At 41.2% G+C, this 72,089-nt stretch overlaps 1 gene segment (V, D, J or C); it reads right to left on the minus strand.

Moving 5' to 3' along the window:
* Window positions 1-34,117: 34,117 nt before the first annotated feature.
* Window positions 34,118-52,435, minus strand: LOC148142473 (Ig heavy chain C region-like). The segment is given in 5 exon segments: window positions 34,118-34,533; window positions 34,989-35,297; window positions 37,239-37,550; window positions 40,627-40,932; window positions 52,402-52,435. Coding segments are annotated over 5 exon segments (1,338 nt in total).
* Between the last annotated feature and the right edge of the window lie 19,654 nt (window positions 52,436-72,089).

Genomic DNA, 72,089 nt, shown 5'->3' on the forward strand with positions numbered 1-72,089 from the left:
CCCCGTGCGGGCAGGTGTGACTAGATTGGGTTGGGATATCTGGTCGGCATGGACAGGTTGGACCGAAGTGTCTGTTTCCATGCTGTGCATCTCTATGACTCTATGATTCTATGTGATCTTGAAGAAGATTCGCTTTTGGCAAATCTAATGTGCAATTCATGTCTGTTTGTGTCATCTGATGTCAAGATATGAGAATGTTTGCAATACTCACAGCTGGCTCTGCATAGTGAAGACCGCCCTTCGGGTGCTTATTCTGCTCTGATTTACACCTGGGAAGATGTGGGACCAGTGGGCCTTATCACAGCGGATGGGGTCAAACATGTAAGACTGACGTGAGGAAAGTATTCTCTCTTTCGGAGGATAGCAAGTCTGTGGAAATGCATCCAACAGAGGTCTGTCAAGAATGGGTGCATTCAAGGCTGAGATAGACAGTTATTTAGTCAGTCCGCAATCAAGGGCCACGGAGATAAGGCTGAAAAGTAGAGTTGAGGATTATATAAATAAGCCGTCATTGAAAGCTGTCGCTGACTTGATGGGCTAAATTGCTGCTATCTGCTCTAATGTCTTTGCTGTCATTTGGAAAATGCTAGACACCATTTAAAATTAGTAAAAGCACAACGTTAGGAAGAGATGTTTGCACTCAAACTGAGTCAACATTATTGATTGAAAGGAAAGTTCACACTTGCCAATTTGCCAGATTTCTTTGCTAACATAACCAGCGGAGCTGATCAAGGGAGCTGTTCGGTATAGTCCTTTCGAATTTCTGTCAACTACTCAATTAGGAGCCATATAATAGATCATTGCACACTGAGAGAGTTCACGGTGTTGGGTAATAAATCAGCATTAACTGTCCACTGTCTACTCACAAGAAGTCACCGAATCGGGATTATTGAACAGTTTTCAAGTTGAAAACATATAATTAGTGAAATCCAGAATGGTCAGTCATCGGGCTTCAATGATTTATCTGTCTTAATGACTTGAAGGAAGTGGCAGAGTGAAATGTGTCCAGTTCTGCTGCCGATACGCAATCAGTGATGATGAGGACGTGCACATCTGCAAAAAGATATCGATAATATGAGTGAATGGAGAAATCTTGCAGTTTCATGTTGTGAGTGTGAGGTCATGCACTTTGTTAGGAATAATCAAAAGACAGACTAATATTAATATGGAAAGAAACCCAATAAAAGTGTGGTTCAGATGGTTTCCAAGAAAAGACGGAAACTAAATTTCCAGAGATCCGGGTTCAATTCCCGCCTCAGGCGACTGACTGTGTGGAGTTTGCATGTTCTCCCCGTGTCTGCGTGTGTTTCCTCCGGGTGCTCCGGTTCCCTCCCACAGTCCAAAGACGTGCAGGTTAGGTGAATTGGCCATGCTAAATTGCCCGTAGTGTTAGGTAAGGGGTAAATGTGGGGATATGGGTGGGTTGCGCTTCGGCGGGGGCGGTGTGGACTTGTTGGGCCGAAGGGCCTGTTTCCACACTGTAAGTAAGTAATCTAATCTAAGTCGCCTGTAAAGTAATCGATGACCAAGATATGGCTCGTCTTGTTCTATGGGCCATACGTATTTTATTGATTACTGTTCTCCAAACATTCTTTACAATAGAACCGGGAGTGGGAGAGGGGAAATTAAGATCACCCATGATTACTGCCATCTTTCAGCACTCACACACAGTACTTTTTCTTGTCCGTCTTATTTCTCACTCTGGTTACTGCGAGTGGGCTTGTCAACTACACCTGCTACTGACTTCTTTTCTCACTGTTCCTTATCTCGGCACAAAACACATTTTACATCCTTATTTCCTGAATCAAGGCAATCTCTAATCATTGCATAAATATCACTAAAATCTCGGCATTTCGCACGCCTCTGAATGTCATCTGCCAATATTAATTGATTCTTTACTGTGTTGTAATTGCACATGATAAGAGAAATAAAAAAAAGACATTGGTGGACCTGGGCTTCACATGCGCGTTATTGAAGTTAAAACGCAGATTACTGCCCACAATACGATCATAGAAGCACTCACTTAATCATCAGGAAGCACAGAAAAAGTACAGTGTTGTAGGGCATGTCAAGAGTAGCACCAGAAACACAACAGAAATACTGCTCTGGGCTACTATTTTTTATGTATTTCTCAATGAGCAATAGACTTTTACATGTGTTCCATCAGGAGGTACTTCACACAAGGAAGTAACCAGTGCTGCAGACGGTCATATAATCCCAGTTCCAACTCCCGGGATCAGAGATACTCAGTGTCCTGCATATCGATATGAGGAACAGCTGTCCGTGGCATTTACGGGCTAGATGAACTTTATGAATGCAGCTCGCACGTTGTCAGCCTCTTTCTCCTATATATTGTTTCGTGCAGTCCCTTGGTGGAATCTCGTCAAATACTTTGTCCTTCACTTGATGGGTCTTGGGTCTTGTGTTCTCAAACCCCAACAATCGGAAGCGGAAACTATTGATTGAAACTAATTCAATTCATAACACTCACAGGACCGCAGCGTTTCACATGAGCTTCAGCAGCGCTGAGAATGTCATCGAGAAAGGGGCGGGAAAGGCTGGAAACCTTCTTCACAGTTCCGCTGAAAATTCCAACAACAACTCCGAGGACTGGAGCTTCACATCTTTCTGCTCCAAAACTCTATGGTTTTCTACCGCAGAGAGTTGCACCCTCAACTCCCGCGTGCAAGGTGAGGATACCAAGTCCTACACTGTCAAGGATGGTAGTTAGAGCGAGGGCAACACCGGTCACTGTCATATGGACAGCCACAAACACAGTCTTTTCATATGGAAGTCCATTCCTTCACACTCTCTTCATTTTACCATCATCCCAGAGATTATTCTGATAAAACAGCTTTGCACTGCCTCTGTGACAAGGAGACCATTGATTTAAAAAGGTCAGAAAGTCTGTCCACAATAGTCGAAATACTGCCTGAGCAACACTCCACAACTCCTACACATGCTACATTTTGTAATGAAGGCTGACATTTCATTTCCTGTCCTGGTTAATGGATGCACTGCATGAATTCTGTTCGTGATGTGTGACCAAGGACATCCCGGTCCTTTTTGGCAAAAGCACTTCCCAAACTCTCACCTTCTAATAAATACAACATGAAAAGGAATGTATAAGTTAACAAAAAAGAACAAAGGAAATTTACAGCCCAGCAACAGGCCCTTCGGCCTCCAAGTCTGAGCCGATCCAAATGTACTATCGAAACCTGTCTGTCAATTCCGAAGCATCTGTATCCCTCTGCTCTCCATCTACTGCATCTGTCCACACGCATCTTAAATGAATCTACCGCGCCTGCCTCTACCACCTCTGCTGGCAACACCTTCCAAACGGCCACCACCCTCTGTGTGAAGTACTTGCCGCGTGTATCCCCCTTAATCTTTCCACTTCTCACCTTGAAAGCGTGACCTCTCGTTATTGAATCCTTCACCCTGGGAAAAAGCTTGTCTCTATCCACCCTTTCTAAATCCTTCACGATTTTGTAAACCTCAATCAGGTCGACCCTCAATCACCTTTTTATTCATGAAAATAAACCGAACCTACTCAACCTTTCTTCATAGCTAGCACCTTCCATCCTCGTAAACCTTCTCTGCACCCTCCAAAAGGCGTCCATATCCTTTTGATAATGTGACGACCAGAACTGTATGCAGAATTCTAAGTGCGGCTGAACCAATGTCTTGTACAATTTTAACATGACTTGCCAGCTCGTATAGTCAATACGCCGTCCAATGAAGGCAAGCAAACCATATGCCTTCTTGACTACTCTATCCACCTGTGCAGCAACCTTCAGGGTACAATGGACCTGCACTCCCAGATCTCTCTGTCCAACACCTTTTCTCAAGGCTCTTCCGTTCATTGTATAATTCGCTCTAGAATTAGTCTTGCCTACATGCATTACCTCACATTTGTCTGGATTGAAAACCATCTGCCACTTTCCTTCCAAATCTCCAGTCCCCCTATATCCTCCTGCATTCTCTGACAGTCCCTTATGCTTTCTGCTACTCCAACAATCTTCGTGTCATCTGCAATCTTGCTGATCATACCAACAGTGTCCTCTTCCAGATCATTTATTTATATTACAAACAACAGTTGCCCCAACACTGACCCCTGTGGATCACCACTGTTCACCTTTCACCATTTCGTGAAACTCCCTTCAAATACTCCTCTCTGTCTCCTGTTTCTCAACCAGTTCTTTATCCACCTAGCTAGAATACCCTGCACACCATATGACTTCAGTTTCTCCATTAGTCTACCATGGGGAATCTTATCAAACGCCTTACTAAAGTCCATGTATATGACATGTACAGCCCTTCTTTCATCTGGCAAATTGCTCACTTCCTCAAAGAGCTCAATTAAGTTGGTAAGGCACGATCCCCTCTGCACAAAACCATTTTGACTATCACTGTAAACCCGTTCTTTACTAAATATAAGTAGATCCTATCCCTCAGTACCTTCTCCAGCAACTTCCCCACCACTGATGTCATGCACACTCATCTTTGGTTACCCAGAATATTCCTACTACCCTTCTTGTACAAGGGGACAACATAAGCTACCCTCCAATCCTCCGGCACCTCACCTGTATTTAAGGATTCCACAAAGATATCTGTCAGGGCCCCAGCTATTTCCCCTCTCGCCTCCCTCAGCAACTTGGGATAGATCCCATCCGGTTCTGGGGATTTGTCCACCTTAATAACCACTAGCCTACCCAACACATCTTCGCTACTTATGTCAGCATGATCAAGACTAATCAAACTTCTATCTCTAATCTCAACATTCATCATGTTCCTCTCCTCAGTGAACACTGATGCAAAGGAATCATTCAGAATCTCACCCATTCTCTCAGGTTCGACACACAGCCTTCCTTCGTTATCCTTTAGTGGACCAATCCTTGCTCTAGTTACCCTCTTGATTCATGTATAAGAATAAAATGCTGAGTGATTCTCCTTAATTCTGCTCGCTAAAGTTATTTCATAACCTGTTTAAGCCCGCTTGATTCCTCGTTTAAGACTTGTCCTACTTTTCCGATATTCTTCCAGGGCCCGTTCTGTTCTTAGCTGCCTAGACCTCATGTATGCTTCCCTTTTCCTCATGGCTAGTCGTAGAATTTCTGCTGTCATCCACGGTTCACGAAGGTTGCACTTCCTATCCTTCGCCTTCAACGGGACATGCCTATCCTGCACTATCCTTAACCTACCTTTCAAAGCATCCCACGTCTCAAATGTGGACTTCCCATTAAATAGCTGTGTCCATTCCACATTTCCGAGCTTCTGCCGAATGTTGATATAATTGGTCTTGGCTCAGTTTAGTACTCTTCCATTAGGACCACTCTCTTCTTTATCCATGAGTATTCTAAAACGTACAGAATTGTGGTCACTGTTCCCAAATAAATCCCCCACCGTAACTTCTACCACCTGTCCTGGCTTGTTCCCCAGTACCAGGTCCAATATGACCCTTCCCTCGTCGGACTATTGACATACTGCTGTAGAAAACTCTCCTGGACATTTCTTACAAATTCCACCCCATCCAGACCTCTGACGCTAAGTATATCCCAGTCAATTTTGGGAAAATTAAAATCCCTAATCACCACTACCCTGTTGCCTCTACATATTTCCAAAATCTGTTTACCTATTTGTTCTTCTACCACATGCTCACTGTTGGGAGGCCTGTAATACAGCCCCAACAGTGTAACTGCACTCTTCTAATTTCTCTGCTCCACCCGTGATGCCTCACTAACCAAGACCTCCATAGTGTGCTCTGTTAGCACAGCCGGGATATCGTCCTTGACCAGCAATGCAACTCCACCCCTCCCTTTTACTTCCCTCCCAGTCCTGTCTGAAGCGTCTATATCCAGGGATGTTTAATTGCCAATCTTCATGCCCTTACTTCAACCAAGCCTCTGTGATTGCAATGACATGATACTCCCAGGCACCAATCCAAGCCCTAAGTTCATCTGCCTTTCACATTTTACTCCTTGAATTAAAGTAGACGCATTTTAGGCTCCCAGTTTTTTTGTGCTCATCTACTCTCTGTCTACTCTTCCCTTTATGAATGCAATCTTCATAATTCTTACAGTCTCCGGTCTCCACATTACTGCCTACTTGTTTTCTCTTCTGGTTCCCAGTCTCCTGCCACATTAGTTTAAATATTCCCAAATGCAGTTGCAAAAAACCCACTAAGGACATTGGTTCTGACCTGGTTCAGATGTACACTGTCCATTTTGTAATAGTCCCACCTGCCCCAGAACTGGTTGCAATGTCCAACAAATTGAGCCCCTCCCTTCTACACCATCTCTCAAGCCATGTGTTCAATCTGTCTTTTTTTTATTTCTACGCTGGCTAGCACGTGGCACTGGTAATAATCACGAGATCACTACCTTTGAGGTCCTCCTCTTTAACTTCCCTCCTAGCTCCCTGAATTCTTCTTTGAGGACCTCATCTCATTTTCTACTTATATCGTTGGTGTCCATAAGCACCAAGACAACTGGCTGCTCACCCTCCCCTTTTAGAACGCTCTGCAGCTGATCGGTGGCATACCTGACCTGAGCACCTGTGAGGCAACATACCATCCAGACGTCCCATTCCGGCCACAGAACCGCCTACCTACTCCCATTCACAATAGAATTCCCTGTGTCAATGGTCCTACGTGTCGTTTTACCGCCCTTCTGAACAGCAGTGCCTGCCACGATGCCATGAACCATGCAACTGCTGCCCTCCGCTGGTAAGTAATCTCCTCCAACAGCATGCAAAACGGTATACCTGTTTTGGAGGGAGATGACGGCAGGGGACACCTGCACTGTCTTCTTACTCTTTTCTATCTTTTGGTCACCCATTCACTATCTCCCTCAGCAATTCTAAACTGTGTTGTGACCAGCTCACTAAACGTGCTATCCACGGTTTCCTCAGCATTACAGATGCTCCACATTGAGTCCATCCGCAGCTCCAGAGTCATCATGCGGTCAAACAAGAGCTGCAGCTAGACATACTTCTTGCAAGTGTAAGAGTCTGTAGTGTCAGCCACTTTCCCAAGCTCCCATATCAAGCAAGAGGCACAGGCCACGGGTCTGAGTCAACCATTGTTGTTTTGCTAAAAGGTTGACATAATACAGTGGAAGTTTCTAGTATCCATTTGCCTTACAGACATCTTACATTTCATGATTTCCCTTATCCATGGTGTGTGTGTGTGTGAGAGAGAGTTCGCGTGTGTTTGTGTGTGTGAGAGAGAGTGACAGAGAGAGAGGGGTGCTGACAAGAATCCTGTTGTTACTTTGGTATACTCTAATTATATTCAGGGGTTCAGCCTTTTTTGCATGAATGTTCATTACTTCGGTGTTTGTTTGGAACTGAGAATTAACCGGAGTTCAGAATGGTTAGGATAATATAACTTGAGCAGCTATTTAAAACAAATCTGTATCTGCTCAAATCTTCCATGTATTGACTCACAGTCCATGACTCACGAAGGAATTAATATAAAGCTGACATGACAAAGGAAGGCTAAAAAATAACTTCAGAGGACATTGGGGCACTATAGAGAAATATAGGTTAAGTGAGTAGTCAAAGGCCTGACAAATAGAACTTTACGTGGATAAAAGTGAAGTTGTCCATTTTGACTGGAAGAAAAGCATTTTGTTTTGATAGAGGGAGATTCCATAGCTCTGAGATGCAGTGGGATCAGAGTGTAACATTACCTGAATCACAAAGTGCTAGCAGTACGTAATTAGGACAGTGAATAAATGTTTTCCTTTTATCATGGGGGAATTTAAACACAAAAGTAGAGAGCACTGTTGAGCTTGTATCTTGAATGCTCTAATTCTTATCAGTCACCCTGTTATGTAAGGAAGTAAATACGTTGGAGGCAATTCGGAGAATGCTTACCAGAATAATACTTACAGAATGACTTGTCATACAAAGGGAATCCGGATAGTCTAGGCTTTTTGTCAGTTTGTGGTTAGGAGAGGAAGAGGCAAATTAATTGAAACAAGATGTTTCCTCTGACAGAAGGGACGGGAATGAAGGATTGCTGTCTAATTGTCAGTGGTTGCCCATTTAAAACACATCCAGATGATTTGTTTTCTCTCAAAATGTGGAAACTCTGGCACGTTATTAAAGCAGATTTATGGAATATTTTAAAGGCAAACATAAACAGTTTATTGTTGAGAGAGAGATGGCGAAAGGTTTTCAGGGTCGGCAGGAATGTGGATTTAAAGTTACAATTAATGAGACATATTCATGTTGAATATCTAACTCATCCCTGTTTGTATGGGATGTGGCAGGTTGATTAAACTGACAAATTGGAGTTTCAATGTAAAGATCCAACAAACAAGTTTATAATGGTGAAATCTTCCATCTTCAGAGATTTTTCAATGGTTGAATTTTTCAAGTGTTTGTTTAAAATCACTTAATTTGTGCTGTAACACTAATTGCCGATATGGAAACTGTGACACTTCCAAGGCAGAAGAGATTCCAGTAATGAATGCAGTGATCACAAAGAAAGTTTTAGTCCAATGTGTGACTTAATTCAGATTCATCTAGAACACAACAATGTGAAAGAAAATGAGTGCCACTTCCTGTAAGTTCTATGGAGGGGCTTCTGACTGAGTAATGCCACAGTAATGCAACAAACACCGACCTACGGCAGTCACATTAACAAAGTTGCTTTAATATGTCTATAATGTTTGCATTTTTCTGAGAGATTAGAGATTTTGTTTGCTTAAAAACTAGTTGCATCAATACAAAACCTTCAAAAGTGGTCAGTGGAAAATTGCTTGCCGATTCAATATTCAGATCTCAATTTGTATTCGAACATTTAGATAGCTGAACTGTGAAGAAAGAATAAATATATTGAACAATTAGGATTCCTATATCTCTGCTCCCCTCATTCTGCCTGTGGTGTCTTTCAAAGCCCCTATGAAAGTTTTAAAGAAAAAACCTACTGTTTTCCATTGTCACACCAACTCTGGAAGTTGATCTACTTAATAAATACAGTTGATCAAAGAATATAATAACGAATCCCTGAGCATCCAACAATTTTATACCAGCCATCAGCCAATTGTGCATACAAGACCTATCTTAAAATGTTATCTTTCATGACTAATTTCAGCTGCTTATACTGTGAAGAACCGGGAAATCTAATTTCTCCAGGGATAGTTGCAGAAAATAAGTTTGCTCCAGTTTGTGTATAAATGATCCTTGATTCAGCATTCAAAGACGTGAAAGGAAATTGCTGGAGAGCTGTTGTTTAGATTGTTCATGGGCTGCCTCTTGAAAGCATGTGACAGCAGTGCAACAAACACCTTTGCAGACTAGACCACAGCAATCGCTCTAAATTTCCATCCCTATTGCTTGCTTTGTTCCTACTGATTGATGCTCTTATTTAACTAGAACAACAGAAAGCATCCAAATAAAACCCGAAAGAACTGCGAATGCTGTAAATCAGAAATAAAAACAGAGTTGCTGGAAAAGCCATTGCTTTAAAACATCCCAATCTCTTCAGTGAAACGTTTCCCCTTCATCAGCCCGGTCCTGAACGTTTTACCTCCCATTGACCTCTCTGGTCTATACTGCAAGGAAAAATTCCATCTCCCCGACATTCTCTGCCTCTCCCCCTACCTGTGCTCTGACTTCTTGCAAACCAGTTATGTAAGTTTGACAAAAAAACAATCACCAACTCATGCAGTCATCCTTCTGCAGTGTGAGCTGTTTTTTTTTTAAAAAAACATATGAATAAGTGCAGTAATACTGAATCCAGATCCTTCAGCCATTCCAGCGGCTGGCACACAATTGTATATGCAGACAAATGCTGATTTCAGTGACTAAACTTGCCTGTTCAATTGCAAGCCTGGTAAACGTGACAGCCTAAACTGCGATGGAGATGGAAAACCATGCCTTCCAAATCTAAGGCGGTCTCGAAAAAGTATGTTTGATACGATATGTGACCATGATTTTGCTTCATTCAGAGTACAAGAAAGTGAAACTAAGTTGCTGGTGGGCAGGCAGTTATGGTAAGATAACGTACAGACCCCTCATGAAAACACCACACAGCAGTGCAGAGATTACCATTCCCGACCATAGCAATCACATACTGCCTCTCCATTATCCACATTGTTCTTTGGGTCGGAGAGTTCTTTTCAAACCAAACAGTTTTAGGAGAGGACATCAAGGAAGCTTGAATTCAAAATTGCTTGCAAGTTGGGTTACTTATTCCTGATCATTTTAGTCTCTTAAAATGAATATATTCAAGAAATATGTATCCCATCACACACTCACCCTTATCACCAGCTATAGTGTCCTATGAAAGGGGTTGAAGAATAAAATCAGTATTGATTGCAGTATCCGTCTGGATTGTAAGAAGTTTAACAAAAGCAGCTGAACTCAAACTGCACAACTGAATCCAGAGTCTTCAGCCATTCAAGCAGCTAGATTAGATTAGATTACTTACAGTGTGGAAACAGGCCCTTCGGCCCAACAAGTCCACACCGACCCACCGAAGCGCAACCCACCCATACCCTTAACCTAACACGATGGGCAATTTAGCATGGCCAATTCACCTGACCTGCACATCTTTGGACTGTGGGAGGAAACCGGAGCACCCGGAGGAAATCCACACAGACACGGGGAGAATGTGCAAACTCCACACAGTCAGTGGCCTGAGGCGGGGATTGAACCTGGGTCTCTGGCGCTGTGAGGCAGCAGTGCTAACCACTGTGCCACGTTCCGCACATCAACCATACTCAATAGCTGGCACTCAATAGTAGCTGGAGGCAAATGCTAACATAAGGATTTAATTTATCTTGCCTGATCAGTTACAGACATGGCAATTTTGGCAATCCAAACTGCTTGGGATATGGAAAATATAGTTCTCCTGGATTGTTTGCAATAACTACAAAATATGTTTGATCTTTTATGTAATTCGTGCTTCATTTGATATTATATTCTCCAAGGCAATTACTGGAGAACAAGCAGTTCCTGTGAAGTTATGGAGATATTTCCTTCTGCATCCAGGAACCATGTAGCAGGCCCTAGTTACCACACTCAGCTTAACCCGCAAAATATGTATTACATCCAGAAGTTGGAAGATGGTGTTCTTTCTTACACAAGACCTTTGCAGTCATAATTTTATGAATTCTGGTGAAGCCTGCTGGTTGAACTGAGAGCTGAATTATAACGCGGTGGTTGGCAGTGCCAAGGGTGACACGGTACTGACAGTAGCTAATACAGAAGTTGCTGCCTGGTCGCAAACCATTATTGAAATTGCATGATCCCAGGAGCTAACAGCAATACCAGAGTGAAGGCAAGGCAACGACGTTTCCTTTGCTGCCATTAGTGATGGGTATTGCTGAGCCTGTACTAAAGAGATTTCCAGGCAAAAGCTCACTGTGGGAGTTGAGGAGCTCTATTGTTCACAACATAGACAGACATGAGTGGCTCTCAAATCGTGCCTTCATTTGCCCACCACTGACAAGATAATATAATGGTGCAGAAGGGATTGGGCTTTGCTCCTGAACTCCCCTCCACTTGGCCTGACTCATCAGAATCTTGGCAAGAGCAAGTTGACGTGGAAAATTCAGCCCTGTATGTCGAGACAGTACCAAAGGTCCTCATTGGAGACATTGGAAAATTGGTTGCCTCGTCTCCATTTGGGCCTGGAGCTCTTTAGTTGAGATATTTTGAGACGTTTCAACAAGTATAAAGTATTGAAGAAATGAATTGGTTGCATCGTATCTCCCTTTCTTTGCTCCCACACTCCAGCCTCATTACCTTGTCTTGCAAACAGCCAATGAGGGTTTTGTGGTAATTAATCACCATCTACTGTAATTGTGCCTTGAACTAGTTTTACAAAACTAGCTGTCCATGGCTTGAAATACTTACGCAATGTTTCAGGTTAATAATGATGATTTTATTGTGAATGTAGATGTACGCTTAAAATGACTGAATAGCAGTTTTCTGACTATTAGCAGACCACCTGACAGTCCATAGTACAAGGTCGATGGAAAACTGTACACTCCAAAATCTATCATGAAAAAAGTAAGTTTGAAAACAATATGTGATTAATGTTTTGTTTCATTCAGAGTACAGAAAATAGAAAGGAAATTACTTTCTAGGTACTTTTCAGGAAACATCACACAGCAGCGCAGGGAACACCACTCCAGGCAAGAGCATTTGCATTACTGTCTCTCTGTTATCTGCATTAGAATTAGGGCTTCAGAATTTTGGTTCAAAAATATTGTATTAGGAGAGGACATCAAAGACACTTTATTGTAAGTTTGCTTGCATTTTGTTATTGAAGTTTCTAAACTCTGAATATGAGTACATTCAAGAACTTGATATCCCCTTTCTGTCGCTAATCGTTATCACCAGCAACAAAGGTTTTGAAGAACAAATTCACCATCTAATGCAGTCACCCATCTGGAGTGTGACCAGTTTCACTCAAACGGCTGAATGCAGGCTGCAGTCCTGAATCCAGAATCTTCAATCTTTCAAACAGCTGGCACACAATTGTGGGATGGAGCCAAATGCTCGTTTAAATAACTTCATTTATCTTTTATGACCAATTGCAGGCGTGGTAAGTGCGACAATCCAAACTGTGCTGGAAATGAAACCTATAGTCCGTCAGGAACAACTGAAGAAATTAAAGAGTCAGTTTGACCCAAAGTGCAATTTAATTCCTGATTAATATTGTATTTGGAATAAAGGTTATTGCTGGAGAACCAGCAATTTCTGTGAAGTTATGTAGATATTTCCTTCTGCATACATGCGAGAACAATGTTAAATACGCTATTCCAGGCCATAGTTAGCACATGACGGAAACTGCTGGGCTCTGCCTCCCAAGTGTGTATTTTTTCTAGAAGTTAGATTGTGGTGGTCTTTCTAAACAACAAGCCATTTGCAGTAATAATGTTGTGAATTGTGGTGGAGCCCTGCTGCTTGGACTGAGAGCTGGACCCAGCGCTGCTGTGAATGATGGTACCACTAATGTTGACATGCTGCTGATATGGACTGATCAAGAAGCTGTTGCTGGTTCACTATCTCAAGAAGGAAACGGCCAAATCTAAAGAGCTGATGGATCAATTGAAGCAATAGCAGAGTAGCAAACCTTTCTGTGCCACTATTAATGTTTGCAATTGCTGAGCCAATACCCATTGATGAGGAAAAGTCAATCCTGTATGTAGAACCAGAATCCAAAGTTATTAAGTGGAGAAATTGGACAGTTAGTTGCCCTTCTCTAATTGCCCTAAGCTCTTTACTTGAGACTTTTCTAGACTGTGCAACACGTGTAAAGTATTGAAGAAATGGGTTTGTCACATCCTTCATTTCCATGTTCCAGCCTGACTGTCAGTGGCTTGAAATCCTGACACTCCTATTCAAGTTTCTAAAAATGTTTTTTATTCTGAACGTAAATGTTTGCTTCAATTGACTTAATGGCACTTGGTGACCATTTGCATCTCTGAAAACATCAACTGCTGAAAGTGCGAGGGAGCTGGTGGTTCTGCTTCTCCAGAAACTAAGAAGGTCATTGAAAAGTAAGCTGAACACAATGTGTGACTGTCTGCTAACAGCTAGCAGATCTGGCTGCATTTGTGGAGTGAAAGCAGAGTTAATGTTTTTCGTTGAATGACTCATGTTCACAACTTCAGATCTCTCTGAAGAAGGGTCACTTGACTCAAGGTGAACTCTGCTTTCTCTCCACAGATGCTGCAAAATATGTTGAGTTTCTCCAGCAACTTCTGTATTTCTTTCAGATTGCCAACTTCCACAGTTTGTTATTTTACATTAAAGAAATTATTGACTGGCATATAATCTTTGCTCTATCGTTAGTCTTGTAAAAAAACATTTTAGGTGAAGCTTGCAGTGAATGCTGCAGACCTGATGCTGGGACTGAAACCTGGAGGTTTTGGCGTATGCTAAGGATGGTATATTGCCAGCAGTGACCAATGAAGAGATTCTTCATTGATGAAGGGCTTTTGCCCGAAACGGCGATTTTCCTGCTCCTGAGATGCTGCCTGACCTGCTGTGCTTTTCCAGCTCCATTCTAATCTAAAACGAAGAGATCCTTGCCAGGGTTACTCATCAGTTGACAGCGCAGCTTAGTTTCAAGAGTTGCTACTCCAGTAAGAGGGAGGACAGATCAACACATTTCTGAGCCCTACTGTTCATACTGATCATTGCTGAGGCTGCAAAGGTGGGTACAATCAGGGAAATGAGGGAGGCAGGCCTGAGAGATCATGGAGAGTCAAGATGTCAAAGAGAACTGGTCTATGTCAGCTTGGCTTAGCAATGAGAAGGTGCCAGACTCCCTCCAAGCCATTTTCTAAATCCTACCACCTCCCAGTTAAAAGCCAGTGAATAATTGAGCATGCATTAACACAAAGTATTTCAATAATAATTTCCAGCCCTTCAATGTTCAGGCCTTCAGTTGTTCACTTCCATGCACTGGACTGTGCAATGAGGCTAAACATATTGAAAACACATTGACGACCTAACTCTCTGCTTCCCAATACTATTACATTGGCCACCTCCCCTCATCCCCATCGATTCAAAAAGAACAGACCATGGTGTCCTGCAAACCTTTGTGAAAGTTGAAAAAAATCAACATATATTGCAGTCATAGCTTTTGAAAGTGGCCTTTTTTAACAGAATGTAATGTGAAAAGGAAATTCTAGAGAGCAGGAATTTCTGTAAGATTTCTGGAGGAACTTCCTCTTGACAACATCTCTCGGTGTTATAGCAAACACCACCATTCCAGACCACAGCCCATCCCAATATTTGCATTACTCCTGGTGATTAGAGTGATTCCTCTTTTTTTAAAAAAATGCTCTATCAGCTCAATAGAGCCTTTTGATCTTCAGGGTTTATTTTCAAATGTTTGCAAGTCATTTATAGGTGTAAGCCTTTTGTTTAATTTGTGTTTCACAATGACTTGTGGCTGGGGACATTTTGACAGACCAGATTGTCAGGAGGATGGGAATCAAAGTTTGCCAGACATGAGGAAGCAAGTTTGAATATGATCTGATTTTGATGTGGTTTAATTATGCTTCATTTGGAATGCAACAATGTGAAAAGGGAATGTTGAAGAACCATTGATTCCTTTGAAATGTTTTGTGCAACGCGACGAATGCCAGTTCAGATAACAACAGCTACATTAAAGAGGCTGCTAGACTGCCTCCCATGGAATTTAATATTAATGACAGAGTTGTCTTTAACAGTCGTACCACCACCCTAAATGCTGAGACGGGAAATTCCTTGCTGATCGATAATGAGGTTCTGTTTCTGGAAATTGGAGCTATTGTGAAAATACTGAGGAATTGGGTTCCTCTCCTTCACCCCACCTCATCGCTTCTCTTTGTTTCTCTTTCCTGCTCATCCTCACTCCCCCACCCCCCATTCCACACTCCCTCCAAAATCATTGCTGGGTCTCCAAAGTTTGGTGACATTTGATGAAATATGGCTACATATTTGAAGAAACATGGCTATGGATTCTTCAAACCTGGTCTCCTCACCTTGGTCTATCTCCCATACAATGTCACCATTGAATGCTTCGCACTTTTTTTATAATTTAAGTTGGACAGAGGCCATGTGTATCCACAGAGTCAGGCGCTTTCCCGAGTAATAGTTATTTGTTTGAATCAAGCTTATAAAGTGCTTTCATGGTGAATTCAATACAGGCAGCATCACATCCACACCGTTTCACTGATGTCATCAATGAATAGGAGCCTAAACCCTGAGGTCATTACACTGCTCTGGGTCAGAGGCCTGTAATTACTCCCGGGGTTATTCTGGTCAGATCTTTCAGTAAACTCCGAACGGATGAAGGAGCAGGAAAGGAAAAGGAATAAAATTCTTTTTTCAACAAAACAGCCAATACTGACTAATATTGCATGAACCTTCAGTGAATTTGAATAATGAGAAATTACTATATTCGGATTCTGAATCAAACATTGAGTTGCAAATTGTGCTTGCAAGGGTTACATTAGCAATAGTGTATGAAGACCTTAAGTTTTTTTTTTCAGAGATAAAGCAGTTAAACTTGAATCCTTGCATTTTGGATGTTTTCCCTCTGTCCCAGTGCAGACAAGTCTTTATTTGACCTCTTTACTCCCACCCACCAGCTCCTGCCCTCACAGCCAACACTCTCGATGTTGGTAAGAAGTGCCAAATATTAACTTGGTGATCATGCACATATTTAAGATGATTTAACTGGTACTTTATGACCAGTTGCAGCTGCGAAATTGTTAACACCTCAAACTGTGAATTAGGCAGAAACCTAAGTTTGTCAGAAACTAAAGGGAACAAATTGGCAAGTAAGTTTGATCTAATGTCAGATTTAAATCTGCTATGCTAGAGATCCAATAATGTGAAAGAGGAGTGCTGGCTGCTGTTGTAAGATTATATCAGGGTTGCCTCACGAAGAGATCCCATGGCAGTGTGGTGAACACCAACAGAGATGAGAACAATCACAGATAACAACTACTTGACTTGTTCAGAAATGCTTGGCTTATTTTGAGAGACCAATCTTGAATCAGCATAAAACATCCAAAGTTTTTCGATGGTCGGTTGAATTTTGCTTGTCTTTCAGTATTCAGGAATGGCTATAAACAATGGTGACATACTAAAGAAATGGTGTTCTCTTCTTTTCACCCTGTACTGGCTCTTCCACACCCCAAGACCAGCATTCCCTCATTGTGGTGTACTGTAGACATCCTGTGGAAGTCAAAAGAACCCCATACCATCACGACCAAGATGGTTAATGATGCATCTTGAAAACAAAGTCCCAGCAACATTTGCCAGATCATAGGAGAGCATTGTCAATACACTCCAGGGGGATGGGTGGTGAAGGCATCAATAACGAATAACATTAGCAAGATTACAACACTGGGATTCAAGATAAACTGCTTGGTCATTACCCCCTCATTAACTTCACCATTACAAGGGTAAAGTCGGGAGCATTGGAATCTTCACTGCTCACCCGGTGATTGGTTTAATTATAAAAAATAGTCAAGAAGCTCAATATGATCAAAGAGAGAGCAGTTTGATTGACTGGCAAAAGAACTAACGGACCTAATTGCCACCTTCACCATCACTGAGCTGTGATGTTGGGCTACCTAGCACTTACACTCCACGGAATGGACTACAGAATCTCATTACACTTACACTGAAAGGACCTTTCCTGTCTATAATCTCTATTTCTGATGAGAACAACGATCAGCGAAAGGTCTGTTACACCTGATTCCCACTTTGCATGGATATCTCTGTTCTTTTTTTATCACTATGGCTAATAATGCGATTTATTAAAATTGTAGTTATTGACTAACTTAAGAAAACTAGTCGACCAGGCTTGGAATATTGAATCTCAAGTCTGCGATTTTTTTTTTTTTTGTTAAATTGCTTTGGACTTAATTCTGGATAAGTTTACTGATGTTAAATGACCTAACATGTGTTCTTTGATGAATTGCAGTTCTGGAAACATTGTCAGTGCAAACAGTGAGGGAAATGGGAATGCAGGTTCTCCTGGATCATGTGAAGTAATTGCAAAGTAAGTTTAGTTGCAGGCATGACTAAGTTAGTCATTATATCAGAATATGACAAACCATTAGGAAATACTGGTGAGCTGGTAGTTTGTGCAATGTTATACAATGATCAATGGTAACAACTCGGAGGCAATGGTTTGATCAGCTCTCAAAGAGAAACCTGCGTATGTTCACTCCCAAGTCTTTTTACTTTTTGATACTGCAAAATCTCTCCTTATGAAAATTGTAGATTCCTTTTGAAGACCTCAGTTGAAGCTGCCTCCACCACGACATGATTAGGCAGAACATTCCAGTTTCCGAACTATGCTATTTTTTAAAAAAAATTCCTTGTCACCATTGTTTTATTTTGCTGATCATCTTAAGTCAGTGTCCTTTTCTTCTCAAGCCTTTTTAAAAATAGAATCGGTACAGTATGGAAACAGGCCACTTGGCCCAATAAGTCCAAACCAACCCTCCACAGAGTAACAAATCCAGATGCATTCTCCTACCCTACTCTACTCTATCCAAATCCCTCATGATTTTGAACACGTGTAAAATGTCTTCTTCATCTTCTGTCCTCCATAAAGAGCAGCCCGAGCTTCTTCAAACTATCCACATAGTTGTCAAGGTGCTCATCTCTGGTACCATTCTTGTGTACCTTTTGTGCACCATCTCAAATCCCTTCCTGAAGCGTGCTGCATAAATACTAGACATGAGGGAAAAGCAGGACTGTTTATAACCATTTGTCATAATTTCCTTATTTTGCATTTGACGGTCCTATTTATAATGTTCAGAATCCTAATGATATCTTCAATCTGCACTGACAACTTCATAATTTGTGTGCATACACACAACATGTATAAAATGTATTAAATATTAGCCTGGGATCATTTAAGAAAGCATCAGTCATTGTATAAAAATAATTTAGCTTGTGTATAAAATGAACAAGGAACAATCCAGAAAGGTTCTGAGTTGGGGGAGGGTTGAGTTCAATGGGCCAAGAGGGCATTTGAGCAAGGACATTTGAGCACAAATCTGGGCAATGTTCAGCTTCAGCTGTACAGTACAGCTTAACATTTCCACAAGCAGGAAATGGTGGCAAAAACAATACTCTAATTCCCTGCATGATGTTGCAAAGGATATGGATTATTGTTAACCCCAGTGAGAACCATACTAAATATAGACTGTTCAGAGGGGAAATAAAGATTCAGGGAGACTGACAGCTAACTTTAATAGGGAATCCAAAAGTCATCATTAGTCACAAACAGTGAAAGGGTAGCAAAAGGATGAGTGGGGCCAATGATCATAAATCCCCTTTTTAAACTTCAGCGGGGTAGGGGCCTGGCTGAGGTATTATGAAGAGGAATTTGATGTCCAGTTCATGGTGAAACAAAATGTAATTGGGACTTGGATGAGACGAAGTTTGACAGAATTTTAGAAAGGCTAAAACAAAACAAAATTGCAGATGCTGGAAATCTGAAACAAAAATGAAACTGCTGGAGAATCTCAGCAATGTCTGGCAACATCTGTGGCGGGAAAGCAGAGTTAATGTTTTTGAGTCCTGTAACGTATTGAGATTCTCCAGCAATTTCTGCTTCAATTAGAAAGGCAGATTGTCTTTGAGTGTTGGTAACTGATAACAACTGAATTGGAGATACCTGAGGATACAGAGAAAAGTAACATTGAAGCTGCAGTGGTAATATCCACAACACCCTAATCCTGTTCAAATACAGACATGGAATCAGAGACTGGCGAATCACAACATTTAAAATATTTTCGTTCAATCCAGCAAACAGATTCATCTTAGTGGTGGGAAAGCTTCTAATGAACTGTAATCTCAGCCTCAAGCAACAATACTGGGAAATCATATGGACTAACTTTATACGCTGACTAGAAAATCTAATGTGTAGCCTGTTTACCTAAATCATCTGATGAAGGCATATAATTCTGAATGTTCAGTTTTCTTGGATATTTAAGCCGGTTTAGAAACATAGAAAATAGGAGCAGGAGGAAACTGCCTCTTTAATTGTAGTTGTAAGTGTTTGCTTGAAATGTCTTAATTTGTCCTTGCGTTCAATTGAAGCTGTGAAACAAACATGGAGTCCAAACTCTGTCCAAATTCTGAGGAAGTTGACAATTTGAGTTCACGAGAAAAGAAAGTGACATTCAAAAAGTAAGTTTGATCCAATGTACGACCATTTTATGCTTCAGCATGTGTTCAGTCTCTTTCTGAACCTGTGCCAACCTTCAAAGGTTAGGTCTATAGGATGTTGCTTGATTGGAACAACATTTCCTCAATGAATATTATGTATAGTGAGATTAGTAATTCCCAGGTTATTCCCACATATCTCCCCATGGGATTATACCAACTCTTTCAGGTCATTTCGAATTTCATCTGGAAGGTAACTCAACAGTTTATCCCAGTTTTCCAGAATTTCCTCATTGTTCAATCTAATTTGAAGAATGTCTAATTCACAATCATCTTGATGAGCTTTTGAACAAAATCCATCTCTTCAAGCCACAGAATGGTCACAGAAATAGGTGGAGCAGTAAGCCATTCAGCCCCTTAAGCATGTGCTGCTGTTCAAAATGATGATGGCTGATTATCCAACTCAGTATTCTGTTCTATCATTCTTTGATCCCTTTAGTCCGAAAAAAAAACTATTATGTTTTGGACTTAATCAATTTCTATGACACTGAATTCTAAAGTGTCACCACTGTCAGGGTGAAGAAAAGTTTCCTCATTTTAGTCCAAAATGCCCGAGACAGTCTCCTTATTCCGTGAGCCCTGGTTCGGGACTCTCCAGCTGTAGAGATCATCCTTCCTGGTTATCTAATTCTGGGCATAAACACTGGCCTGTGCTGCATCTTGTGATCTTCGCCTGGGTCATGTATGGGGAGGGTTGTTCTCTGTATTGCCACACTTTGACAGTGCAAGTTAACCTCTTGCTGATAGCAAGCTGGAAGCAATGTACCTATTTGTTGCTAAAAAAGAGCTAGGACTGAGTGCTCACTGCCCATATTCAAAAGTGAAGAATGACCTACTGAGGAGAGATATTAGAGAACATTTTGTAGCTTTAACGCTGGACACTGAGAGAAATTACTGACTCCCGTAGAACACACAGGGAATCAGCAAAGGTGACCCAAAGTGCTGATTCCTAATTACACATATTGCACTTTCCAAATGACAACAGCTCAGTGGTTGAGGGGTTTTCCGTTTTTTTTTAATTAAAATGTTCAGCGATGTATGACACACCTCTGGAGTAGGTGGGACAGGAATCCAAGTCTACTAAATCTAATTTACGAACTTAAGCCTACTGACCAAGGGTAGGGAGACTATCATTCTATCATCAGAGGTCTGTTTTGCATCTCATACAGAATTGATGCAATTGCCCTTAATTGCTTCATTAATCCCTGGGGATGTAAATAATAACCCACTTGTCAGAGCATTGTGCGTTGCTCAGGTCCAATGAGTATAATGCTGATCGTTGAGTCGGAGGGTTCAAGATCTACCCTCGGGGTTAGAATACACTAACTGATACTGCCACGGCAGTGCAATCCTGAGATAATCCTGCACATCAGATGTGTATGAGGCATTAAACCAAAGCCACACTGCCCTCTAAAGGGACCCTTATTACTTTGAATTAAAGTGAGATTATATCTGGTGTCCCAGCCAATACTTATCGCTCAATCCCGATGAGCAGATGATCTGGTCATCATCTCCTTCCTGACTTTCTCACGGTACACAAATTAGATATCACATTTCTAACATGTGACTACATGATCAAAAGTACTTCAGTTGTTGTATAGAACATCTCTGATTGAAAATTGGCTTTGTCAGAACCTGCATGCATTATTACTCAACTTGACCGTTCATTTTTCACTCTCTTGACCCTCTGTTGAAAGAAAGCACTCCTTTCTAACTTCCACTAAAGGAGAATGAGACAAAGCTCAGTGCTGTAACATTTCACTTTATACTAACATCTGGATCAAACTGAAATACCATTCAATGCAAATATAAAACGGACTGAACCAGTTTTAAAGGATTACAACAAATTATATTATTCACCAAAGGAGTGTATTGAAATATTTCATTAGTTTCTCATTGCGTCAAGTACAAGCAAACAGTGGAGTCTGTTACAATCTATTTTATCTTGTCTAAAGAACAGGCTGAGGAAAAGCATTGCAAGCTCTTTAAATTCGAGAATGAGGAAAGGAATACAGTGTGGAACAGTGACTAACAGCAGGAAAATTATTCTTCAGATTAGAATAGATGTGTAGTGGAATGTACTAAAATGATAGAATGAGAGAAGCTAAAGTGGGATATTGTCAGCAGAATGTTTTATAAGCTTGTTAATATCGGGTCAGTCAGGATCTTATTGAATGGTGGAACAGGCTCGAAGCGCCAAGTGACATATTCTCATTTACTGTTCATACCTCGAAACAATTTTGTTAGTTACTCGAGCGGAGGTATTAAACACATTTTAAACTGTTACATGGGCACATGCTGATATTTCCGTCTATGATTCCCTTGGTTTGATAGTATGTAGTTGACAGTGGCCCCAGGGGTTCTGCACTTGTGTAAGAGATTTGGAAAGAGATGTTTAGGATACTCTGAGGTGGCATTAAGATGTTATATAAATGCACAACTTTTCTACTCTGCCAGGGTAGAGAGGATTTTGCTCTCTATCAAACGTGTGCATCATTTGACTTCAATCTGCTTTTATTTGTTGCATTATTGTCTGGAGTTTATTCTCTTAAGTCAATAGCCTGGGCTTTGCCAAAGTTTAAGAGGTTTTTACTCACATTGGTGAGTTTCTGTATCCCATGAGGTAGATTCATTGCAGTCAGTAATGGGAAATATAGCAGATCAAATATAATGTTGTTAATTGTTATTACATCTTTTAACATGGATAACTATGTGCTGTTCTATGAACCTCAAGATTTAAAAGCCTTTTCAGTGGAGCCACTGCTGATTTAACCAATGCGCTATACTGATGAACTCACTGATACTGAAACCTCTATAATCTGGGACAATGATGAAATAGAAACTGACTGGAACTGCAACTTATCAAGAAACCGAGGGATCAGCGAGAGGTTGAGGCCGAAGCTCAGGATACAGAGGCACTGCAAACCCAAATACCCATTGACACAGTTTCTCAAGATGAATTATGATGTGGTTCTGCACTATTCAGTTCTGATCTCTGTGGTTTGTGGAAAAAAATGATGTCTGCTGGAAAACAACTACAAAGCTCTCTTGCGGTAATGTGACACAGAATCAAGTGAAATTTGGAGTTCTCCTTCTGGGGCTTCTTTCATCCTTTCAAGTGGCAGCTGAATTTGGTGATCAGGTATCAGTTACTATCAAATTGGATGAAATCTTGATAGTGGTTCCTTTATTTACATTTCCCTATCGCTGAGGTTTGCCCCATTTCTTTATTAAAGGGCCAATGGGTGTGAAATCTCTTTAGTGCTGTCCATAGGAGAGCCGTGCTCCTGCCACTGTGCAACTTCATATTAATATCTGCCTTTAAAAACAATCTGAATCTATGGTCACATACTGGTGTCGGAACCAACCGGGATTCATAGTAGAATGACTAATTCTTCAACTGCTGCAAACCAATATGGGCTAGATTTTCAAACTGTCATTATCACAAAGGTGCTTTTGGTGCCACATTCAGTATTCAGAATGAAAATTAGGTTTTCTGTTAGTGCAGAATTTCTCTCTATTACTTTAAATAATAGTGTGCTGTGTGTATGTGCATGTGGTTTGTTTCTATTTATTTGTTCCCTCAATGGCATTGAAATTGTTGTTGTATAGGATCAAAGGCAAAGTAATGTCTCCACAAGGACATCGTTGCTGGTTTAACTCTGAGACCAGTGCAGAACTTTACCAGTTCATTTTAGGCCTGATACATTATAGTTAAGTTTCACCTCTGCCAGCTGGTACAACATGGAAATTTGAGTATTGATGAAAATAAAGTTATTTTATTTAAGTCTTTAATATTGTACTGAGCAGGACACGCTCAAGAATTCCAATGGAAAGGGAGAAAGCATTTAATCTGTCTGGGTAATGAGTGCTGATTGGTAAAGCCATGGAGAGTGGACCAGGTGATGGTCGGCAGTTAACTGCCAATGCTTGTTGTGATTCGGCTAAATTGGTGATGCCCATTCTCTGCCTCATTTGGCATGACAATACCTTGACCACTCAGGCAACCTGCCAATTGAAAACATAACAAAGTTCAGTTGTCAACTGTCCATCACCATCTGACCAGTCCATTTTTCCATTGGGAACATCTCGATCAAACATTGTGCACTTTCCAACACATCTTGTTCAGTATAAAATGTTGTTTCCCTTTATATCAAAATATTTCTGAATTTGCAAACAATCGTTTGAATTTGGGAACCTTTTGTTAATGGAGTATCCAACATCCAGTTGATATGATTAAAATGGAATCTAGTTTTCGAATTTGAAATGATTTAATCCCCTAACAAGCCCACTTTGTTCATGAAGATCCTCTTTGAATATTGTATCAGTCTGGCTGTTAAAAGACAGCTTTGGAAAGTTGTTTACTTTGGTTAATTTCTATTTAATGAATTGCTGAAACGGTGCAAAATGCATTCCATTGCATTTACAAAACTAAGATATCTTGTGAAATCAGGAGATGTGCACAGTGCAAATAAAAATCCCATTTACTGCTGGCCTGGACAAGACTGGTAAACTTAAACTTGTGCTTATAGAGAAAGGACTGATATCTTAACTGGCTCATTATCATCTAATGTATTGAGTTTAAACTTATGTCTATCTCTAAATTCTTCAAAGCCTTGATCCACGCTGTCTCTTGTACCCCTTATATACACAATCTGTTCTTTAGTTCTCTGATTGCTTTATATCTTTTTGTCCATAAGTAAAGCCAAGCCCCCTTAATTAGCTGTACTTTACTGATAAACTTCCTCAGATGCCCTCTGGTACTCATTCTCTCTTTGAAAGCTTGCTTAAAAACCGCTTTCATGTTTTTGGTACTGGTCCGAACTCTTCTGATACATGCCAATAAACATCTCCTGTTTGGCATTTGGTGCATCCTTTCCTAGTTTGGAAGGTCGGACTCGAATAAATATAGGGTTAAAGACAGGATTCTTGGCAGTGTGGAGGAACAGAGGGATCTGGGTGTGCAGTACATAGATCCCTCAAAGTTACCACCCAAATGGATCGGGTTGTTAAGAAAGCATTTGGTGTTTTGGCTTTCATTAACAGGGGGATCGAGTTTGAGAGCCGCGAGGTTTTGCGACAGCTCTACAAGTCCCTTTTGACACCACACTTGGAATATTGTGTCCAGTTCTGGTTGCCCTACTGTAAGAAAGATGTAGAGGCTTTGGAGAGCATTCAAAGAAGGTTTACCAGGATTCTGCCTGGACTTGCCTTATGAAGAAAGGTTGAATAAGCTCAGACGTTTCTCTCTGGAGAGAAAGAGGAAAAGAGGAGACCTGATTGAGGTATACAAGATAATGAGAGAAATAGATAAAGTCAATAGCTAGACACTTTTCCCCAGGGCAGGATTGACTGGTACAAGGGGTCATATTTTTAAGATATTAGTAGAAAGGTATAGAGGAGACGTCAGAGGTAGGTTCTTTACGTAGAGAGTTGTGAATGCATGGAATGCATTGTCAGTGGTGGTGGTGGAAGCAGAGTCATTAGGGACTTTTAAGCGACTGCTGGACATGCACATGTTTAGCAGTGAGTTGAGGGGTGTGTAGGTTGTTATTATATTTTACATTAGGATTAAACCTCGGCACACCATCGTGGGCCAAAGGGCCTGTTCTGTGCTGTACTTTTCTATGTTCTATGTTAAAGCATCTCATAAATGTGAGTATTTAATGTCCACTTTGGCAGATTTAATTGATTCTAATTGGAATGTATCTGCCAAAGCTTTAGCAAAACTGAATCAGCAAACAGCTTCAAACTGTGCACACATCCATCATATAACATTGCTGCTCCACATTAACTTTCAAATGCATTGCTCCATTCCAAATAGCGGACCACCCGTTCCCATTCATAGAAATTTGTTTCTGATGGTCGGAAGTGGTTGTTTCAGTACTTCTGACATTTTTATTGAACTCATCTCAAGTTACACTTTAGAATTTAACACTCAGGACAAGACTGTTTGTGTTAAGCTTTATCAGTTTTGATCAGTTTGCCAGCTCTTCATGTTCTTGAATATTGGAATGGGACTGGGTTATATCAGCCCTCTAGGGACAGGCTGCAAGGTCATTAGGTGGATAATAATAAGGGAAGGAAGGAGTTTCAGTGGCTCTCATATTTCCACCTTCGTAATATTTTATTGATCCCAATTTAGGGAAAGGGGATGACCACTCACGTGGTCAATGTAGAGTCTGTTCCCGCCAATGCTGGCAGTTTGTTAGCAGTCGGTGGGTCCTCCATTGTGTGGGAGACCTCCCCCTGCATCCTAGAGACACGCCTGCAGGATGTCCCTCCTAATGAAGTACCTTATGGCTCATAACAGGGTATCCCATCTGCATACTGGAACAGTCTCCTGTCCATAGTGGCGATCATTACGGGAACTGGAAATCAGAGTAAGTGAGTGAAAGAAGCCGTGAGGGCTAGAGTGTTCACAACATTCCCAGGACCAGGTTGGCAGGTCCTACTGAGACCATTAATAAGTCATTAAGATCCCCCAATTGGTGCATGGACACTGGGTTGCTCCTACCCCTCGTAAGAGTACGATGATTACCGCTGTTTCAGTGCTAGCAAGCAAATAGTGAAGTGTGGCCATGTGATAAAATCATTTACATTCAGTGCTGAATACTTGAGACTTTTTTGTGAGAAACTTTATAATTCTTCTCGATGTTCTTAATACACTTTTTGTTTCATACAATGGTGATTTTCTACATAGGATTACAGAGGAAAAACAGACCATTTGGCACAATCAGTTCATGCCAGCGCTTATGTTCCACTCAAGGTGTTTCACATCTTTTCTCATCTAAATCGCCCATTGTAATTCTCTATTCCCATCCCTTCCAAGTGCTCGCCTAGTTTCCTTGAAATACATCTAAATTATTGATTTCTACTATTCCGTCTGGTCACATATTCCCCGTTCTCATCATTCTTTCAGTGAAGAGGTTTCTTCTGAATTCCCTTTTGGATTTCTTGAGGTACCATCTGGTATTGACAGCCTCTAGTTATGTTCTACCCCGTAGTGAAATGTTTTCTCTTTTCAAAACCTTTCATTATTTTAGAACTGTCAGCCTTCTTTACAAGCGAGAAGTGAACAGCGCAACAATTCTTCCTTGATATACACAGCCAGAAACTTGTGTAGCATTCTTATAAATCTTCTCTTCACTCTCTCTCATACATTCTATCATTTGTCAACTCGAACTGCAGGCAATACTCTTAATTATAGTCAACCAAATTTCTATAGTAACCCTACTTTCAAATCTATCCCTTTAGAGATAAATCTTAGAGCCTTGTTTGCATTTTTATGGCCTTTGGAACCTGTAGTGAAATTGTTAGTGACTGATGTAATTGTCTGAAATCCCTTTGTTTGTCTCCCTCACTTAGACGTGCATCTTTGAATAAATGACCTGCACATTATTCCGACCAAGATGTAACACCTTACGTTTATCTGTGTGGATCTTCATTTGCTAATTATTTGAACAATCCGTAAATTAATTAATGATCTCTTGCAACTTCTTGTAGTCCTCAGAATTGGCTACATTTCAACATTCCTTTCCAATTTGGTGTCATTGAATTGCTACTTTTTTTCTCGTAATTAGATACAATATTAATTTGCAGTTTTACTTTATTTTGTTTTGAATTTTTAGAGAGGTGCAGTAATCCACACGGTAACTATAACAACTAAATGTCGAATGACAGATAGATGAAAATTATTACACACACAGGACTAATTAATAGACTCTATTAACTTCAAGATCAAAACAGGGAATTATTTTTTACACGAATGATAAGGTGAGATTATCCGTAGCGCAATCACTTTTGTCCATTTCTTTTTTGTTGCAGTTTATTTCCCCAGGTCTTTCTGTGCTACTGGTATTAAATTGAAAAGGCACCCAACCTCCATTTTAAACTAAATGATAATAAAAAAAACAGCGTTTATATAAAATGTAACATGATTTATGAAACCATCCCTCTAGGCTTATACATATTCACAGCCATGTAGAGTTATATAGGGAGAGGCTGAATGATCTGGGGCTGATTTCCCTGGAGCGTTGGAGGCTGAGGGGTGACTTTATAAAGGTTTATAAAATCATCAGAGGCATTGATACAGTGAATAGACAAGGTATTTTTCCCTGGGATGGGTGGAGTCTCAGTAAACCTCGTGAGTATAGGTTTAGAGTGAGAGGGGAAAAAGTTGAAAGTACCTAAGGAGTAACTTTTTCATGCAGGGGATGGTGTGTATGGAATGAACTGCCACAGGAAGCAGTTGAGGCTGGTGCAATTTCAACATTTAAAAGGCATCTGAGTGTGCAGACGAATAGGAGGGTTTCGAGGGATATGGGCCAAGTACTGGCAAATGAGACTAGATTGGTTTAGGATATCTGGTCAGCATGGGCAAGTGAGACTGAAAGATCTCTTTCCAAGTTGTACATCTCTATGACGCTATGATCTACCCCTTTGCTCTTAATGTCCTAGTCGAATCTCTTTGGATTATCTTTAACATTATATTCCAAGGTTATCTCATTTTCCTTTCTTGCCCTCTCATTTCCCTCTTTACAATGTCCCTGCACCTCTTGTACTCTTCGGGATTCACTTGATCTCATTTCTCTATATCTAATATACGATTCATTCTTTTCTGATCCAGAGCCTCAATATCTTTATTCCTCCAGTGTTCCCTCCTCTTACCAGCCTTATCTTCACAGTAACAGGAACATCACGCCGCCGAACTCTCGTTATCTCACTTCTGACAGCCTCACTCTTGCCGGCCGTCCCATGAGCTGCAAACTGTCTACTCCAATCAACCCTTGAAAGTTTTTGTCTCATACTATCAAAATTTGCCTTCGTCCAATTAAGAACTTTAACTTATAAAAAATGCCAATCCTTTCCATAAATATTTTACAACTAATCGAATTATGACCCCGGCCCCAAAAAGCTCCCCTTCTAATAATTCAGTCACTTGCCCTGCCTTTATCACAAGAGTAGGTCAGGTTTGCTCCTTCTGTGATAGTTACATCTGCATATTAATGAAGAAAATTGACGTTAGCACTTACCAAACTCCTCACCATCCAAGCTCTTAAGACCATGGCTGTCCCACTTTATGTTTGGAAGGTTAAAATTTGCTATTATTCCAATCCTATTATTCTCACGTATAAATAAGATCTTTCGACATATGTTCTACACAATTTCACTCTGACTACTGGGGGGACTATTACAATCGCATCAAAATAATCATGCTTTTCTTATTTCTGAGTTCCATCCACATAGCTTCACTAGACCATCCCTCAGAAATACCTTGTGTTAGAACTGTAGTAATGTTTCACCACAAGAAAAATTGACTCCAATCTCCTTCTAGCTCTTCCTACTTCTGCCGTACCTTTGATGATGGGAGGGACTTTGAACATAAATTATTCAATTTACTGGTGTTGGTTAGTAGCTGAAAATAAAGATACTATGGGTGACTTGGGTGATGGGAAATAAAAGGTTACATTGTATGGAAGGAAAATTCTGGATAGAAACAAGAATTTTAAAAACGAACTCCATTCAGTGTTTGGAGTCCTTGTTGGTTCAACCTGTGCTTTGGTCTATAATACAAAATTACAGAAAAATATTAATAGCAATTTAAAATAAAATGTTAGGATATTGGAAGAACAGCTAAGAGCTTCAAAGCTTGACAGACGGCTTGTGGGAAAGGACATGGAAAGCAGCAGGGTTTCCAGAACTTCTCATCTCTGCCTTCCCTGATCGAAATCAATCTGTGATTTATAATTGTTGAGGATTGTTATTCATTAATATCGGTGTGTCAGATAGATCTCAGTCTCAGGGAGGTGTGACGTGCTTCTTTGTTTTGCGATGAACTCAGGGGAACATACAATAGTAAGGGGGTAAACCCAAAGGGGTGCAGGAGCAGAGGATCCCCCGTGTGTATGTGCACAAATCAGGGAATGTACCATGACACGTGGACAGAAGAGCAAATAAACCCTACTTCATCACCCTACGCTGTAGAGAACAAACACAAAGCAATTATGTTAAACTGAAATAAAAAGTCTCTTGTCTCACCTGGAATGTTGCATCTAGTTTCAGGTGCCATGTTTTTGAAAAAAATGCAAAGTTATGAGATTGGGTGCGTGACTGATTCACAACACTATTCCCGGGATGATACACCTCACCAACTCTGAGAAATTGAGAATGTTCCCCTCTGCTGATAGTTTCCAGACTCTGTGACCAGTTGCTGTGATTGGTTCTCAATTCCGTCTTGCGTCATATAGATCTCAATGGCTGAATATTTCAAGTACTCATGAGCTGTGCCTTGCCTGATCACAGCGCCCTCTGATTTATTATTTTTGAGGGTTGCTGTTCAGTAATATCCCTGTATCAGACAGATCTCAGTCTCATTCCCTGGGATTTGACAGGTATGGTGTGTCAAGTAGATCCCAGGAATTGCGCTCCATGAGATTTATGTGTGAGAAAAACTCCAGTTCTGAGAATCCGCCCTTGGATTGTGCACGTGTTGTGTCTGAATACCTGACTGAACGTTGACATTTTTGGCTGATGAATGTTTCGTTGGGCGCTTTAGGTGGCGATTTCTGCATTACTAACCCAGGCTGCCCTGACATTGGGAGTACTTTTAGTTTAGAAAGTGTAGAGTAAACTTTCAAACTCCGTTGTCTGCCTTTTTTCGGCTTCTGGTGGAACCTATAAAATTATCATGTGGTGACCCGAGGCCGTGACCCTTGGTGCATAAGCGGAAATGTTCTCTCATCATTCTGCCTCTGGAGTGTACCATCAGGCATATCGTGTGAAAGATGTATTTACATTAGTGGGCTGCATGGTAGCGCAGCATTAAACTAAATGACTGGCTAAAATACAATCAAACAGAACAAGTGAAAGTATTTGGCTGGGAAAGGAGTAGGATGTGGGTAAATGTATTATTACTGACTGGCCTTGAAGAAAGAATTAAGCAAACTCAAGATTAGTGCATATTCATTCGAGATTTATTAACCATTTCAGAAAGCATTTTTATCCAAAAGATTGATGTAATAGCTAACAGAAGTGAATATAATGGCTGGATGCCACATTGAGACGAGACCACATGCGCTGTGAGCTGGGAATTTTCTGTACATCAGTAACAGTCACAAGAAAGGGAATACAAAGGCTCATCAGAAAGGGTAGGCAACATATAAAAACAAAACAAACGAGCTACAAATTCTTCCAACCACAACCATCTCAAAGATATCAAAGTAAAAAGGAAAATCCATCAATAATTGTCTCAGTTACACGCTGATAAACTGGAGTCATCTCACTGTTAGAGTCAGCAACAGGACAGATTGGAGATTGGGAATTCAGAGACCTTGATAAGCAGATCAGGAAAATCAAAGGGGTCCACAACTCATTCACTTAACCTGGAAAAGAGAGAGAAAGCAATGACGCAGATGTTTATGATCAGGGACTTTCAGATTTAATGTTTATTCAATGTCACACTTCGAGATTTCACAAAACATATTGGGCTGCTTGGCGTGAGAAAGATGTGATTATTCTCACCTTCACCAGAGTGACGGCAGCGCTGTAGAAAATACTCAGGAAGAACAAGTTGATGAACGTGGAAGCAGTTGTCCAGATGTTGCTGTTATCATCCTCATAGTCTTCAATCCAAGTGCGATCTATTGAATCTATGAATATAAAGCCGAGAGAACGCATTTAGATTGTCTATTGATCCAGATCGATCTATCTGCATCCAAGTCATGTAATTGGAGACCATTACATCTTCATAAAGCAGTCAGGGATTTCTCAAGTGTGACTCTTATCTGTATCTATTAGTGCATTATTGACTCAGCAAGAAATTACAAATACTAAGTGCACATGTTCTTTCTTCATTGTCCATGTCAGAACGTTTTAAATTATTTTTATTTTCATCTATTATTTAAGGATATTATTATTTGAGGAATGCTTATTACGAATGATGATTTTAATTATATCATTATATTTTAAATATAGGCTGTGACAGCACTTTAGTTGAAAATTGTGGCCAGCACTGAATAAAAATTCAAATGTGATTCTCATCTTTTGTATTGGTGACCAATTGCTTGGCAAATCATGCATATAAGTGACATCACAGTCAGGACATTGCTTCATATTTTTGTTTGAAGGATCTGTATATTTAGGAATATGTTTTTGTACGTGTGTCCCTTAATTTATTTGATCTACTGCTTGGTGTGTTTGGTTTTCCTTTAATGTTTGTGTATGTGGTTATAAGAGTCTCTTACTTCACTCTTGCCCATGTTGGAGTCTGTGCATCAATAAACATATTCCTGTTCCTTTACTGCTGGTGTGCTCATGTGTTTGTGCACCTTAATTTTGGTCTTTTCCCAGTGTGTAAGCATCATCATGCTAATATGCCACTTCGTTGCTGCCTATGCTTATCTTGTAATGTCTTTGTGAGTGTTCACTTTTCATTAGTGCTATCTAAAATGTGTGCTTATGTGCCTGTTTCAGATCCTACCTACACTGGGTTATTTTCATGTTTATGCTTAATAAATGTTAGCATGCAATGTTATGTTTTGATGGATGTTTATATTTAGATGATGATGTTTGCTTGTGTGGCAATCTTTCCCAAACCATCTCCTGATAAGCTTGTTTGTGCTATTGTTTGTGGATACTTGCTGATCCTTGTGCCCATTATCCTTATTTAATAAACACTCCTCTATTTGTTGATCTATGCACTTGTGTGTCTGCATGTGAGACTCTGAATTTGTGTGTGCGTGTGATATTGTATACATGCTGATCAATGTGGTTTAATAATAACTAATTAAGCTGCCTCTGTCATCATATGTTTGTGATTCTGAAAATGGGAAAATAATGATATTAATGTTTATCTCTGTGCACTTACGTGCCTGTGTGAGTTGACATGTGGGAGGACATTTTTCAGATTTTGTATCTGTGTGTTCATGTGTGTATGTCTGTACGCATTGTGCTGTATGAATGTATATGTATTCATGCCCATTTGTGTGTTACCAAGGGTCGATGTTTCTCATGGTTATGTGTGAGTACTCCTGTTCATTTGTGCAAATGATTTTCTTTTGGTGTATGTGACTTTTTGTATGAGCTTAGGTGGGTGTTCAAGTACCACTTGTATGTGTGGCTCTGTGCGAGTATGCGTGTGTGACATCTTATCTATATGCACATTTAAGTGTGCACATAAATATGTGTCTTTAGGTGAGAGCCCGTATATATGTTATTACGTGTGCATTTGCGATCATCTCTCTGTATCTGTTCATATACCAGACTGCAATTTTTATTATTCTGATATATTGTTCTAATTTTAATGCATTGCCCATAATTAGATTTTGACCTTGGTGTTGCAGGAAACATTTCCCATCGTTGTGCAGAGATAAGCGTTTTATGAGCAACTCCTCTGTTGCAGTGATAGAACTTCTGTCTCTGAGAGAAAAGGCGTGAGTTCAAATCCCCACTGCCCCAGAGATAACATTTCTGAATATGTTTATTAGAAAATGTCTACTTGTGTTCTGTATGTGAAACAAAATGATATCAGGTATTCGAATACCAGAATTGATCCCATGTGTTCCAGAAAACTGAGACAAAACTATGGAATTCAAACTGGGACGATGCAAACACCAGTTTTGGATTATGGGAATCAATGTTAATCATTTGTTAACAGAGCCAAGCATGTCTAACATGCTTCAAAGGTATTGTTTTGCATGGAAATGTTAAATCTTTGGACAGTAAGCAAGAAGTTGACTGTCCCTGTTAGCAACTGGGTTACATTACAGAGGACATGCACCATGAAAACTCTGCACAGGGAGCAAGAGGACAGACCATTCATCGTTCCCCTCCCCTCTGCTCCACAACAACTTATCTGTTGATTCTCTTTGGTGTGAAAGTGAAGATACATTCTGTCAACTCATGCGCTGGCGCAAGATCCCTGGCAGTTCCCCAGAAACAAAGGTTACATTCAAACTGTTCTGCACTCTTTACGATTGGTATGTTCCAATCAAATTTAATTTTAAAGTGCCTTAAATTTACATTTCCAATTGGTGTAATTTGGCAGTTTAAAACTGACATGAATTTTGTAAGAATGTCCAATTGGGGGAATCAAAAACACCAAGTTCAAAACTCGTGCCCTACCCTTGACATAAAATGGACATTGTCAGATTTTGTCACAGAGGGATTTAGGATGGATAACATCCTTGGCGGAATCCTGCAATGAGTGAGCTTTACTCTATCTCTGACCCAGGGTGTATCTGAGCAGAGAACATTAACTGCACAAGACACTCGTTCTAGACCTGTTAATAATCCACTTTAACTACACAGATGCAATGTACGTCAGAGTGAGAAACAACTAATTCAGTATTTAACTCACAACTGGAGGAAAAAAAAACACTTCATTACTTCTGTTGAATTATTAAATGCAACTTTGAGATTTTTATTGACATGAATTAACAGTGTCCATCAGTGCAAGTGAAATGTTTACAAAACTCGGTTTACCGCTGGATTTATCGACTGTTCTGTTGATGATCTTCAATGGAATCGCTTCATGTCCCACCACACAGGAGTAAGAAGCACCGCTGGCCCACTCCTCCGCTGTAATGGATAACAGGCTGTAGATGAAGAAGGAAGTGTTGTCGCTCTCCGCCATCACCTCAGTGTTCTTGTAGTTACTGGGATTCACCGGCTTGTCATTGTTTGTCCACTTGACGAAGATCTCTCGGGGGGAGAAACCTCTCACCAAACAGGTGAGGGAGAGAAAACTCTGAGCGGAGATTTCTTCTGTTGGTGGCAGGAGGACCGACACTGATGGCTCCAGCGGATTAATCACTGCAGAATATTTGAGACAAATATAAATCAACCAAAAAAATCCTGAACCGATATCACAATTTCGCTAAATATTAAAATACACCGTGTTTAATTTGGGATTTATTTACTTTCGTTTTCTAAAGGAGCAGAATGGTACGCATACTGTTCATTAAAAAAAGGAAAGTTTAATGTGAAAGTTGCCTCCATGTTTCCAGCCCACAACGAGGACATTCTGGCCATTTGTCATTGCTGATGGTGGCGTCACAACTCAGGCTTCTTCCTACCTTATCTGACTTAATCAGAATACAATATCCTTTGGTCCATCTTTTTCTTAATCAGCTACTCAGCTATCCTGCCTTCAGATGCATCATTAATGCCCCCAACGGTGTTGGTTCATTACCAATCAAAGCCTGCCATTGATGTAACTGGATCTGGATTACACATGGGATCCTTTGTGCTTTAATCTCACCGCTCACCTTTCTCCTTGTGGATGGAGTCTCTCAGCGGAGTCGGTAGATTCTGATGGTACACCACACATTCAAAAGTAACGCCACTCATCCAGGCTTCAGTAGAAATGTCTAATTTGCTGATCACGCTGTCGGGATTCTGTCCAGGCTGCTCAGCAATCTCTGATTTCAGAGGCTTCTTTTCTTGTTTCCAGGTCACGTTGACTCCAGAAGGAAGATTGGACACAACGCAGGTTAACGTCACCGTCGCCTCCAGTAAGACTTGTTCTACTGGCGGTGGGAGGATTTTAACGGTGTTAGGGTGGCACTCGGTATCTTCTATGAAACAAAAATCAAAGTCAATGAAAAATGCCCCTTTCTGATACAAACAGCCAATCCTCAGATTACTCCTTCACCGGGTGAAGACACCACCTTCAAAATGGCAACTCCAACTATTGCTGAAACGATGCTTACTATTGTTGATGTATTTTGATCTGTGAAACATTTGTGATTATCTATAACATACCCTGTGTAATTATTCCGAAAGGACACTGGCTTTGTAACAAGTGAAACCTGTGAAAAAAGTAAAATCATCGAAGATACCATCATGTAACCCATGGAATTATCTTTCTTTCGGAGTTTGTCTCTCACTTAAGATCATCCATTGATACTTGTGACAAGAGTAATCTGAATATAATGAGTTCATTTCCATGTTCATAACCTTTAGGTGCAAGTGCTGCTGGTCACACTGACTGCCAAATCACATCCCAAATTTTGAACAGATTATAATAAATAATAATTATTTTCTTTGCAGAGTTCTAAAGTGTTACAGGAGCAGTGAACAGCCATGGAAATTCTGTTCATTATATTTAACATGATTAAAAATACTTTGCGTTATTGGTGTGATGTCATTCTCTAATTTATGTCATTGTTCCTCGTGGGCTGTGTTTGGAATAGATCTGAAAACAAGACATTGAGTACAGCATTGGATATCGAGAAGGACACCCATCTCCTTAAGTCTTTCCCTCCATTCAGTTAGTTCATAACTGGTCTGTACTTTCACTTTATTTACCAAGCTGCATTTTTTAATTTCTTCATAGAGCAGGAGAGAAAAAAAACAAACAAAAGCTTCTTAAATTAATCTAAAAACGCGATGGAAATGTCACTAATTTTATAGACATCCACTACTCACTGTGTAAACATCGCCACCCCAAACAGGCTAAATCAGCCTGTCTCGAGTTCCTAGTTCATTCATCCCTATTGTAGCATTCCCACCAGAATTTATTCTCCTGCCTCATCCACTAATTACAGAGAGCATCTTAAAGAAGCTCAGTGAGATCACATTTATCCCAGTTCATCAAATGTGATAGCCACTTGGTCTGTGGTCTGATCCCATAAATGAAGTTAAAGAGCTCAGGACCAGATAAAAATCGATGTCGTACAATGTCCAACCAACAGGTCATTCCTGAGCAGGGAATGAAGCATTGAACGCATTTTGATTTATTTTCAAGTAAGGGTCACTGCATATGTTAACCACGTCAATTTGATAGAGCATCAGAATAAGGCTGTTCGGCCAATCCAGAGTTTAGATCAGAATGATGCTGGAAAAGCACAGCAGGTCAGGCAGCATCCGACGAGCAGGAAAATCGACATTTCAGGCTAAAGCCATTCTCCTGCCTTCTCCCCGTACTAAACAAGAGCCGATCTATCTCTGGCTTGAGTACACACAATGGCCTGGCCCCCACAGCCCTCTGCAGCAACATGTTCCACAGACTCATCACCCTCTGGCTGAAGAAACCCTCCCCATCTCAGTTCTAAACGGTGCCCCTTTGACCCTGAGACTGTGCACTTGGGTCCTAGTCTCGCCTACCAGTCAAAGCATCTATTTCACATTCACTCGACCTCAGTCTCTCAGTATTTTCTATGTTTCAATCAGATATCTCTCCAATATCCCCCTCCACCCCAAACTTATCCTTGAAGCAGCTACCAGGCAAGCATTCAGCACTCTGAATGCCTCTCCCAGCATGGTCAGGCAATAAACTATTTAACAAAGCTCACTGTCTCTATCTATCTTCAACAGAGAGGAAACATGCTTTTCTGACTTGCCAAAAGGTTGAATTATGAGCAATGCTGATGTAACACTCAAACTGAAATGAGATACGTGGCATGTTGGGAAACGAGAAGCTGTACCGTGCTGTTTACTACGCCTGATAAATTCGTGTGTTTGATTCACATCAGAGTTCAGATTGATTTGTAGCTCTCTCAGTCTGTATCTCTTACCCTGGAGTGCGGTGATGTTTTTACTTTGAGTGTTCTCTCCATGAGTGACCTGGCAGGTATAGACCGCACTGTTGTACCATTCACCATAAGGGACCATCAGCCGACTCGTCACCGAGAAGTTCCCGTCCGCCTCACACACGGGAGACGTGAAGAAGCCAGAATCCAAGGGTCGGCCATTTTTCAACCAACTCACGGAGATTGACTTCGGACGGAACTCGATGATTGAACAGACGACGGTTGCAAACTTGCTGCTTGCGATTTCTTCACTGGAGCTCACAGTTAGGAGAAGGGTTGGTGGGAGAGGATCTGTACCTTTCGGAAACACATCGCATACATTATCCGATGAATTTCATAACAAATACAATCAGTTCTCAAATATCAAGGTTTCTTATGGTTAATGGATACAAGAATCATAATTGTGCAGAGTGCTGGAGAAGCTGGGATCCACACAGAAAGACCAGCAGGACAATGTGAAAGACGAAACTTAGAGGACACAGCAAGGGAATCAAGGAGGCACAGAAACTATAGGCCGGTAACATCAGAAGGGAGATAGCAACGTTGGATGGTATTCGTTTTAATGACAGAGTCTGATGAACAAGGCAGACGAATTACTTGCATAAATGAAGAAATGATGTCATTGCTATCACGGAGACATATTGAGAGCCGGGCAGGAGCGGCTATTCAATATTCCAGGATTTAGTGCCTTCAGGCGAGACAGGGAAAGATAGAAAATGATGGGGGCAGGGGTGTGCGGTACAGAATGTTGTTTCTGTTGCAATTCTGACAATAGTATTTTAGGCTGTAAAGAGAAATGAAATCATGGATACCTCCTTGAACAAAGGCAAATGGACAGTACTTCAAAACCAAAATACAGCAAACATAACGATTGGGAGAGCACGATAGACCTTACTATTGGTCCAAAATACCAAGTGCAAATACATGGGCAAATTTCAGAGACATGTAAATTAAATAGGGGAATGAGAAAAGAGGTTTTTCACTTCCTCAGCATAGGCTTGGATATTCACTTTGTCAAAAACTTAGAGGGAGCACAATTCTGAAAATAGCCCCAGGAGAATATTTGAACAAAGTATGTGTTTAATACAGAGAATTTTAATCCAGACCTTGCAAGAGAGGGGTGAACCTGGACTTAACTTTAGGGAATGAAGTGGACCCAGTGGGTAAAACACCAATGGTGGAGCACTTTGCAGACAGTGATCGTAAATCAGTTGGATTTCAGATTGTACTGCAAAGGAATAGAAATTGGCCCAAAGTTCTGAAAAGGGGAAGGACAATTTTAGTAAGATCTGGTAATGACTTGACCAGAGTGGACTGGAAGCTGACACTTATTGGTAAATCTGAGTCAGAGCAGTGTGACACATTTAAGAAAGAGATAGGAAAATCACAGGGAGGACATTTACCAGGAAGCCACTGCATGGTACCAAGAATGCAGCGGGCTCTGGACACCAAAGGGCATGGAGGGAGAGATAAAGAGAAACAAGGGAGGCTTCCGGTCTATACTGAAATCTCAAAACAATAGAAACTAATATGGAATACAGAACATGCAAGGGGGAGTTTGAAAGACAAAGGAATTAGAAGAGCAAAAGGGACCATGAGAAAATAATAGCAGTCAAAAGAAAGGAAAATATTTTTAAAAGTTACAGACTTATTCATAATAAAAGAATTATTCGGGAAACAGTAATGCCCATTAAGTGTTATTATTGGAGTGGAGCCGGAGGATTAGGTTGTGGTCAAAACGAATGTGTTGTGTCAGTGTTCACTAGGAAGAGGGACAATGTGGGGACAGAAATCATGGAGGGGTGTTGTGATGTACTTTCAGAAATTAGGACACATGATATGATGTTCTGTGTTGTCTTGCTGAATGAAAAGTGGTTATATTTCCAGGGCAGATGAAAAGTATACCAAGCGGTTGAGCGATCCAAAGGATGAAATAGTTGGGTCGCTGACAATAATTTAGAATTCCTGTCTGGCCACAGCAGTTGTGCCAAGTGAGTGTAGATCAGCCAACGTTGCACTGTTATGCAGGACAAAGGAAGGGATAAATAATGAAAACATAGATCACTCAAGCTAGTCTCAGTTGTAAGGAAACTATTGACAAGTGAATTTAGTCTTCATTTGGAAGATAAATCAACAATTTTCAGCACGGTTTTATTGAGAGGAAGTCATGTGTAACAATTTGATAGTAGTTTTCATAGATATAACTCGATGTCCAGATGATAGCAATAATCAGAGCCAATGGGATCCGAGTTAATTTGACAGATTGGATCTAGAACTGGCTGAGTGGTGGGAGCAGGAGTTAATAGTCATCGGGTGTCTGCGTGACAGGAAATCTATGTCTCCTGGTGTTCTGTAGGGATTAGTGTTGATTTCCTTGCTATTTCTCTTACATACCAATGATTGAGGCTCAAATTTAGGAGGATTAACCTGTGAATTCACAGATGAAATGAAAACTGTCATGGTAGTAAGTCATGAGCATAATGGCTTTAGATTGCAGGAGGATATAAAAGGGTTGGTTGTATGTGAAGAGAAAAGTTGCAAATGGAAATTATTCTGAATAAATGTAAGGTGATGTAATTCGGCAGAAGAATCTGTCAGGTATGACGTTTTGAATGGTGGAACCCTGGAAAGGCCTGAGGATCTTTGGTGCATGTACCCACCGATCCCCTATAGTACTGTGTCGTCTGGATAAAGAGGCTAAGAAAGTGGGAGGATATTTGCTTTTATTAGCCTAGACATTGACAATGAAGAGTGGTGAGATGGTTAGGCCATACTGAAGCGTTGTGTGCATGTTATCGAAGGAATGTGATTGCACTGAAGGCAGTATTGATGAGATTTGCCAGGATCTTGCCTGGGTTGGAGGGTTTTAGTTATGAAACTAGTTTAGATGGACAGGGGTTTTCCTTGGAGCAGAGGAGAATTAGGGAGATGATTATCATGATGTCTAGAATTATTTTAGGCATAGACAGGGTAAACTGGATGAAACCTTTCCCCTTGATGGAGAGATCAATGCCTCAGGGGCACAGGGTGAAGGTAAGGCCAGGAGCTTCCAAATGGATCTCAGGGGAAAACAAAATCAAACAGAGGGTGGTGTTAGCCTGGAGCTCAGCACCTATAAGTCATGTAGAGACTGAGCGCCTCATAATAGGTATGAAGTATCCTTGCAAGGGCAAGTCACACAAGGCAATGGATCATGTGCTGGCACATGAGACTGGAATAGTTAGGTGGCTGTTATTGATAGGCGTGAATTGGATGGATCAAAGGGACTTTTTCCTGTGCTATATAAGGTGATTCTGTGAAAACGGTTATAAATAATGCCTTATTCATGTAAATCCACAGATGCTCTGTTTATCTCAGTTCCCACAACACTTACCAACACATGGCATTTCTTTGCTCTTGTGTGACCCGCTGTGTTGAACCTCACAGTAGATTTCACTGGGGCAATCTACCACTGACCCAGGCAGGGTTAACTGGCTGCTCAGGGTGTAGGTTCCCTTCTTGTTTCTCACTGATGGGTAAGTCTTCAATCCAGTCGTGATCAGCTCCTCACCTTTCTTCCAGGTTACCTTGGTGACGTCAGGGGAATAGTCCATCGCCAAACAACCAACGATCAGAGAACCGGTGTTGTGCTCCTGACAGGAGGAGACCAGGCCATAAAGTGTGGGGGGAGACGGTGTCTCTACAATAGAATGACCAATTGAGCATGTTAGTTTCTGTTAATTTGACCTTATCAGTTACTCAAATGTATCCTCAGCTGTAAACGTTTGCCAGTATGCTCCCGCTGAGTCTACAGCATAACTGGGGTTTATTTTTGTTTCCTACCAGTTGCTGATCATGATCATTGGTTCCCTCTTTAGAAACATGCCCTCGACCTTGACCATTACCATATAATTTAGGACGAAGAACATCCTGATCCCACCCCAGTAACTGTTTGAAGATCTCACCAACTGACACTTTCACTTGATTGCTGTGAAGAGCAGAGACGTTTCACAAAATACAAACCAAGGAAATGCAGATTCATCGAAATTCTACAATGTGTGCAAACAGGCCATTTGGCCCAACAAGTCCACACCCACCCTCTGAAAAGTAACGCATCCAGACCCATTCCCCTACCCTATTATGCTACAGTTAACCCTGACTAATGCACCTAAACTCCCAATCACTGAACACAACATTTACAATTCCCCCAACTTACACATCTTTGGAGTGTGGGAAGAAATGCACACAGACGTGGGGAGAAAGTGCCAACTCCACACAGACAGTCACCCGAGGCTGGAATGGAACCCGAGTCCCTAGCACTGTGAGGCAGCAGCACTAACCACGAAACCAGCGTGCTGCCCCACTAGGTGCCGTGCTGCTGGAAATACCCAACAGCTGGCAGTACCCCCGGACAGAAATCAGAGTGAATCATAGAACATAGAACATTACAGCGCAGTACAGGCCCTTCGGCCCTCGATGTTGCGCTGCCCTGTCATACTAATCTGAAGCCCATCCCACCTACACTATCCTATGTACGTCCATATGTTTGTCCAATGACGACTTAAATGTACTTTAACTTGGCGAATCTACTACCGTTGCAGGCAAAGCATTCCATACCCTTATTACTCAATGAGTAAAGAAACTACCTCCGACATCTGTCTTATACCTATCTCCCCTCACTTTAAAGTTGTGTCCCCTCGTGTTTGCTGTCCCCATACTTGGAAATCAGGCCTAGTGAGCCTTCCTCACTTATCAGTGCAAGGTAGAATGTTCTCTCTGGGAGGAAGGTCACTGCAGCAGCAGCACAGGCAGGAGCTGAGCACTGGGATGGGGAGGATGGCTGTCACGGCTGAACTCATGCCAATTGTCTGGAAGTTGAAACATCTCATTTACAATTATCTGAATTCTGGAGGCCTCTGAAAAATGGAGGACCATTAAGGTTCAGAGACTTTGGAGTGTTACAGCTGAGTATTTACGTAAATATAATTTGAGAAATGAACAAGTAATCTTTAACATTAAAAACTATCAAACTGACACGCAGTTCACCAGCAAATCTCATCTTTCAGACTAACCACTGCACTTACTTTGTCTAGACCTAAATTCCCACTCATATTGACAAACTCTCCCCTGCTAGACACCCATTCATGCCCAGAACACACAGCCCCTATCACACGAAACACATCCAAGGCAATCCATGTTGGTAGTGTAGCTGAGCAGAGAGATCTCGGTGTCCATGTACACAAATCCCGAAAAGTTGCCAGCCAGTTTGATAGAGTTATTAAGAAGGCATACTTTGTGTTGGCTTTCATCGATAGAGGGACTGAGTTTCAGAACCACGAGGTTAGGCTGCGGCTGTACAAAACTCTGGTGGGGCCGCACTTGGGAGTATTGTGTACTGTTCTGGTCAGCACATTATAGAAAGAATGTGGAAGCTTTGGAATAGTTCAGAGGAGGTTTACCAGGATGTTGATTGGTATGGCGGGAAGGTTTAATGACGAAAGGAAGAGGGTCTTGAGGCTGTTTTATTTGAGAGAAGAAGGTTGAGAGGTGACTTAATTGAGACATAAAAGATAAACAGAGGGTGGACAGTGAAAGTCTTTTCCTTGAATAGTGATGGCTAGCAAGAGAGGACATAGATGACAGATGTCAGAGGTTGTTTCTTTACTCAGAGAGTAGTAGGGCCATGGAACGCACTGCCTGCAACAATAGTACACTCGCCAACTTTAAGGGCATTGAAAAGGTCATTGGATAAACATATGGATGAAAATGGAATCGTGTAAGATAGATAGGCTTCAGATTGGTTCCACAGGTCAGTGCACATCGAGGGCTGAAGGACCTGTACAGCACTGTAATGTTCTATATTCTATATTCCAGATGGACATATGATCTCAATTCCTTTCACTCATTTGCACTCCTGCCGCCCTGCACCTGTCCCATGGTGAATCTGGCCCTGACTGGACCTGGCACCATCATTTTCTCAACCTCTGACAAAAGCCCACTACCCAAGACATGACCTCAGCCCTTGATCACTGACCTCTCACCTTACCCAAGTCAACCTGTGCACATTGCATCCCAGCTCCTTTCGCATCTGTCCTTTACCACCTACCATTTTGCCAGACTCCGAGCTTTGCATTTTGACAACACGTCCCCCTGTCACTTCATTACAGTGACCTTCCACCCCCGAAACATCCTGGAACTCTGCCCACCTCTACACTAACCACCTGGCACACTGCCCACCTCTACACTAACCAGCCTGGCACTCTGCCCACCTCTGCACTAACCAGCCCGGCACTCTGCCCACCTCTACACTAACCACCTGGCACACTGCCCACCTCTGCACTAACCAGTCTGGCACTCTGCCCACCTCTACACTAACAAGCCTGGCACTCTGCCCACCTCTGCACTAACCAGCATGGCACTCTGCCTACCTCTACACTAACCAGCCTGGCACTATGCCCACCTCTGCACTAACCAGCCTGGCACTCTGCTCAGCTCTACACTAACCAGCCTGGCACACTGCCCACCTCCACACTAACCAGCCTGGCACTCTGCCCACCTCTGCACTAACCAGCCTGGCACACTGCCCACCTCTACACTAACCAGCCTGGCACACTGCCCATCTCCACACTAACCAGCCTGGCACTCTGCCCACCTCCACACTAACCAGCCTGGCACTCTGCCCACCTCCACACTAACCAGCCTGGCACTCTGCCCACATCTACACTAACTAGCCTGGCACACTGCCCACCTCTACACTAACCAGCCTGGCACACTGACCACCTCTGCACTAACCAGCCTGGCACACTGCCCACCTCTACACTAACCAGTCTGGCACTCTGCCCACCTCTACACTAACAAGCCTGGCACACTGCCCACCTCTACATTAACCAGCCTGGCACTCTGCCCACCTCTACACTAACCATCCTGGCACACTGCCCACCTCTACACTAACCAGCCTGGCACTCTGCCCACCTCTACACTAACCAGCCTGGCATGCTGCTCACTTCTACACTAACCAGCCTGGCATCCTGCCCACCTCTATACTAACCAGCCTGGCATGCTGCTCACTTCTACACTAACCAGCCTGGCATCCTGCCCACCTCTGCACTAACCAGCCTGGCATCCTGCCCACCTCTGCACTAACCAGCCTGGCACTCTGCCCACCTCCACACTAACCAGCCTGGCACACTGCCCACATCTGCACTAACCAGCCTGGCACTCTACCCACCTCTGCACTAACCAGCCTGGCACTCTGCCCACCTCTACACTAACCAGCCTGGCACACTGTCCACCTCTACACTAACCAGCCTGGCACTCTGCCCACCTCTACAGTAACCATCCTGGCACACTGCCCACCTCTACACTAACCAGCCTGGCACTCTGCCCACCTCTGCACTAACCAGCCTGGCACACTGCCCACCTCTACACTAACCAGCCTGGCACTCTGCCCACCTCTGCACTAACCAGCCTGGCACACTGCCCACCTCTGCACTAACCAGCCTGGCATCCTGCTCACCTCTCCATAAACCAGCCTGGCAAAGACAGACCTCCTGCATTTCAGCTCAAACTACCCCTCACCTACCAAGCACAATTCGACCAAATTATCCTGTGACCATTACCATTTACCTTGATGCCACCTTGCCAGACAGAGTGCATGCAAGCTTACCCAGCAGCCAGCCAACACCTCACAGCCTACCAGCCCAAACTCTCCCACATGCCCAATCTAGCCCCTCACTTGCTCACCTTCTAACTTTGAGCCTACTCCACCATAAAGTCAGTGAGTCATAAAATCATACAGCACAGAAACAGTTCCTTTGGTCCAGCTCATCCATGCTGACCAGAGTTCCCGAATTAAACTAATTCCACTTGCCTGCCTTTGGCCCATATCCATCCAGACCTATCCAGTTCATGGAGCTATTCAAATGTCTTCTAAATGTTGGACCTATCTCTGCATTTACCACTTCCTCTGGCAGTTCATTCCAATGTTTTGGACAGTTACAACATGAAGCCCTAACCCTGCACTCAGTGCTCTGACCAATGAAGGTACATGTGCCAAACGCCTTCAACACACTAGCTACTTGAGACGCTTTCAAGAATCTACGAGTCTGGACCTCAGGATCCTCAGTGTTCAATATCACTACCCAGTGCCTTACCATGAACTCTGTAAGACTCTATGAGTCTGGACCCTCAGGGCCCTATGTTCAACATCACTACCCAGTGCCCTACCATTAACTCTGTAAGTTGTGACCTGATTTGACTTCTCAAAAAGCAACACGTCGTATTCATTTAAATTACACTCCATCTGCCACTCCTCAGCCCATTGGCCCAGCTGATCAAGATCTCAGTGTACGTTCAGATAACTTTCACTGCCAATTATACCACCAATGTTGGCGTTACATGCAAACTTACAAACCATGTCCCATTCAATGTTTTCATGGCTTTCAACCAATATTGTACCCTGTTTGCCTTTCTCCCACATATCCGGAGCATTTTTTAAGGATTGAAGGAATCTATCTCCTTATTGAAATCATCTAAGATTTTGTCCTGAATCAATTTCTGTGGTGGAGAATTCCAAAGTTCCACCATCCTTTTGCTGAACAGTAAACAATCAGGTTCAATGTTATCGGTGTGTTGGGAAGACTGGTGAGCAGCAAGATTAATGATGATCCCATGAATGGAATAGCCTTCTAGAGGGGCCGTGGGGCCTTCTTCAGCTTCCATTTTGCATGCATGTTCCAAAACTGTGATCCTTGAGGATAAGGGCGCACATGCATGTAAATGCTTCACCTGAAAGCTCTCCTCCAAATTAGACTTCAACTTGACTCTTAACTATTTCCCTGCCCGTTTCCTCTTCCTTGATCACAGCCATGGGACTCACTTCCTAACAGCGCTGTGAATGTGCTAATACCACACAAACTTCAGCAATTCAAATAGACTGATGATAACTGGTTTCTCAAGGCGATATAAAAAGTCTGACACTTCCACACCTGTCTAGAGATTCAAACAACCACTGGAAGAATTGAAAATTATTTGAGGCACTTGTGTGTCTCCACAAGATGACATGATTTCGTTTTGTGTGATTTGACTGTGTTTTCACTGAATGAACAGAGCTCTTTCTTAATCATACAATAGGAAGGAAGCTTCCCGCGTTTTTAGCAAGGCAATACACATTACATTTCTTTATTCCAGGGAAGTATAGTGTTAAATTAAAGAAATATGATGATTGGGATGTTTCAATTGGAAATTGTCAGAGATTTAAAGTTTACTTTCATGAGTAATTAATTCCAGCCTCATTGTGTCACAGTACTCACAGGAATGTCTTTCAGAAATGGTGTCTCTCTTTGTTATGGGCAGTCGAATCAGTAAATCTGGGATAGTTTTTGCTTGTTAATCAAAGGTGTTGAAGAGTTTTAGCCAAAGGGAGACCTGTGGATTTAGCTCACAGATGCTCCATGATCGAAGTAAGTGGTGGAACAGCTCGAGGGGCTGAGTGCCTTCCTCTTGCTCCGACCTTCCTATCATTGTGTCATTCATTAAGCTAGCACTGGCGGTGAACACTTTTTATTAAAATATTTCAACAAATTAATTGTTTCACACATGCTTTAGGAAAAACTTCTGTTGATTATTTGGAACAGGATCATTGACATTCTCTATTTGAGTGATCAAAATAACTTCCACCCAATTACAGCAGCCACTGCGCTCTGGAGTGTGTTGTTACTTCATATTGGTTTCTTGTGAAACTACAGCTCGAGATCAGGGCGCTCCAATTCAATGATTCTCTGATATTTAATATCTCTGAACATTCGCAATTTGTTCAAATGCATCTTTTCTCTGAAGAACGTGCTTCATCGAACATAACATTTTTAAATGAAACAACAAACTTTAAATGCTAGAAAACCAAAATAAAGACAGAAATTTCTGAAGAAACTCAGCAGGTCTGGCAGCTCCTGTGGAGAGAAGGCAAGGTTAACCTATCGCATCCAGAGACCCCCTCTTCACCAAATTGTTTTCATGTTTTTGGCACAAGAGCTCACACCTGTTGAGATAAACAGTGATTACATTGGCTTGACTCCTGTTGGAAAAAGAATTCTTAGCAGAGGTACTGGATGGACTGAGATAGCAATTGAAGACCAACTGAAAAGCTTTCACCATCTGCAGCAAGTGTTGGATTCAGCGGAACTCCCACCGTACTGAACAATCAAATTTAGCTCCAGCACTGGTTTAATATCAAGTAAAACAGCCTAAGCATAATCTCATCAAATATGCTTCGAAAATGATTCATTCTGGATTAGTTATAAATGATATTGTTAGAACAGCAAGTCAAAAGCTGGGATTTCTTTGAGCACTTACTCCATTAACCCCATCTAGCGATACCCAAAAGCTTGTGAACAAACATTGATCTGGAAAAAGCTGCTAACCACCAAAATTCTGTTTAATATCTAAGAGACACAAGTCAGGACAGCGATTGAATAGATTTCATTGGCCTCTGTGAGTGGAATTCCAACAAACACCCAGACATGTCAATCTGCTTTCTTGCACTGAAGTAACCTGATAAGAGATTGTGTTACATACCTCTCTAACATATTGTAAGTGAACACAGGCCACCTGGCACAGAATCAGGGACTCTACTACAACATCACAACAGACCTGAACACAATGAGCTTGACACTATCACGGAGAACACAGCCCACCTGTTTTGACAATACATAAACCATGTTAGTTATTGTCACCTTCCAACAACCAGGGATTGTTCCAGAATTTTCGTACAATGAAAGTAATATTTCAACATTTATCCAAGAATGCTTTGACAGCAGCTCCAAATTGTTCAAACTCTATGGGAACTACAGCGGAATAAATCTAGGAATTGCATTGCCATCAATTCACTGTCACTGGATTCCAACCTCGAACTCCCTTCCTCTTTCCCCTGTGAATGTTGCTGCACCAGACGGTCTACTTAGTTTGGAAAAGATTAAAATGTTTTTAAGTGTAATATGACCGTTGCCAGTGACATTAAAAGCTGATAATAGGTATTCAAATAATAAGATGCAAAAAAATTCTGATTCTACATTGTGCCACGGAACATGTCCTGCATAACTGAGGCACAAAGAAAATATGCAGCATATTTCCCTCTGCCTCGCTCAATCAAATATCTCTTGTTGCCAACAACCAATTTCAAAACTCTTGCTATCTGCCTTTTGTTCCTGAAACGTTCGTTCTGATTGGAACAACTTAGTCAGGGCTCTCAATTCTGAGGCACCTAATCGAATATTGTATTTCTGGCAGATAAAAGTGGTTTTGAAGCTCAAGATAAAATTGAACTGTCTGATATTCAGGTATCCGAACTGGACAATCTACAAATGGTCAGGACCGTTAACAAGTTAGTCGGAGATAGCACAGAAACAAACTGCACAACAGACTTAATCCTAGAGGATAGATTGCTCAACTCCTCACGTCAAATATATTCACTGTAATTGAACATTCATCAGAGGAACTAACCAGAGGATTAATGTGAATGAGAATGTGTTCACAATGAACATAAATAACCACTGAGTTAATAAACTTAATAAGTCATTGTATTTAACAAAATTATTGAGGTGGGAAATATCGCCAATTAAAGCACAGATCCGGAGGAAATGGATTATTCTCTAAATTATTTTTACATATTCTTAAAACGTTCCTTGAACTGTGGAGATTTTGCATGCACTGCATAAAGTCAGTACTGCATTCCAGTGTGGAAAGCATTTCTGTTGGAGGAATTAGGGCAAGGTCATATTCTTGTTAACAGCTTTTAATAAACGAAAATGTTTAAAAAGGTATGAATTGAAAACATGCTTCTGTCTGGAGTTGCCCGCTTTAGTGGATGTCTAAGTAAATGTGGGCACTGCTGCCTCACAGATCCAGGTACCCAGGCTCGGTTCCAGCCTCGGGTGACTGCCTGTGTGGAGTTTACACAATCTCCCCTGTGTCTGTGTGGGTTTCCTCCCACAATCCAAAGATGTGCATGTCAGGTCAACTGGTCATGCTATATCGTCCATAGTGTTAGGTGCATTAGTCAGGGGTAAATATAGGGTAGGGGAATGGATCTGGGTGGGTTACTCTTCAGAGGGTCGGTGTGGACTTGTTGGGCCAAATGGCCCGATACATACTGCAGGAAATCTAATCTAAATGATTGTCACACTTAACTAATGTGAGCAGATTCCTTCCGATCGCTACATTGCAATAAATCGGTCAAGTATATTTATTAAAATAAATATTACTCTATTTTAAGTTTCTGAATAAACAATGTGCTCTGTTATCCTCTAGTTCATGTCTTCTGCAAATTTGTGTACTCTGCATCCGTCTGAACACATCGATTTAATATGGATTCTCTGCGTTTGCAGCAAGCACTCCCATGGTTTTAAGAGTAAGGTTCCTACAGTATAGAAACAGGCCATTTGGCCCAAGAATTCCACACTGACCCTCTGGACAGTAAGTAGCCCAGCCAGACCCATTCCCCCTAATTTATATTTACCCCTGACTAATGCACCCTAACCGACACATCCCTGAACACTGTGTGCAATTTAACACAGCCAATCACCTGACCTGCACATCTTTTTGACTGTGGTAGGAAACCAGAGCGCCCGAAGGAAACCCACGCAGACACAGGGAGAATGTGCTAACTCCACACAGGCAGTCACCCGACGGTGGAATCGAATTTGGGACCCTGGCTCTGTGAGGCAGAAGTGCCAACCACTGAGACACCATGCTGCCCTGCGAGGTCATGAGTGGATTATTTTAATTAATTCGAAATTTGGCCTTGGTCACATAATTCACTATAGCAGTTGTTTCCGAACAAATGACTCCTCAGTTGATATTGTGTTGTAAAATGTAACTATTCATTTAAAATGCACAGATTGGGAACACCTAAAGCACTGTGCAGATTAAATAATTCAGTTAATGTTTTATTTTTATCCTGTAAATCCAGTTTAATCAGGGACATAACAATTAATTAACTCAAGTTACGTGTGAAACTGATCAAAGCAGTGAAACGGACCTGTTCTTCATAGAATTGAGCAGAATTTCCAAATGGTTTTTGCCATTGATCTTTTCCAGCCAGAAAAATATGTATGTAGTGTACAGCGGAATTGAAAGGTGTTTCTTGATCAATTATAACACAGTCATGGCATTTTTGCTCAAGAGCAAGAACTATTATAACATTAGACTTTTGAAATTCTATTTATATTTCTCTATGACTTGTAAACTGTTTAGAGACAGACCTTGTGATTGAACTAGATAGTGGCGTTTTGAATTTGGATTGTAAAGCATGGATTAGATTAATCCTTAATTATTACTTTTAAGTAAAAATGGCGCCCGAAGGTGTCTGTTTTCCCTTCATTTCTAAAACCTTTGTGATTTGTCTTTCACTTTATAATAGGCTTTATGAAATTTAAACTCGCATGCTGATTGCAATGAATGGGGAACCTGGAGCGGTTCACTGTCACCAACCATGTTAACATTGCAAGAACAATGTAGAAACCAGAAACGGTTTCCCAAATATAACACATTTAATGTTACTCAAGCACAGTCCCTCCTCAACAGATCAACGATCACCAGATCACAACACGGTGTGTTTGCAGCAGAACTCGCTCTGCAAACATTTTCAATAGAACCAAGAACATGATGCAACCTCACAAAAAAAAACAAATTGAAGTCTAACAAACCTGCTCAGAATCCAGCAAACTAATGATTAAATTGAATAGAAATAACAAGTCATAACAGCAGCCTTGTTTGTGAGGGGACTTAACACTTAAAGCTGTAACGTTTCTGGCAACAGTTCAATTTATTTCCAACCTGTACACCCTTCCTGATCGTGACAATCTTGTGCAGCGCACAGTAGGGCGGTTGAAGGCATATATTGATTATTCACTTCATGGTCAAACCAAAATTACTGAATGGACAAATATTACCACATTATAATTTTAAGTTAGTTTCAATTACATAATCTGACCAATTCTGTAGTTTCAGATTTTAGTCCCAAATTTTATTTTGAATGAGGCTACTCAAAACAAAATTCAGTTAGTTTACAATTAGAACTGAGTTTTGTTTTAAAAAGTCAATGCATTAAAAACTCGTTTTTTTCATTTCTCACACTTCCGGGTTTCTGCCTTAAGTTGTTTTTCAGACCGTTACAAATGGATGTAATGTTTTCAATCAAGCAGAGAAAAATGTGTCATATAAGTTTAACAAATGCAGAAATGATTCATGAAAAACCAAAGAACTTCACAAACATTGGTAATGAAAAGTAATCCAGAGAGTCAATCTCCTCACCAGAAAGAAAACACCGATTACAGAAAGCATAAAAACGCTGATCAATTTCACAAACTGAATAAGATCCAATCAACTCAATTCAACAGAATCAAGGAAAATAAAATCAGAATCCAATCAACTCAAAACAACAGATTTGAATGAAACATAATCAGAATCCAAACAATTCAATTCAACAGAATCAAATAAAACAATTTCAAAAGCCAATCAACACAATTCAACAAAACCAAGTAAAAACAAAGTCAGAATCCAATCAACACAGTTCAAACCGAATCAACCAAAACAAAGCCAAAATCCAATCAACTCAATTCAACAGAATCAAGTAAAACAAACTCAGAATCTAATCAACAGAATGCAATATAGCACCGCAAGAAAATTTTATGACAGTTTCTAACCTGCTTGTCATCAACTAATTAACAAAATAAATGCGAAAATATAATCAGGGTAAGAACATACATTCAAGAAATTAATAATGATATTTTAGCATATTTTAATCATGTTTAGTAATGTCTCGAACATCTTTGATTTCTTAGCGTTTGTTGTTGATAATAAAACTCACAGTCAGGTTGTCACTGACATTAACCATTATTTATAGCTGACTGATTAAGAGACATTAGGCGTTTCAAGTAACCCAGCCACACAGAATGCCCATCTGAACAAAAAAAGAGATACACCGAGCAACTGACTCCATCATCCCCATTGTAACTATTTGCTGAGCCTTAACTGAAGTCTGTAATCAATCTGAACAAAAATCAATCCGAACCAAACCAAACTCAGCACAGAATCTGAGTTTCATTTAATTCAAAAATTAGTCACATGAATAGAAAGTTTTTAAAAAGTCACTAAGAAAGTTCAAGGGTCTTACCTGAAGTCACTGTCACCATGGTCCCTTGGCCCCAGTCATCAAGTTCGTACCACAGTGTTACATCCTCTGGACTGGGTCACACAATAACTAGCTCTGTATAAAACAAATCAAAAATCTGCCATCGTTTTAAATTTTCAGAACCACAGACAAAATAATGTCACGATAAATCTTCATCACATAATTGCGCTAGTGAATTCTGAACATTCTTGATTAATGTTAATACTGTTTTATACTTCACAGAGTAACACATGAGCTGATTCTCAAAATCCCCAACTGGTGTATCAATAATTACCCAACACTTTTACAAATTAAATAGTGATACTGGCATTAAACCGCACAGAACTAATACTGCTCTGCAAGTTAAGACGGTTTGTAGAAGTAATCACTGACTAGTTTGAAACAATGGAGGCTGACTAGGGTTTTGTATTGGTCATAATTGCAGTGTCAACCCAGTTGTACCCATGAGCTCTCTTGCACAGTAATAGATGGCGGTGTCTTCGATCTTCAGGTTCTCCATGTCCAACGCGAAAATGCTGTTTGAAGTGTCTTTGGACGCAGTAAATCGACCCTTAATCGCTGGTGCATAGTTATTGCTGTTTGAATTATAGTAGTACAGCAGCCACTCCAGACCCTGTCCGGGAACCTGTCGGACCCAGTGCATGGTGTAGCTGCCAAGATTGAAGCCGCTGGTTTTACAGGTCAGTTTCAGGCTGCCTGCGGGACGGCCAGTCTCTGTCTCTGGCTGGGTCAAAACAACCTCCGACTGGACACCTTTAAAAAGAAAACAAATAAACCATGAGCATTAATGCTGATGAAATGATGGCTGAGTCTTTTATATTCCTGCGGTAGACGAACATTGAGACAGTCACAAAGAGAGACTTGAACAAAAAACACTCACATGATAAGAAAGTCAGCAACAAACTGAGAAAAAGTGTCGACACAATCATTCTGATAACTTGTGGGAAGCGGTTCTGCTAAGATCTTTCTAAACAGATCCGACCCAGGAGTGTTGAATTACGGTCCAGTGCCCAGGATTTATATGGCCATCGGAAGGGGCAGGCTTACAGCTTCCGCATGTTGGTTTCCTGCTGGAGGCTCAGACTGGATCCTGGTATCAGCTTGCACAGCCCGAACACATGGGGTCATGTTTTTACATGAGGTTCTGCTTACACATGGACACATACACATCTTGGGATAGTGGTTTTGCTGAATAGCTTTTTGGAAGTAAATTTGAGTGGCTTCAGGTCTGTTTCACATGATAGTTGCACGTATATTGTTTAAAAAAAAACAAATTCAACTGGAAGTTAGCTCCCTTTATTTCTACATTCATTCACACGCGGATAAAACTAAAATTAAAGTTCAAACATATAACTAGCTAATAAAACAGTTGAGCTTTTCTTCCCTGGATACTGCAAGTCTCTGTCGCACTCAAAATAACATGTAATTCATACTAAACATTTCAAAATTCAATTTAGGCAACTGAATACAGAGCGTGTCCAAAGTGATTATACTTAGAATATTCAATTAGAAGTTAATTCCCTTTAATCCTACATGCCACCACAAGCAGATAAAGCTAAAAAGAACTTCAATAATATTATTAGCCAAAAACGTGAATGACTTTATTTTTGCTGTCACTCAAAGTCTCTCTCACATTACAAAATAACATACCATTTCTAATCTGGGTTTCTAAATTCAGTTTCAGCAACCTAATATAGAGCATGTCTAAAGTGATTATGTTCAGAATGTGAGTGTATGTCACTAAACAGTTTGGACCCGGAGATTAGAAGCACCTCCTTACATTGCAGAATGTCTCTCCCTGCATCTTTTTTTTCAAATTGCTCCGACACTAAAATGCACAGTAAAGGAAAGCTGTGTGCCTGAGAAACAAAATGTGAGTTCGCAGTGATACACAACACCGAGGTAAACTTTTGAAAGAGCGTCTAATGAACTAGAACAAAACAGTCCATAAGTTTTTTTTTTAAATCCTCAATGTCTAAACCATTGCCTGTAACAGTCTGGGTACATCAGGAATGTTTTGTTAAATTAGAGAGTATTACAGTAATAATTACCACGAATGTAGGTTATAAACAGTACATTTCTCTGCTCACTGATAGCTCTGACAGGGCAGTTAACTCATTAAAATCAGCAAAAATTCGCTGTTACACTACACCAGTGTTAACCATGTATAAAGGGCCCACTCAGTTTTAATGAGATACATGAATCAGAGAATGGTGTAACAAGTGATGTGAGTTTGAACCAATTCAATTTTGTTAATTTACTTTGAGATGATAACAAATGTTACTGCAATGTGGGATTTTGGATCCATTAACTTCATATGCAGGAGCTTTAAAGATACACAATAAACAGACTGAACCAACCAGAACGTCATTGCATTCAATGTTCTGTTTTCTGATAGTCATACAGTGAATGCTGTATTCAGTGACTTTCCTTTTAAAGGGAGAAATGCCAAGTGAAATGTATTCATTGTGAGTAAATGGGAAAATATAATTTGTTTGGTAGGACTTTATTTTAGTTGATTCATTTTCCCTTTAATCGTCCCGATACAATAGTTGCCAGCAATTAAGCTGACTGCAGAAAAGGTCATTGAGTTCCCAGTTTCATTTACTGGAAGCAGGTGGAGTTTCTGTAGTGGATCAGAGATATTTTGTCTCACTGTTGACCAGTTGGTGGAAAGCCAACTGCAAAACATAACCACCGCCTCCGCAGAAACAAATCGACTCAGCAACAATACTGGAGAAACGTTTATTTTCAGTTGTGTAACTTGGAGAACTAGTCACTCCTCTCATTGAAGGAAATATTCGCAAAGTCTCAGACACAACCTTAACATCAACAGTTCATTCAAGGATCACTACAGCACTGTTTAATATTGAGAAAAATTGATAAACAGTAATAGAGTCATGTAGTGATACAGCATGGTTACAGACCCTTCGGTCCAACCAGTCCATGCCAGTCCTAATCCCAAACTAAACTAATCCCACCTGTGTGTACTTGGCCCATATCCTTCCAAACATTTGATATTCATTTAGTGATCCAAATGTCTTCGAAAGGTTGTAAGTATCCACCACCCAATCATCCCACACACAAACCATTCTCTGTATAAAAGGTTGTCTCTGATATCCTGTTTAAAATTTTTCGCCTCTCATTGGAAAAACATGTTCCCTATTGTTGAAATCCCCCACTATAGGGAAAGTACACCAATTGAAAACAATCCCAGCTCCAAACATTTACAAAATATCACTATGGATCTTCCTCGAATCCAAAAAAGATTGTCCCCTTTGATCAATGATTTGTAAAATTTACTCGCGTATCTACTATGATAGACGTTTTCAAACAACTTCTTAAGTGCAAATGGTTCACAACAATCAGATTAAAGTAACATTTCGTGCGCTACCACACACACACAAAAAACAAGTTTGTTGACACGAATTGCTCTGAGGAAGTCTACGATGGATTCTTTTATCAAACAAAATCATTTCCAATGTTGTGAGTGCTCGTCTATCTTCTGTGCAATGGTCTGAATTTTAAGTTGTGTCTGACTGCAGATGAAACTGGCTGAAGTGGGTAAAAGTATCGTTTCTGCCTTTCACGTTGGTAATGTATATTGCTGACTTTAGTTGAATAAAGTGATGTTGTCCCAGGCATCGTCTGGCACCATTAATTAGACCATTAATTTCCACATCGCTAGCCATAGGGTCAGGTGGAGTTTATTGATATGTGATATTTTTGAAACGAAAGCTTCGTACATTTCCAGTATGAATCATGTCAATTAGAGCCATTCACCTTTCCACTCATGGCTTTATAAACTTGTATGAGGTCACCACCCCCCCCCCCCCCCCCCCCCCGCCCGACGTCTCACCCTCCAGTGAAACAAGTTCAAGTCTATCTGGATTTCCAACATGATTCCATTCCCTCACATTCTGCTGTGAAAGATCCTCCTGCAACCCCAGGTGCACAAAGAGCGTCCCTTGTTACTAGTTCAAAGAAACGAAAGGAACTTCTCCAACCATATTGTTCAATTTTAGTTTCAAACACCATAAAAAATAAATGTTCATGTCATTGCTGATTTATGGGAGAATTCCGTGTACATAGTATCTGCTGAAATACCTGCAGTACCATCCTGAATCTGGTTCGCAGGTTCATCTGTTGCTCACAAATGCAACCAGACATCAGGGAATAGTGAACATCGCCCACCCCCACCCCTCCACCCTTCCCCTCTGTACTTTGCACTTTGTGAAATCCGTGTTGTCAATAATCAGTTAAAAGAAAGTTTTTTTGAAACTTTCTTAATTCATGTTGCTGAACTTGGCTGAATAAAGGTATGTTGCTGTCAGCATTTCTGGGGAACATGTCTACATTTTTTCATGTCAGTTTACAATGATATTAAGTCAAGAATAGTCAAGATATCCTGAGGAACAACATTTAGAAATGGGCCTATTAGCTCCTCAGGGCTGGTCCAACTGTTTGAGTATTGATACAGTTCTGCCCCTACTTTTTCCCCATAAGCCAGGATTTACAGCATTGGAGATCATATCTATGTTGATAATGTGTTAGACCCTACACAATGTTCCCGAATGTTGACAGTGCTATCACCTGCACGATTATGGACAACATGCTATAAAGTGGGTGTTCGCTGGAAGGGTCTGTCTTCACGTGATACAGATGCGATGGGTGAAGTGATCTCTTTCTGTCGTGAAAACTTTCTACTACTCGAAATTCATCTTTCCTACTTTGTCTCCAGGATGTTGCCTGGAATGGAGAATATGTCGTACGAGGATAGGTTGAGAGTGCTAGGCCTTTTCTCATTGGAAAGGCGAAGGAAGAGGGGTGACTTGATAGAGGATTATAAGATGATCAGGGAATAGATAGACAGAGACTTTTTCCCCGGATACAACAGAGTGTTACAAGGGGACATAAATTTAAGGTGAAGGGTGGAGGGTATAGGGGAGATGTCAGGGGTAGGTTCTTTACCCAGAGAGTGGTGGGGGCATGGAATGCGCTGCCTGTGGGAGTGGCAGAGTCAGAATCATTGGTGACCTTCAAGCGGCAATTGGATAGGTACATGGATAGGTGCTTAAGCTAGGACAAATGTTTGGCACAACATCGTGGGCCAAAGGGCCTGTTCTGTGCTGTATTGTTCTATGTTCTTTGTCTCGTTCAGAGGCTCTACTTCACATGATTCATACTGGAAATATTCCAAGCATTCGTTTCAATGAGATCAATACACTCCACCTGATAGTCTGGCTAGCGATGTGGAAATTAATGGTCTAATTAATGGTGCCAGACGATGCCTGGGACAACATCACGTTATTCAACTAAAGTCAGCAATATACATTAACAACGTGAAAGGCACAAACTGTACTTTTATCCAGATAAGCCAGTTTCATCTGCAGTCAGACACAAAATTCAGACCATTGCACAGAAGATAGACGAGCCCTCACAACATTGGAAATGATTTTGTTTGATAAAACAGTCCATCATAGACTTGCTGAGAGCAACTCGTGAATATTGCTTGATTTCTTTTTTGTGTGGGGTAACACATGAAATGTTACTGCATTCCGACTGATGTAAACCATTTGCACTTCAAGTTATTTGAAAACGTCCTTCACAACAGATATGTGAGTAAATTTTAGAAATCATTGATCAAAGGGACAATTTTTTTTTGGATTCAAGGAAGATCCATAGTGATAGTTTGTAAATATTTGGAGCTGTGATTGCTTTAAATTTTGAACTAAGACATTGGCATACAGTGCACAACTTCACAATTTGCTGTAACATGAAACTCGCAACCGCTGTGAACCTGGAAGGCTACGGTTCAAAATTTAACAAGGACCTCGCAAGGTACGTGGAATGGACCAACGAATGATTCATAAAATTTAACAAAGGCATTTCTGAAATGATTAATTTAGCTAGGAAGAATGTCGAGACACAAATTCACATCTCTGTTTGCATTTCAATATACTATAAATTACTTTTCTATTATATCCTAAAATGCTTGTGCCTTTGTTCATATTTAATCCACTCTATCTTGTTCCGGTGTTAAGATAGTTTCTTTATTTATTTCACTCAAGACTGTATGCTGTATTTTTGCCTCAGTATTGACCAAACTCGGTTTGGTGCCAGCTTATATCACTTGAGCTGCTTTTTCAGGAAGTGAATCTCTCCACCTGTTATGTCAAAATAATCTGTTCGTGCTTAGATCAAAATAAATCCTGTTAATATCATCCCAAATTCATGCTCGGTTATTTTGTATTTATTCATTGGAAATGAACAGAATATGACCGGACTGTTCTTGGTGGAGTGGGAGAGGGAGTTAAAGTGGTCAGCCACGGGGCCGTGGGGTTGGTTGGCACGGGTGTCCCAGAGATGTTCTCTGAAATGAACCGCAAGTTAGTGTCCTGTCTCCCTGACGTAGAGGAGACCACATCAGGCGGAACAGACACAGGGGATGACATTTGTGGAAGTATAGACAAATTTCTCTGGGATGTGGTAGAATCATTTGGGGCCTTGTCGGAGGTGAGGAGGGCGGTGTGAGCTGATGGAGGGGCATGGACCTGACTAGGGAGTCACGGAGGGAATGGCGTCTCCGGAATGCAGATAGGGGTAGGGAGGGAAATATACCCCGAGTGATGGGGTCTGTTTACTGGTGGTGGCAGCAGCGGAGGATGATATGATGTATGCGAGGTTGGTGCGGTGGAAGATGAGGACCAGGAGGGCTCCCTGTTGCGATTGGAGGGATGGGATTCAAGGGCATGGTCGACCACATGGGAGGGGAAATTGCAGTCTTTGAAAAAGGAGGTTATCTGGGATGTTTTATGGTGGAACTGGTCCTCCTAGGAGCAGGTGCAGTGTAGGCAGAGGAAATGACAATAAGGGATGGCATTTTTACAGGAGGTCGGGTGGGAGGAGTGTAGCCCAGGTAGCTGTGGGAGTCAGTGGGCTTGTAGTAAATGTTGAGTCGGTCACTGGAGATAGAGGTGGAGAGGTCCAGGAAAGGGAGGAAGGTGTCCGAGATGGTCCCTGTGAAGTTTAGGTCAGTGTGGAAGGCTTTAGTAAAGTTGATGAACTGTTCAACCTCCTAGTGGTAGCATGAGGTGGCGTTCAGACAATCATCAATGTAGCGCTGGTAAAGGTGGGCAATGGTACCAGTGTAGGTGTGGAATATTGACTGTTCTACATATCTGACGAAGAGGCAGGCATAACTGGGGTCCATACAGGTGTCCATGGCTATCCCTTTGGTTTGGAGGAAGTGGGAGGATTGAAAGGAAATGTAGTTGAGGTTGAGCATGTACTGCTTGGTTTGGCGTGACAGGAAGAAACGAAGGGCTTCGAGGCCTACATCATGGCGCTTGGATGTGTACGGGGCCTGGACATTCTGTTCTCTCTGGGGCTTATCAATAGCTTGCAGTTATTATGGAACTGCAAGGGCAATGGCTGGGAACTCGGAGAAACCAATGCTTAAGTCTTCTGCTTGAAGCAAATGTTGACCAGAACATTTAAACATCACAAAGCTCACTGTAGGAAATGCCAGGGCTGTAACTTTTAATAATATTTGAAACTTTGTTAAAAATAGAGATTTCTAGTCATAGTTTCTGAAATAATCAAGAAAAGAATTAACCGTTAGAACAAGCTCTTTCAAAGAGAGAGGATTTGCAAAGTTTGAAACCATACAGTGCTGTGCTTTATTTGAATTCAATGTCGGTCAGAGTTAGATACAGCCAAGGTGGTCTCTCCATATATTGATTCTGTTAATCTGACACACCAACATACCTGTCTTTACAAAACTGTATTATTTGTTTAGTTGATCAAAATTTAGGAAACAGATCAAACAGAATGTATTCGGCTGGGAAGGTGATGGATACAGAAGACAGAATCAAAAACTGGGAACATTAAATCTGAAGAGAGAGTAACAAGTAGTACAAGATGAAAGACATGAAAAGGTGCATGTCGAAATGTTCCAGACGTTAGTGAATCGAATGAGCTTGTTAGATGGTCGAGAGACTCGTCCAATGATGTCCTGGAATCAGACCGTGAAACAGAGATCGAAATGTCGATTTGCAAATGTCACTTCAATATGATCGCTTCATACTCTGTGTCCTGATATAGGCCACATTGGCAGATGTTTCCGCCAGATTGCATCCCCTGGGTTTATTTTATGATCAGAAGTGAGATATGTGGCTTGCTGCTGGCACAAAGAAACAGGAAGTTGTGTGCCAGCTGAGAATGATACACCAGGCGCTAATTTCCGTATTATCAGCACAAACAGTCTTCCTGCCTCTGAGGGTGAACACACAGTGATAGTGTCATGAACAAACGGGCAGATTGTTGTTGGTCTCAACATTGTATTCAATTCCATTCCCATTTTCCAGAATGAAACAGAAGAGACACAAGATTATTTCAACTAGAGTAAATTATCCGTCAGAGAGATAAGAAGAGTTATCAGCGGGTGAAAGGAGCTAAATGACAATGTGTAGTTTCACTCATAAACCTATATTTAAAAATAGAAAGCTTGAGGGAAGTTAATAGATAAATCTAAGAGACAGCATTCATTAAAAATTGGAATTGTAAGGTTTAAGCAATAAAATTCAGCATGGCTTTGGTGGAAGTGATATCATATCGGAAGTGGTTGATTCTGTTTTCCGGAGAGGCAATGAGATGTGACATCGGGTGTAAAATGTGGATGTAATGCTTCTTGAATTCAATCCAGTATTTGACCAGATCTTGCGTCTTCAATATGGTAAGTGTTCATGGGATCTGGTGCAGTTTGGCAAATGCATCGAAGGTTTATTTGTTGGCAGAAGGTAATGGTCGAAGGTAGTCATTGTGAAGACATCTTGTGTCCAGTGGCTTACTATATGACTTGGTGCTGGATCCTTTGCTGTTTGCAGCGTATATGAACGATCTAGTCAAGAATGTAGCAATTCTGATCAGTAAGTTCAAAGATGAGGTGAAAAATGTTTGCTTTTACATTTAATGAGGAGGAAAGCCAGTGTGACATCGATGAGCTTGCCTGTCGGAGAGAAGAATTGAAAACAGAACATTATATCCTAAAGTCTGTGAAGTAAAGCATTTTCGAGACTAACAATTTAAGCGAATATACGATGCATTGTTGGGATCTACACGATACAAAGGATAAGCGATCTTCTGTTGTGAACATCCACATCATGGAATGGGGGTTGGAGTTATAGTCTGGAGATATTGTGACTGGACCATTAATTCAGGAAACAGGGGCCTGAGCCCGCAGTGCTGCCACATCAAGTTGTGAATTAAAATTTAACAACTCATTGAAGGAATAAGCTCCACAGATATTCCCTTGCTCTGCTTTGGAGAGCACAACACATCAACGCAAAAGTTAAGGCTGAAGCATTCACAGCAATCTTCAGCCAGAAGTGCTAATTGTCTGATCTATCTCGGCATCTTCCATAGATCACCAATATCACAGAGACCTGTCAGCAGGGAATTCCATGTGAAATCAAGACACTGTTGGGCGGGAAGGGGGGCGGGGGGGGGGGGGGGGGGGTTACTGCAAATGCTATGGAGCCTGACAAATTTCTGGCAACAATACTGATGATTTGTGCTAGCCAATCACTCCCCGTACAGCTAAAACACTGGCATGGACAATGTGGAAAATAGGCCAGCTACGTCTTGTGCACAGAAAATAGGTCAAACCACCCTGGCGAATTACTGCCCCATCAGTCCATGCTCAATCATGAGTTAGATGTAGGGAGGTGCTATCAAGCAGCACTAGCTCAGCAATAACCTGTGTAAATGTGGGTTACGCAAGGCCTACTCAGCTCATGTCTGAATTACAGACTTGATTTAAACATGGACAAAGAACTGAATTCCAGAAATGAGGGGAGAGTTACAGCCCTTCACATTAAGGTCACATTCGACAGAGTGTGATATTATGGAGTCGTAGCAAAACTGGATTCAATGGTATTAGGCGACAAACTCCCTGCTGCCTGCAGTCATATCTCACACATTCGAAGATGGCTCTGGTTGTTAGAGGGCAGAAGTCTCAGCCAAAGCAAATCTCTGTTGGAGTTCCTGAAGAAAGTGTCCTTGGCCCAATCATGTTCAGCTGCTTCAGCAATGACCTTCCCTCCATGAAGGTCAGAAGTGAAATCTGCATTAATCTCGCACTTTTTTGTGACTCCTCAGTCCACATTCAAACGCAACAAAATCTGGACAATATCCAGACTTGAGCTGACAAGTGGCACATAGCATTCACACTAAAAACTACGAGACATTGACCATTGACAATAAGAGACAATCTAACCAAAACCCCTTGACATTCAATAGTGTTACCATCACTGAATCCCTCACCATCGACACCCGAGGTTTTGTTGTTCATTAGAAATTGAGCTGGACACTCCACATAAATACAATGGTTGTACGAGCAGGCCAGAGGCTAGGAATACGACAGCGAGTAACTCACCCTCCTGACTCGCAAAGCCAATTGACTGTCTAAGAGACAGAGGTCAGGAGGCTAATAGCACAGCTCACCCCTTGACTGGATAGGAGCAGCTTCAACTGCACTCAAGAAGCTTGGCATTGTCCAGGACAAAGAATCCCACTTGATCAGTAGCACATCCACAAGCGTCCATTCCCTCCAAATCGGATTCTTAGTATCTGCCCTATGCACTATCTAAAATACTACACTGCAGTAACTTAGCCACTTCCTTAGACAGTACCTTCCCACTGCCACTTGCATCTCGAAGGACAGGAGCAGCAGATATATGGGAACAGCACCACTGTAAGCCCCTCTCTAAAACACTCGGCATCCTGACATGGAAATATGTCACCGAACCTTTCCTGTAATTGGGTCAAAGTCTGGAATTCCCTTCCTCAGGCCATTTTGGATCATGTTATTTCAGAAAAGAAGCTTACTGCCATCTGCTGAAGGACATCTACGGACAACTAAAAGCAAGCACCATGTTCCATGAGTCAATAAAAAAATCGTTGAAGCTAACATGACAGTTTGGTAAAGTGGTTGAGGAGGCATTATGAGTATGTAATAAGCAATCAAAAGGTTTGGAGTAAACTTCCAGAATCAGTCCCTACCATGTTAGCTTCAATGAATAAAACAGTATGAAATGAAAATGCTGGGATAGTGGCAGACCCACCAAAGGTTTGAAGCATGTTACATGGTTCAGTCTTGTCCTTCAGAGGAGGACGTCTGACCTTCCTACCTGGTTTGCCCTACCCATTCAACAATAAGGCGATGGTCCTTTCCTGTGACGAACCTGACTAAGGAACCCATCAGGAGAAAGTGAGGATTGCAGGTGCTGGAGATCAGAGTTGACAGTGTAGTGCTGGAAAAGCACAGCAGGTCAGGCAGCATCCGAGGAGCAGGAAAATCAACGTTCCAGGCATAACCCCTTCCTCATGTATCCTAATGAAGGCCTCATGCCGAAACGTCGATTCTCCTGCTCCTCGGACACTGCCTGACCTGCTGTACTTTTCCAGCACTACATTCTCCACTGAGAAGCCATTTGGTTGTAATAAAGCTTCTTAAGAAAGATAAACCGTAATTATCCGAGCAAGATGGCAGACCTTCAAAAAGGTAGCCGATGACCACCTTCTTGGGATATGTGACTAACCTTTTCATAAGTCAGTGAAGAATTCAAAAAATGCAAATTACGGTGAGGCAGGCTCTTCAGACAGAGTCCGGTACGAATTTAAGATTGATGATTGGATGTAAAGTCTCCTGTGATGTTGCCTGAACAGCAGGAGAGTTCTTGCCAGTATTGCACTCCAATATTTGTTCATGATGTAAAGTGTCAGATTTATTGCATTTCTGTCTGTGACCGCTTTCTGTGCATTTCCAATATTAGGATCACAGCGGTGATATCATGACACCAGCATTCCCAAACTCCAGTTTGATGTTGAATGGACGGGGTTTGGAATACCATCGTTTGCCCAGGGTGAAATTTGAATTTAAAGAAAGCCTGGATTCGGAAAGAAAGCCAAATGGTGACCATGTAACCCGAGTCAATGGGAAAATACAAAAACAGCTGGTTCACGAATGACAAGGCATCTGTCACCTTCCCATGGTCTGGCCAACATGAGATTCCAGACCCACTGGGAAGTAATTGACTGTGTTCTGAAGTGGCTTTAGCAACTTATTCAATGGGCAATTGGGGATAGGGACTCATTGCTGACCGTAACCAGAAAGTAATACATGTAATAAAATCTCACAACAACTATATCAATTAAATGTAATTGTTGCGCAGTGCCTGATGTCATTTCAAGTATTTCACGTGAATATTCTAAAATGCACTTTTGAGTGATATTGCACAGTCTACACGGACTACAATATAACTCAGTGGGACATTCAGAGTAGATCCAGTTCAACATTGAAGTTTAATTGCAGAATTTTCAGCACTGAATTTTTAACCTAAATAAAAGTTTTAAATTGTGTTTATCGTCCAGAAATAAATAAAATCTGTTGCAATTCGTCTTCATAGATTTGTATTCACTTCTGAAAAAAGTCAACATTCTTAAAATAAACTTGTTTCGATTTGAATCTTACCAACAAATCACTTCTTTCATCTGGCTTTGCTGTTACCATCACTTCCTTGAAACCAATTTAGCATTTATGCAAATAAACACAGAAATAGAATTCTCAGAATAAATTACAGAACAACAAAACCCAATTTATATTTCCCCACAAGCACAGTACACGAATTGTGGAAAAAATGCAAATAACTAATTCCAATACTAATTGATGTTAGGACTTTTTAATACATAAGTTGTATGATTGTTGAATGACAGAGGTATCAATTGTCATGTTTAGTAAAAAAAAAACTATAATTAAGAGATACATTGGCACAGCTAATATTTATGTCTCTCTTTTTCTCTCTTCCCCTCCTGCCTTCCCCCCTTTTCTCTTTCTATCTGATGCCTTGTTTTGCCTCTCCACAATCGGACAATGTTTTCCTTAATAACATGAAGCCAACACCTCACCAATATATTCTCTCAGCCAAATCCATCCATTTCTTCCGTGAGATTTGAGTCAGTACAGTCAGATTTTCTCAAAAATCTGTCTGAGTATTGAGTGATCTGGAAATGCTTGATCGGAATGAGGCTGCAAGACTTTACTGTGATAGTGTTTTCATTGTAACTCAGCAGTATTATTCTCGGCTGAGGAATGTTTAATGGTTCAGTGCAATGCATATTTAGTCTATAATTAATTTTACTGTACATCTCATGGAATTTTTAATATTGTAGAGGGTGATGTTTTCTGTGTCGACTCTGTGTTGTATCTGCTATGGGAGGATTTTTTTAGGGAACCCTGGATGCAGCTCTACACTGTGTCTAAACAAAAATGTATTTGACATGTTTGCAATGGACAGCACAATATAGAGGGAGATTTACCCAGCACATTACATGAGCTTTACAATCACAGAAAACATTTGATGTAGCCGTGTGAAGGGGCTTGAACTCCTACCCATTGTCTTTCTGATTTTGAAATGCTTGATACCAGAATAAAAAGGGAACAACACTATGCATCGAAACTTTGTTATAAAAGTAGATTATCATCTACAGACACAGACATACATACACACATAAGCAAATCATCTATGAACAACCCTTGCAGTGTTTAATGGATGAGTGCTGAGAGAGCTTTAATATGCAATGTGTGTCTTCCATGCTATACATGCGGACAGTGAGTTTGATATGGTAGTTTAAATGTAGTTTCCATCTGTCTTTAATCTTTTCTGTGACAGCCGTGGTTGTGTTTGACAAATATTCAACAGAACTGGGGGACAAAAATGCAGTCACTGCATTAGAGGCAGAATGCAATATCATCAAACAGGGAGGAAGGCGATCCCTGTCTTTTTTCATGATGAGGAGGGATTGAAGCAGCTGGGCTTCAAACATGAAATGGAGGTTAATTTAAATGAGGCCCATACAATTCTGAAAAGACTAACTTAAAGCAAAGGGATAGGGAACCAGAAGCAGCCTGTTCAGCCAATGGAGTTTGGTCTTCCAAGCAATGACATCATGGCTGAACTGATAATCCTCACCTCCACTTTCCAGCGTTTTAACTGTAAGCATTGATTCAATTACCAAATCAAAATCTGTCCATTTCAGCCTTCAAAATCCTGAATGACCCAACCTTGACAGTCTTCTGTGGTAAAGAATTCCACAAATTCTCTACATTCTGGGAGACAAAATTCTCTTCTGCCCGAAATTTGTGACCTCTAATTTAGACATTCTACTCTCTGGTCCGAAACTCTCCCACAAGGGGAAACAACATTTCTGCATTTACACAATCAAGTTTCCTGAAAATAATAGATGTTTCAGAATGTCAGTACTGAATCTTCTATGTTCTAGTGAGTATAGGCCCAAACAACTCAACCTCTACTCTCACGACTGTCCCTCCATCTTCAGGATCAGTCGACTAAACCTCATGTGGATTGTCTCTCTGTCCAATGTACCTTTCCTTTATGATATGAGTCCCAAGAACAGGTCACAGTATTCCAGCTGTGGTAGGAATAGAGCTTCTTTTCAGTTTTAACAAACATTATAGTCATACAGATATCCAGCACAGAAACAGACCCTTCGGTCCAACTGCACTGACCAGATATCCCAATCTGACTGAGTACCATTTGCCAAACATTTGGCCAATCTTCCTCTAAATGTTACCTGTTCATACACCCATCCAGATGCCTTTGAAATGCAGTAATTGAACCCGCCTCCACCACTACCACTGGCAGCTTTTCCCACACATGCACATGAAAAGGTTACCCCACAGGTTCTTTTCAAACGTATCTCCTCTCACGTTAAACCGCTGTCCTCTCGCTTTGGACTCTCCCGCTCGAGGAAAAAGGCCTTGGCTATTCACCATATCAATGCCCGGCATGATTTTATAAGTCTTGTTCAGGCCACTCCTTAGCCTCCTTTTCTCTCACTGCAGGGAAAAGAGAAGCTCCAGCCTATTCAGCCTCAGCTTATAGCTTAAACACTCCAGTTCCAGCATCATTCTTGGAAATCTTTTCTACACCCTCTTAAGTTTCACAAAATCCTTCATAGAAACGGTCAGCCAGATTTGTCTATAAAAATTCTAAATGTGGCCTCACAAATGTTCTGTACAGCTGAGACATGACATCTCGACTCCTACCCTTAACATTATGACCAATGAATGAAAGCGTGCCAAACACCTTTTCCCCCACCCTGTCTCCCTGCAACTCCACTGTCAAGGAAGGATGCATCTGTACCCTTTGGTTTCTTTGCTCAGCAACACTCCCCAAGGCCCAGCCATTAATTATATAAGTCCTGCCCTGGTTTGCCTTTCAAAAATGCAACACCTACATTTATTTAATGAAGCTTGGGTTCATGAAAGGCAAGTCACCTTTAACTGATTTATTGGAATTCTTTGAGGTTATAATGACCGTGGTAGACAATGGGGAACTGGTGAACGTGGTGTATCTGGGTTTCCAAAAGGCATTCAGCAAGGTGCTGCACAAAAGGCTGCTGCATAAGATAAAGATGCACAGTGTTACGGGCAATGCATTAGAATAGACAGAAGAATGGTTAACTAACAGAACGCAAAAAGTGGGGATAAATGGGTGTTTTTCTGGTTGACAATCAGTGGCTAGTGATGTGTCTCAGGAATCAGTGTTGAGAATGCAACTGTTTACAATTGTTGGGACTGCAATTGTTTACAATTCAGTTAGATTGCTTCGAGTTAGAGACCCAAGTGTAGTGTGTTGTAGTTCGCAGAAGCCACTGAAATGAGTGATAGAGCAAAGTGTGCAGAAGGATATAGACAAGTAAAGGAAGTGGGCAAGGGTCTGGCAGATGGAGTACAATGTTAGTAAACATGAGGTCATCCATTTTGGTAGGATTAATAATAAATTGGGCTACTTTAAAATGGTGAAAAATTACAGAATGCTGCTGTGCAGGGGGTCCTGGGTGTTCCTGTGCATAAAACACAAAAGTCTGGTTTGCGAGTCCAGTTGCTAATTAGGAAGACAAATGGAATAATGTCCTTCATTGCCAGTGGATAGAGTTTACAATTAGGACTTTCTGCTGGAGCTGTGTAGGGCGCTGGTTTGGCCACGCCTGGAGTACTCGAGACACTTTTCATCGCCTTCCATGAGATGGCACTGGGGTGGGGTTTCCTGAGGAGGTTGACTACGTTGTTTCTGGAAATGAGGGGGTTGTCTTATGAGGAGAGATTGAGCAGACTGGGATTATACTCATTGGAATTCAGAAGAATGGGGGAGGGAATTGTAAAATTATAAATGGGATAGAAAAGACAGAAACAGGGAGGCTCACAGTTTGTGAGAAGATTTGTAGCTTGGGTGCTCGTTGTTGTGGTTCTGTTCGCCGAGCTGGGAATTTGTGTTGCAAACGTTTCGTCCCCTGTCTAGGTGACATCCTCAGGGCTTGGGGGCCCCCTGTGAAGCGCTTCTGTGATGTTTTCTCCGGCATTTATAGTGATTTGTATCTGCCGCTTCTGGTTGTCAGTTCCAGCTGTCCGCTGCAGTGGCTGGTATATTGGGTCCAGGTCGATGTGCTTATTGATTGAATCTGTGGATGAGTGCCATGCCTCTAGGAATTCCCTGGCTGTTCTCTGCTTGGCTTGTCCTAGAAGACTAGTGTTGTCCCAGTCGAACTCATGTTGCTTGTCATCCTCGTGTGTGGCTACTAAGGATAGCTGGTCAAGCCAACGTCTTCACCGAAAGGGTTGTGAATCTGTGGAATCCCCTGCCTAATGAAGCAGCTGAGGCTGACCTGTTGAATGTTTTAAAGGTGAAGATAGATTTGTGAACAGTAAAGGAATGAAGGGTTATAGTGAGGGGAGGGTAAGTGGAGTCTCAGTCCATTGAAAGATGATCCACGATATTATTGAAAGGCAGAGCTGACTCATGGAGTCAGATGGCCTACTCCTGATTGTATTTCTTATGTTCGGATGTTGTTATGTTCTAACAGGCCTCCACTTCAAACGTAATGCTCTCTAACTACTAAATAAAAACGGAAAGAACTGTGGATGCTGTGTATCAGAAACAAAAGCAGAAACTGCTGGAAATGCTCAGAAGTTCTGGCAGCATCTCTGGCGTGAAAGGCTCACCGGTTTACGGTTCCCTTGCTTTTCCATACAACTTTCTTCAATAATGCTGCCACATTAGTCACTGTCCAGTCTTCTGGCATCTCATCTATGATTATCAACAATACAAATATCTCAGCAAGGGGTCCAGAAATCTCTTCCCTAGCTTCCCACAAAGTTCTGGGAAATACTTAATCAGGTGTCCAGGATTTATTTCTATTTTTCTACTTTAAGGCCTCCAAAACCTAATTTTCTGTAAAATGAACGCATTTTAAGATCACATTATTTATTTCCCAAGTTTCTTAGCTTCAATGCTCCTGTCTACTGTAAATATTAAGGAAAAATATTTCCTTAGTGTCTCTGCCATCTCCTGTGGTTACATGCATGGATAGCCATGCTGATCTTTAAGGGCTGTATTCTCTCCTTCGTTATTCATTTAACCTGAAAATAATTTTAGAATCTTTTCGGGTTCTCCTTAATTCTATTTTCCAAAGCAATTTGATGTCCCCTTTTTTCCCCTCATGATTTCCTGTTTAAGTATACTCCTACTGCCCTTATACCCTTCTCAGGATCACTCCATCCCAGCTGTCGATATCTGATGAATGCTCCCTTCTTTTTCTGGACAAGAGTTGCAATTTCCCTCATCATTGAGCTTTTCCCATGCCTTGCCCTTCACACAAACAGAAACATACCATCACTGAACTCTCATTGTCTCGTTCATAAAGGCCTCCCACTTGTCAGCCATCCGTTTACCTGTGAATAACCTCCCCCAACCAACTTCTCAAAGTCTAATACCATCGAAACTGGCCACACTCTAATTTGAAACTTTCATTTTTAAATCAATTCTATCCTTTCTCATCATTATTATTAAACCGATAGAATTATGATCACTTTCCCTGAAGCGTGCCCCTATGGACACCTCAGTCACTTGCCCTTCATTGGTTCCCAACAGAAGGTCAAGTATTGCGAACTGTCCAATACATCCACATATCCAATACATCCACTTATTGAATAACAACGTTTTCTTGTACACACTTAACCAATTTCTCCACATTCCAAGATCTTAACACTACCCCAAACTCTGTTTGGAAAGTTAAAATTCCCTACCATTATCCTTTTCTTTCCTCACAGATAGCATAATCGCTTGTAAATGTCCCACTGACTATTAGGAGACCTATTTTACAATCCCAGCAAAGTGATCACCTCTTTCTTATTTTTAAGTTTCATCCATATAACTTCACTGGGCAGTCTCCAAGACATATCCTCTCTACATCCAGCTGTAATGTTCTTTCTAACCAAAAACACCACTCCATCTCACCTCTTGCTCCTCTGTCTATACATTCTATAGCATCTATATCCTGGTACATTAAACTGCCAGTCCTGTTCATCCCTGAACCACATTTCTGTAATAGTAATGATATCCTTGTTCCACATGCCCATCTATGCCCCATGTTCATCTGTCTCACATGTCAGGCCTCTTGCATCAAAGTAAATGCAGTTTAGTAGTCTTACCTCACTCTTGCCAAACTGTTGTCTGCCTTGACCCCTAGAATTTGCTCACCGCATCTCACCTCAAACATTTCTTTTTTCTCACTATCTTATTGGTTCCCACCATCCCCCTTAGTAGTTTAAAACCTTCAGCATACTGCTAGCAAATTTCCCCATAAGAATATCGGTCCCCTTCCAATTCAGGTCCCTCTTAAACAGTTCAATTCTATCCCTGAAGAGATCCCAATGATTGAAAAATGGGGCTCATAACCCCTGAAGCAGCTCCTCAGCCACACATTAGCTGCTCTATCTGACTGTTCCTAATCTCAATATTCCATTAGTTTTTAAACAAACCCCAACATGACATTTGCCATCCTTATTGACAGTTGAAATTAAAAGCTAACTTTTTGTGGTTCGAAGATGCGGACTCCTTGTAGATTTATGAATTCAATCTCTATCTTGCCTGTTAAAATGCATAACTTCACTGTTTATGTCTGTGCTCATTTATTTAATCCACATTACATTATTATGCAAAGCTACTTGTTCACTCTCTTGTCTATCTGTATCCCTCCGCAAACTTCTTTTTGTGTCATACTCACCACTTGTCTCCGCTCCAATTTTTGAGTCATTCGCAAACTTGCCTACAATATATTCACTTTCCTCATCTAAGTCATCAAAATACTTTGTAAGTTTTTTTTTGTCCCCAGAACAGATTTATGTGGCACTCCACAGATTGACATTCTGTAAAATAAAACTCTTAATCAAACTTTTCTGATTGGGATTTCAAAGATCCTCTCTCCGTGTTAATACAGTACCTCCAAAGCCAAGGCTCCTTTATTATTCAGTAATCTTATGCATGGGTGCTATCAAACACCTTCAGAAAATCAAAACATGTTACAATCACGGTTTCCTCCATTTTCTCCAAGAATTCCAATACTTTTATCAGGCAAGATTTCCATTTTGTAAAGCCATTTACAGTCTTCTGCTGTAACATCCTTTTTTAAAGACTCCACCATTTTTTTCAATAAATGATGTTAAACTAAGTAGCCTCAGTCAATCTTTTGTGTGCCTTAACTTTTTATGAGTGAAAGTGTTGGGTGAAGGATCTACTATCAGCCCT

This window comes from Chiloscyllium plagiosum, unplaced genomic scaffold, assembly GCF_037043375.1.
Source record: "Chiloscyllium plagiosum isolate Xiang-an unplaced genomic scaffold, Cpla_swu_hap1 HiC_scaffold_29, whole genome shotgun sequence".
Taxonomy (NCBI): Eukaryota; Metazoa; Chordata; class Chondrichthyes; order Orectolobiformes; family Hemiscylliidae; genus Chiloscyllium; species Chiloscyllium plagiosum.